General features: G+C 40.1%; 1 protein-coding gene across 4 annotated transcripts; it reads left to right on the forward strand.

The window, feature by feature from the left end:
- Positions 1–26,270: 26,270 nt before the first annotated feature.
- Positions 26,271–31,740, forward strand: SMIM43 (small integral membrane protein 43). 4 transcript variants are annotated; one of them, XM_087437675.1, is made up of 5 exons: positions 26,271–26,946; positions 27,800–27,945; positions 28,950–29,020; positions 30,042–30,199; positions 31,048–31,740. In XM_087437675.1, exon 1 carries the CDS (start codon positions 26,626–26,628, stop codon positions 26,815–26,817), a length of 192 nt encoding a protein of 63 aa, XP_087293801.1. In that variant the 5' UTR covers positions 26,271–26,625; the 3' UTR covers positions 26,818–26,946; positions 27,800–27,945; positions 28,950–29,020; positions 30,042–30,199; positions 31,048–31,740. The 4 variants fall into 4 exon arrangements, 1 of the variants encoding a protein (XP_087293801.1); XR_015553833.1 differs by lacking the exon at positions 26,271–26,946 and adding an exon at positions 29,492–29,588 and having other exon boundaries at positions 26,965–27,945; XR_015553834.1 differs by lacking the exon at positions 26,271–26,946 and having other exon boundaries at positions 26,965–27,945; positions 31,048–31,127; positions 31,254–31,740.
- The last annotated feature ends 30,536 nt before the right edge of the window (positions 31,741–62,276 follow it).

Below are 62,276 nucleotides of genomic sequence, written 5' to 3' on the forward strand. Positions count from 1 at the left end.
TGTAAGATAATAAATTTGTGTTGCTTTGAGCCATTTAAGTTTGTGGTAATTTGTTATAGCAGCAATGGGAAACTAATACAGATTGCCAGATAAAATACAGGATGCTAAGTTACAACTGAATTTCAGATAAACAACAAATAATTTTTTTAGTGTAATTATGTCCAATTTGTCCCAAATGTTGAATGGGACATACTTATACAAAAAAATGATTTGTTTATCTGAAATTTAAATGTAACTGGGCATCCTGTATTTTTTTTGTTTTTACTAAATCTGGCAATCCTAAACTATTATAATGTGCCTATATATTCACTTATGTATAATTTCTATCTCTAGTTTTAGATATCAAGTTTTCTTAAAGGAAGATGTCTGTGTTCATCATAAATTATATTCTTGTGGAAACTTATAGTAGTGATGAAGTGATCTTTACCTGAAAATTCCTCATTAAAGTACGAGGATATGAAGATGAATATACTGGGTGGCAATGGCTCTTTTCTGTGTTAGTAGGAACTTCCTCTCTGGCATAAGAGGGGAAGTCTACAGATAACATCTCATAATTTTAAAGCTATATGGGATCTGAAAGATCAACTGGTACAGTGCTTGCAAAGTCAAATGACTTCAGGGTCCAGGCAGATTATAAATGAGTGAAACGTGTCAGTTATAGGACTATAGGAAATAAGGGGGACTGTGGTGACCCACACAGCACATGCCCTGTCTAAAGGGATCCAAACATTGTTAAAACTCTCTGAAAACAAGACAAAATATAGGCTGCTAGTTTGCTTAGGCCCTTCTCATAGTCTCCATCACCCCAAAACATCTAAATGAACTCTCTTTCTAAGCTCACAGTATACTTGCCAAGCAAACGCGATCTTCCGAGAAGTTCCTTAGCCCTTTTCATCCAGATTGCTGGTCCCAAACTCCTCCTTTATAAATTCCAAAATGTCTACTGAGCAGACTTCATCTCTAAAAACCATCAAAATTCTTGCAATTTTTGAATGTGATCCACTAACCAGCAGCATCAGCAGCATCAGGGTGTCAGTTGATGCAAATTCTCAGGTCCTACCCCAGACTTACTGAATCAGAAACTCTGCAGGAAGGGCCCTGCAATCTGTGTTTTAACAACCCATCCAGGTGATTCTTATACTTACTAAAGTTAGAGAAGCCCTAATCTGAATTTCTTGGAGAATGAGATACCCCTGGTCTTGTTCATAGCTCTGGGATTCCCAGTCTGTTTTGTGCAAAATGTGCTTTCGGGGGTCACCCACTTCCTCTTCCCCAGGAGACATTAGGGGAGGAGGAGTTTGGGAGAGCAATTTCCAGCGTGAGGCGGAGGCAGAATAGGAATTATGGAGCTCCTACTACATGCTAGGCAATGTGGCTGGTGCCGGCGAAGTCGTGCTTCCATACAGTTATTTCCGATTTGCTCTTCACTCATTTTGCAGAAGGAAGGCTTTCAGTTACAATCTAAACCTGAGCTATATTTTAACAGCGTGTTTTATTTTAAATTAATAGACATTTTTAAGAGCATTGTGAAATTGAGTGGGTAATACAGAGTTCCCATATACCCCTCCACCCCTGTGTGTGCAGCCACCTCCACCATCAACATCCTCCATCAGTGTGCTACATATGTTGCAATTGATGAACCAACGCTGACACATCATTATCACCCAGAGTCCATAGTTTACATTAGGGTTCACTCTTGGTGCACGTTATATGGGTTTTGACAAATGTGTAATGACATGTATCCACTGTTACTGTATCATACAAAATAGTTTCACTGCCCTAGAAAATCACCTGTGCTCCATCTAGTCATCCCTCCCTCTCCTCACCCCCAGCAACCACTGATCTTTTTACTGCCTCTACAGTTTTGCCTTTTCTAGAATGTCATATAGTTGGATTTATACACTATGTAGCCTTTTCACACTGGCTTCTTTCACTTAATATGCATTTAAGTTTCTTCCCTGTCTTTCTGTGGCTTGATAGCTCATTTCTTTTTATCACTAAATAACCCATTGTATGGATGTTCCACAATTTGTGTAGAAGGACAAATTGAAGGACATCTTGGTTGCTTCCAAGTTTTGAAATTATGAATAAAGCTGCTAGAAACATCCATATGCAGGTTTTTGGATGGACATAAGTTTTCATTTCATTTGGGTAAATACCAAGGAGCACAATTGCTGGATCATATGGTAAGAGCGTGTTCAGCTTTGTAAAAATCCTGCCAGACTGTTTTCCAAAGTGGCTGCATCATTTTGCACTCCCACCAACAATGAGTGAGAGTTCTTGTTGCCCTGCATCTGCACCACCATTTGGTGTCAGTGTTTTCTATTTTGACCATTCTAAAAGGTGTATAGTGGCATCTCCTTGTTATTTTAATTTGCAATTCCTTAATGACATATGATGTTGAACATATGTTGAACAAATACATATGCTTATTTGCCATCTGTAAATCTTTGGTGAGGTTTCTGTTTAGACCTTTTGCCCATTTTTAAATTGAGTTTTACATTTTCCTATTGTTGAATTTTTAGAGTTCTTTGTATATTTTGAATAATAGTCCTTTATCAGCTATGTCTTTTGCAATATTTTCTCCCAGTCTGTGGCTTGTCTTCTCATCCTATTGACAATGTCTTTCACAGAGCAGAAGTTTTTAATTCTAATGAAGTCCAACTTATCAATTTTTCTTTCATGGATTCTGTCTTTGGTGTTGTATCTAAAGTCATCTCCAAACCCAAGGCCATCTAGATTGTCTCCTATGTTCTTGCACGTTGACTACTTTTTCCATTAGAGCCCTTAGCATATTAATTATAGTTATTTTATGTTCCTGGTTTGATCATCCCAACATCCTTACCATATCTGAGACTGCTTCTAGTGTTTGCTCTGTCTCTTCAAACTGTATTTTTTGTCTTATAGTATACCTTGTAATTTTTTTTGAAAACCAGACGTCATGTACAGGATAATAGGAACTGCCATACGTAGGCCCCTAGTGATGTGTTGGTAAGGTGTGGGGGAGGGGAAGCATTCTATAGTCCTATGACTTGGTCTCAGTCTCTTAGTGAGCCTGGACCCCTGCACTGTGACCTTCACATAGTTCTCGGTATCCCACCCCACCCTCCTTAGGTGAGACAGGAAGGGTAGGAGGGGATGGAATTGGGTCTTTCTCTTCCCCCAGGTCACTTAGGCTCCGGTAAAACTGCAGTCTGTTGGGTTCTAGTGAAACAGTTTCTCTTGAGGGCAGGCCTTGTTAAGAAGAACAGAACATTGTGGCTCTATATCAAAATGGCTTCTTTTCCCCACCCCTTGCCAGAAGCAGGACAAGGTTTTTTCCCCCCAATCTTCACTGTGAGAGCCTCGTAGGGCTTCTGGAGGTAAAATTCACAAAGGTATGGGAGCCACCCTATGAGTGGGTCACCAACTGGAGTTTTTAACTCTCAGACTTTCTAAACTGAGCCTCCAGCAATGAGTCCATTGCAACTTAGGTTTCCTACCACGGACTGGTTCCTGTAGAGGTTTCCGTGTGTGAGTTTCTGTTCTGGTAAGTTGTGGTTTCCTGTATCTGCCTGTCTGCCTCTCCAAATTTTGTGGCAGTGGTTTGTCCTATGACCTCACTTCTGTGAAGAATCTAAGAAAAGTGGTTGATTTTTAGTTTGTTCAGCTTTTTTCTTGTTGTGTGGACAGGAGTGACCGTTTCCAAGCTGACCATGTGCTGGACCAGAAACCAGAAGTTGCATGAAGTAAAAACTTAAACAGATTCTTTCTTTAACAAACATGCATATAACACTACTATGTGCCAGACCCTGGTTTAAGCGCTTATAAATATTAATCCTAATAATTACCCTGCGAGGTAGGTAAAATTATTATCTTAGCTTTACAGATGGAGAAACCCAAGGCACAGAGAGATTAAGTAATTTGTCCAGGGTCACACAGTAAATCACAGAACCAGGATTCACACCCAGGCAGTCTGTCTCAAGACACTGTATACATAACTACCACACTGTGCTGTTTCCTGTAAATGGGAATCATTTCTATGCCAATTATATGATCTTCTTCTTAACACTGAACCAGTTTATTTCCTTTCTCTGCGAGGATCTTAACTTTCCTCACTTGATTACTTTGCCATTGACATCTATACAGAGACGAAAGCTGCTGTTTCTAAGCAATTTCTTATGCTTAGACTTGACACACAATTATAAGTATAGCCACGAAGTAGGGCTCATTAATGCAAAGTGACATGGTGAGATCTGACTATAACCCCAAAGCTTGCACACAGGCAAGAGTGAGATTGGCATTGAGCTTTTATTAACAAGCAATAGGAGAAGTCGTATGTGCAGAAGTGCTGTTGGTCTCGAGTGAGAGATTCTTACAGAATATGACAGTTGTACAACTTTAGCCACTCTCCTTTAGCCCCAAAGCCGAGGGATGCTGCACCTATATCACTGATTGACACTTTATTCAAATTAATGATTTAAGAGGAAAAGTTCTACTTTATTTCCTGCTTTCACTCTGTTTTCCTCTTCCTAAAGTTGCCTAGGAAGGAAGGCTTAGGTTGTTTCAGAAGCAGCACTTCAGCAGAAGTGGGAGAATACCAGATGATGCTGACTGTCCAGTGAGGTAACAGTAGACAGCCACAGCCAGAAGTTAGTATCATACAATACAGTATTATTCTGAAATAGTACTTCAGTGGTAGGCAGCCTCTAAGACGGCCCCCAATGATCCCCACCTGCTGATATTCAGGGCCTAATCCTCTTCCTTTGAGTGACTTGCCTTTAACCAATAGAATACCTCAACATTTAGATGACACTTCTGTGATTAGATTACAAGACAATACAACTTCCATCTTGCTTGCAGATTCTCTTTTTTGTTGGCTTTGATGAAGCAAGTTTCTATGTTAGGAGGTCCCACGTGGCAAGGAACTAAGGGTGTCCTCCAGCCAACAGCCATGTAGATATTGAGGCCCACAATCCACAGCCCAAATGGAATTGAGTACTGCCAACAATCATGTAAGTGAGCTTGGAAACAGATCCTTCCCAAGTTGAGCTTTCAGATGAGATCCCAGCCCTGGCTAACATCTTGATTGCAGCCTTCAGAGAGACCCATAAGCAGACGCAACTGAGCTGTGCCTGGATTCTTGACTCACAGAAACTGTGAGATAATAAATGTGTATTGTTTAAGCTGCTAAGAACCAATAGGGAGCTAATGCAATTTCTATTACAAACTCTTCTCAGGTAAGCATTACTTCCGGATTTCTTATATCACTGGCCTATTCTCATCTTGTCGACAGTGCAAAGAAAATCCCGTTTGACATTTTTTGCAACCTCTGAGTTCGTCAAAATGATGCTAAAATATTTTGTGAAGGAATTTCTAGCCACAAAATGCTAGATCTGTATCACTTAAGTGCGCTTTCTTTAGTGACCAGGAAGTTTTTTAACGATCTCTAAGAGGTTGCCTGAATGGGAAGCATAGATTGTATCTCAAGAATCTTGCTATAGTTAAGTACTACTGGACTAGACTTGTAATTTCTACCTCTGGCAATATAAAATGCAGGGGGAAATGATTTTGAGGTTCTTGGGCAAATACTTAGCACATCTGGGTGTGGTTCCATGAGAGAAAGTTTAATGGATAAAGAGCCCGGGCTCCAGAGCCAACGGCCTGGCTTAAATTCCAGCTCTGCAACTTACTAGCTGGGTGACTTGGGGCAAGTTGTCAACTTCTCTGAAAAAAAAATAGGGCTAATAATAATACCCTCATAACCTGGTTGTGAGGATTAAATAATATCTAAAAGCATTTAGAACAGACCTTGGCCCACATTTAGCAATAATAAACATTAGCTACTGTTCTTACTAAGTTTCCTCTATTACAATATTTATTTTTTATTAAATGAAGTCAACATTCGTTTAATGCCGTAGCCTTCAAATTTGCAAACCCAATTTCCTAAGTAGCTTTCCTGGCTTCTAGGAAAGTTTTAGCACAGGAGCCCAGAAATAGCTTCCCAGACACATTAGGTATAACATACATTGTTAAAACAAAGGTATAAAGAAGTGGGTGTCAAGCTTCTTTGAAATTATCTAAGAATGTCACACATTTTAAAAAATGTAATTTTTGCAGTGGTTCAGGATGTGGGCTTTGGCATCAGACAGCCTTGAGTTTAGATCCTGGCTTGGGAAACAATGGTATTGGAACCTCTCTGAAATGGAGTTGTTCTAGCTGACACTCATATTATGTGCCAGATACTTTTCTAAGATGTTCACTTACATTAGCTCATCTAATCTTCACAACTCCTTTACAAGGAAGTTACCATTATTATCATCCCCACTTTACAGTTGAGCAACGTGAGGCAGAGATCAAGTGACTTTCTCGAGGTCACACAGCCATTGAAGTGACAGAGTCAAGATTCAAATGGATGCTGTCTGTGTGTTTAAGCCATACGCTCTGCTACCTCTTGATGGTACCAGTTTCTACCTCATAGGTAGAACTGTGTTGAAAGAGGTGTGTGAGTGCTCAGCACGGTGCAAGCAAGACACAAAGGAAGTGCTCAATAAATATCTGTTGAGGGCCGGTACCGTGGCTTAGTGGTTAAGTGCGTGCGCTCCGCTACTGGTGGCCCGGGTTCGGATCCCGGGCGTGCACCGACGCACCGCTTCTCCCGCCATGCTGAGGCCGTGTCCCACATACAGCAACTAGAAGGGTGTGCAGCTATGACATACAACTATCTGCTGGGGCTTTGGGGGAAAAAAAAAAAGGGAGGAAGATTGGCAATGGATGTTAGCTCAGAGCCAGTCTTCCTCAGCAAAGAGGAGGATTAGCATGGATGTTAGCCCAGGGGTGATCTTCCTCACAAAAATAAATAAATAAATAAATAAATAAATATTTGTTGAATGATTGACTATGCAAAGTCATAATAAATTAGATCATAGTAAGTAGAATACCTGTATAATCCGTTATGGCTGATAATTCAATTATTTTTCACCTTTTTAGGTTCCCTTGTGTATATTACATCAGCTTTGCAAATCCATTAGTCTCATACCCTATTTTGATAGGACATTGGATTATCTGGCAAAATTTGTTTGTACTGAGCCCATGCTGGCCCTTGATGGTCACCTCTTACATTTCTAAATGCTCACAGACCATCTGTTTGAGAATCTATTTTAGAATTTTGCGTGCAATCAGTGTCAAGCTCATCATATTACATATTTGCCTTCTTTGCATTTTTGGAACTTGGGGAACTTCTAGTTCTCTTCAGGATGAAAATCTGGTTTACATTACTGTTATACTTCATTAGTGATGAAGACCATTGGAAATTTTCTACATAATTTCACTTTTTTATTAAAGTAATGGGATGACTACATTATACTCGAAGAGCATTTGAATCATACAACTAGCAACTCACTCCTATTTCAAACCTATAAGTGTATCAAATTGTGGAGCTGATCCAGCATAAAATAAGATTACTCATCTGTTAGAGGAAATTTTCCAACAGGAAAATTTAGGTAGGATATGAGTCATATAATCTGACATTTTTCTGCTATGTAAATAAATCCTATTTCTTTTAACTAAACCATATGTTTTAAAGGAGTAAAAAAAAAAAAAGAAAATGTAAAATTTTTATACATTGAAACCTTTGAGCAATTAGATCTTTTGTACCTTTGAATTTCTGAGTTCTAGTTGGACTTTGAAAATAGGTCAATTTATTTCCAACTGCATTTTTCCTTAATAACTTCTGATCATTTAAATATAGCAAAGAAATTAAGCTAAGCATACTTTTTTTTGTTGTTTTCTGTATAGGTGGTATTGTCTAAAGCAAAAGCTAGTAGTAAAAGTTTTGAAATATTAAAATGTGTAGTCCATGATCTCCCTTCTTAAATTTTACAAAGGTCAATTGTGTTAGGAGATGAGACTTAAACTTCGTAACTTCACTTGGTCAAGTTGGCATTCATCTTTGCAATTTATGATAAAAATGATAAGATGCTTCCATTGGGAATTTTCAGTAAAACAGCTAGAATCAGGGTACCATTGAAATGCATTTAGCCTTGGTCACAGAATTTAGCCTTGGGGGAGCCTTGCACCCCACTCCCTGTTGTCTTTCCTCTTGAACGTTCGGTCTGATGAGGGCTGCAGATGAGTTACAGTGCAACCACAAAGGATATGGGTGGTTAGAGAAGAAAAACAAGACAGAGCAGACCTCGGTGGATCTTAGAGGAACACTAAGCTATTATTTGAGGATTTAAAGTCTGTGTGAGTATGTATGTATGCATGTAAGTGTCTCTGTGCCTATTTGTGGAATTTAGATTGACTTACACCTCCTTGTTGTTAAAACCAATGAAAATTGAGTCTCTTACTTGATTTTTCTGTATCATTTGATATCATTTGTCTTCTTGAGATACTTTTTTCCCATGACTTTAGTGACCTTCTTGAAATACTTTTTTCTCTTGACTTTAGTGACTTCTAATTCACCTGATTTTTCTACCTGTTTAGCCATTCCTTTTAAGTCCCTTTTGGGGATTCCTCTTCCTCAGTTTATCTCTTAAGCGTCAGCGTTTCATGAGATTCTGTCCCAGAAAGTTTTTCCCTTTATACACTCTTCCTGGGTTTCCACTTCCATGGTTTCAGTTACCAGCTATCTGCTCGTTACACCCAAAGGTATTGTACCAGCCCAGACCTCTTCTGGGCTCTGGATGTCTCCAGATGTTCTATGGACATTTCAAATCCATTGTGTCTACGGCTGAACTCATTATCTTTCTTCACAAACTTGTTCTTCCTTATATTCCCCCTGGTGAATGGCAACACCCCAGTAGCCAGTGATCCAGGGTATCATTCTGGACATTCTTGACATTCTTTCTCTCCACACCCACCCCTTCTCATAAATCACCAATTGACCACCAGTTGTGGCCACCTACTAAACACCTAACCCATTTGTTTTATCCAGTCCTATCATCATGACCATAATGCAGGTCACTGCCATCTTTTGCCTAAATTATTGTGTTGGCCACCAACTTAGCCTCCCAGTCCCATTTTCCACATTATGTATGATGCTTCTAAAACACAAATCTAACCATGCTGTTTTACATACAACCCTTCCGTGACTTCCCATTGCTTTTAAGATAAATTCTAATCCCTACACCGTGGTTTACAATGCCTTTTATAATCTAGTCCTTGTTTATTTCCCCAGTCCCATCCGTGAACACTTCTCTCTTTATCTAATCTTCAGCTTTATTGGATTATTTTCAATTACGCAAAGGCACCAAATTCTTTCTCACTTCTAGGCATTTGCATTGGGTTCTCTCTGCCTGAAATACTTTCCCCTACAGTTTCTGTCTGGCCAGGTCCTAACCATTCTTCATATTTCAGCTCAGAGAAAGCAAGAAGTCTTTCCTGAAACCCCAGACTCTGGCAAGTCCCTGCTCTGTGCTCCTGGAGCATTTAGGGAATACATTTAAAGGGATCTGTTTGCTGGCTGTGTCTCTCACTAAGTTCCGTGAGGAGAATCTGTTTTATTCACTTTTCTATTCACAGCTCCCAGCCCTGAAACACGGCAGGTATTCAGTAAATATTGGAGTCAGATGCGCTACCGTTGTGCTGTGAGGTCACTGGTGCTTAGTAAATATTGAATAGAGAAGAGCAAGAATGGGATGAAGATGGGAGCATATTTACCTGGAGCCACAAGCCTATATTGTGTGCTGCCTAGGAAAGTAGTCTTCATGGTCACTTTTGCATTCCTCCTGTGTTCCAGGTACTGTTCAAAGCAAAGTCCATACATTTAATTTTCCCAACAACCCTGAGTAGATGGGGACTTTGATGCTTAGATAAACAAGGTAACTTGCCAAAGGTCAGATATTTATTAATCTGATGCTTCCTCCTCTTTGGTAGGGGACCTGTGAGTGTTCACTATGTCTAACAAGATAGATTACTAATTGTATTTTACATAAAAGTACCACTAACATGATTAAGACAGACTGCCAGTTTGAGGCTTCAGGTCCTCTGAAATAAACAAATATATTAAATCTTTAAATTAGAAAATGTCATTTTATTTTAAATAACCATACATCCTTGTTATGAGAAAACTGCCAAGCAAGATTAATTATTTTCCAGAAGCTTTGACATTATACAAATTATGTAAAATTCCAATGAAACTACCCTCCTTTATTTAAAATAGTTTCAAATCCTTCTCAAAGACAGATGGTGTTTTCATCACCTACAATAATAGAAAGGATACCAAAGTCAGCTGAGGTGAGGCAAAACACCCAGTAGCATAGAGCCAGGCTATTGATTTAAGATGCATGAAGAAATTTGTTCAGAATTGGGAAACTTGATGGAATCTCAAAAACCTCACGACATATTTAGCCATCCAAAATTTATTTCGTGAGCTGCTCAGTGCATTCTATTTTTCTACAAGAGATTACTCAATATCTGGTGATCAGGTTTTGAGAAGGCAGTTTGAAACTCTGCTTTTCACCAAGAAGGTGATCAGTGTTGATGGAGTGGTTTTAAATGGCAACACTTGCAGCTTTATCCTGGAGGAACTACAAGCCAGTTGATTAACTTTGTTTAAAAATAAATCCACAGCAATAAGCACTGGAAAGAATTATATAAAATTTAAACCAGTGAATGTGTTAGAGTGGTAAGATTTTTTTCCTCCTTAATTTTGTGGAGATGCTGGATATGCCATAGATAAAAATCAGGGGGAAATACAAGGTCTGCCTGGCAACTTGTGTGGGGGGCATGCTCAAGCATCTGGCTTATGTCTACCTGAACTCTGAGAAAGCTGCTCTGTGGACTGGGAGTGGTGGCTTCACCCTGTGGCCACTCCCCTCAAGCTATAACGTCTATTTTGGCCCCAGACTTGTGACACGAGTTAACAAGGTTCATTCTGTCCCAAAGCACAAAGCAAACTGTGCTCATTCGATTAGCCCAAACTCGGTAAAAGCTTGTGCTCGGTAGCACGTAGTCATGTCGGATATTTAAGAGCTTCCAGCGGAGCCCGGGGATAGAAACAGCGATCCTGGGGCTAAGTTCTCCCCCACCCCTCACTGTGGGCGTCACACTGTTGGGGAAGAAATAGGGGAACAGCTGGAGCGAGGCAGGGCCCTTGGCAGCAGAGCATGGTGTCGGAACTCAATTTGGCGAAGCAGAGCGCCGTTGGTAGTTACATCAGGAGTGCCAGGTCCTTTCGAGCTGCCGCGAGAGAACAGCTGTGGGTGGGTGAGTAGAAGGAAGAAGCAAACAGACAACTCAAGCCCATTTCCAGGGAGAAGTGGGCAACAAGCAATGGAGAAGATGCCCTCAGAGATGGGACACGTTAGTGGCTATTCTACGTGTGTGTGTTTGCAGGGGTCACAATCTATGTCAAATGAATTACAGATAAGGTTAGGTCGGCATGTGAGGAGCTGCGTACTTGACCCTCAGTGATAAACTTCCAATGAAGCCAAGGTGGGCTTTGTGGGTGGGCTCACTCTGACTCCACACAGGAGGGTTATAGACCAGGACAGGGCTCCTGCCATCTCTACAACAGGACAGTTTTGGCACAAAGAAGCGACCCATTAGAACTGCAAGGCTCTTGTGTGACTTCTAGTCCAGAAGAGGGCTTCTTGAGTTTCAGGGAGACATGTTGGGGGAACCCCAGGGATTCACCAGGCTTGCCAAAGCAGATTAAGTAGTCCAATTTACCAGGTGTGATCCCTTGAAAATAACATGTCTAAATATGAATGAGCTACCTCCTGATAGGAGGAATGAGATATTACTATTTAGTATATTGACTCCTTTTCTGTAGTCCACTTAACACAGCTTGTGGCCCTCCAGGTAGAACTGCCACTAAGTGTCACCTCTGTGGGCATCTTCTCCATTGCTTATTTCCCAGCCCTCCTCAGTAATTGGCATTGTGTGATCCTTTTGCCTTTTTGTTCTACCCACTCACCCACAGTCCTTCTTTGTTGGCAGCCCAGTAGCAAGCAGTGGGTCCAAAAGAAACCAACTCAAAAGCCTTGAAATAAATGTTTATCTCAGTTTTATCTTACTAATCCCACCTCATTCTGCTTGTTTATATCACTTTGATACATACAATATTAAATTATATAGTTATTTTCCATATTCTGCCCTGTAATTGTTACCTATTTCTTTGTCTCTGAATTTAGTCTCTTCTTAAGCAGGAAATAAAAATATCTTAAAAATGGGGATGCATCTTTTATTATTTGGTATTCTATCTAATGCATAAAGAGTGAACTGTGGACAATTCAGATATAGAGTTAATTCCAAGTGTTTTTATTTCTTTGCTTGGTTCCTGAGATGGTACCTGGGCAATTAGACTTTTAAAAACCTTTTTATTTATTAGATGACTCTGTTTCTGATTGTGAATCTATCTTGGACAAGGTATTTGACTTTTCTCAGCATAGTTTTATTAACATGTTTTCCAGATCTAGATTTTTATGATATAACAATAAAACCAATCCACCCCAAAATCACTACTTTATTATGTTTTTTCTAAAGTCTTCTGGAATATAACAACAAAATATATTTGAATAAAGAGTATTGACATTATTAAATATGAAAATAATTCCAAATGTTTCTTTGCACTTAGAGTATGCTCATCTTGGAAAACAATTCAGGAAGCTCTACTCATGTCTCCTCATGTTGTTGAAATTGAATTTGTGTACTTTGCAGAAAGCGCTTTGTTATAAATTGAAGACTGTAGTGGGGATCAAATTAGACAATGTATGTGAAAGTGCCCTGTTAATTGGTCTATAAATGTATTTTATTAGTATTGTTAACAATGATGGTAGTCGTGGAACAGCCAAGAATATATTTAGGTAGTGAGGAACTGGAACCTCACTGGCTGTGGCTGTCACCCGTGAGATAACTAGACAACTAGGTGCCACAAGTCTAGTGCTTCTCAAACCTTAATGTGTGTAGGAATCACGTGGAGATATTGTTAAACTGCTGCTTCTGATTCAAAAGCCTGGAGTGAGCCCTGAATGTCTTAATTTCTAACAAGCTTCCAGGTGATGCCAACACTCTGATCCACAGAAAACACTTTGAGCAGCAAGGTTCTAAACTTTCATAAAAGTTATTGATTAGAAAAAAAATAAAAAGAGAACAGGATAAAGCCAACGACTATGTTCTTTGGAGTGCAGACCACCCTTAATCCACTGTCACAGCAAACTTATAAAAAGAGAGAAAGACAGAGAAAGATCTTATCTTTGTACCCTATTTTGCCTTTGTTTTAAATTTTAAACGTTTTGTTTTTCAATTCAATTCAATTTATTTCAAGAAACATTTGCTGAGCACCTGTTAGGATAGTTGGGCTCATATTACATAACCTTTGTGCTTTGCACCCCTAAACACACACACAAACCCCCTTAGAAGTGCCTGAATAATTCCCACCAAGTGTGGGGATATAAGAAAATAAGCAGTTTAGGATGCTTTTTAGGATTTTTTTTATCACAATCCTCCTAACAGCTTTTTGAAAAACTGTATTCTCTGTAAAATATTTTAAATTAACATATAAAATTTTTCATTATAAATTTAAATAGTAGCAAAAGATACTGTTTATGGCATATTGCAAATATCTATATTTTAAAATAAAGCTGTTTCATCACTCTTCAGTGGAAATATAAGTACCACAGTGATTTGAACCCATCACCATCCATAAACATTAATAAACAAGCTCCTCTCTGAGTCATAAATTTCACATTGTTCCCTTTTCCCTTTCAAATTCCATTTCTATTCCACTTCTCCCATAGATTTTTATCCTAATGTGATAGGCTTTTATGTTGCAAGTCTTTTATTGTCAATCTTATCATGATTCTTCACATCAAATATATATCCCAAGACCATATGTGTAAAACAATTTCTTTTGTATTGACTTATTATAAATACTAGTAATATACATTTGATTAGAACAGCATAAATTATGAATTTTGATAAACAACTATTATAAGACTATTAGTTGGCACAAATACCCAAAACGATACACAGAAGAGCAGGGCTTATTGAGAAGTCTTACATCTAAGAGACAGGAGAAGAGTAGACAGGATCTCTCAAGCTCTCATCCCCCAGTGAGAGATATGTAGGCCTAGGACCCCGTTTCTGTAAACCTAGGGCATTGAGAGGAGATGGGGAGAACTTATTTGACTCTGTAACAATAGGGGCTTCCTAGAGGTGGGATGACTTTCTTAGAAAAGGGAAATAGTTGGAGCTTAGTGAGGCTGATATCAGCTAGAAGCCTCATCACCACATTTTTGAGCTGGCTCATTGTTAGGCTACCCTGTGGGGTAGGAAGAGAGAGCCACTGAAGCCATTCAGCAGATAAAGGGTTTACCTAAAAAGTAAAATTTATTGGAAATATATCTCTTAATGAGATGGACAAGGGAGGATGTGTTATGGTGCCTTGATTAAAGGAATTGTTTAAAGGATTATTTCTTGATTTGGCAATGTGCAATATTAAGATTAGGAAGAGGTAAGAGACACGTCTTCCTCATTAAAGTGGGAGGAAATTTGGAAAGAAGAGTAGCAAAAGAGATCCTTGACATATTACTAAGTGAAAGAAGCCAATCTGAAAAGGCTATATACTATATAATTCCAACTATTTGACATTCTGGAAAAGGCAAAACTGTGGAAACAGTTAAAAGATCGTTGGTCGCCAGGGGTTGTGAGGGAGGAAGGGATGAATAGCAGAACACAGAGGATTTTTAGGGCAGTGAAACTATTCCGTATGGTGCTATAATATGTCATTATCGTTTGTACAAACCCATAGAATGTACCACACCAACAGTGAACCCTAGTGTAAACTATGAACTTTGGGTGATAATGATGTATCAATGTAGAGTCATCAATTGTAACAAATATAGCACTCTAGTGGAGGATGTTGGTAGTAGGGGAAGCTGTGCATGTGTAGAGGCAGAGAGTGTACAGGAACTCTGTACTTTCCACTCAATTTTGCTGTGTACCCAAAACTGCTCTAAAAGATAAAGGTCTATTAAAAAAAAAGAGAGAGAGAAAGAGCAAGACTCTTGATGACTCTTATCTTCTTAGGCAAGTTATTTTAGGACAAAGTACATAAAAGCTGAAGACCTGGACATGACCATAAACCTAACCATGCTCATGTGCCCTTTAGAAAGTCTTCATATACCCTCAGGTGTATCTGAAACCTAGTTTGAAAACCCTAATCTGAGGTTATAGGAGAGTGAATAGACAAGAGAAATGTAGTAGGAAAGATGGGTTATTCCTGAATAAATGGTTTGGAGAAAACAGGGTAGTCATAAGGAAAAAAAATAAGGGTGGATCTCTACCTTACGCCTCATCAAAAATTAAATTCTGGATGTATCAAAAATTTAAAGATAAAAAACTATAAATGTAATAGCAGAAACACAATCTGGAGAGTGATAAATGTGATTAGTGAGGTAGACAGTGAAACATACACCTTGTTTGTGTAATCACAAGAGGACTCACAGGTCAGCACTGTCATTGGTGTGTTAATATCCTGACTTGTGAAATAATAACAAGAATAATAGTTAACTTTAATTGAGCATTTATGATGTTCTGGGCAATGTTCTAAGCTCTTTACATGTATTAACCCATTTAATCTTCACAACAACCCAATATTGAGTGTTGAGGGTGTTATTAAGTCCATTTTACAGATGAGTCAGTTGAATCACAGAGCGTTGAGACCACATGCTTGGTTAGGAAGAATGCCAAGGTTTATTAATTCAAGCAGCCTGGCTCCAGAGCCCAGGGAATTAATCACCATACTCTGCTATGAAGCAAAGCTTAATTCTATGTGCTTTTTAAAAATGCTGGATATACAAATTAGTAAGTATTAAATTTTGACAAAGTTGTATCTACAGTGGTAAGTTTAAACAATTTGTGCATTTACTTTCCTTTAGAAAAGCTTTAGAGAAAAACTGTTTTTCATTTAATAGTTCACTGAAAAAACAGGATTATTTTATCCCTTACATATTTCACTAACTGGAGAGGATAATTTTGACATCTTTGCAAGGCTTATTTCACAAGTTAATTTCATGGTATTTAAAAAAAATCACAGTGTGTAGAATAGTTTTAGAAACACAGAGCCATTATGCATGAGTTATTTTACAAACGATTATCAATAGTTCATCACAGAATGATGGGCAAACAGTTGTTCTTTAAATTAATATTCTGCTTGTGTTGAAGTTGAGAGCAAATACCATGTTATTTCCTTGGCAGAGTAAATCTGCAAACATCATTAAAAAGCATAAATACCAAATAGCACACCAAATATACCAGTTTTATAATAATGACATGAAATGATTATTGTGAATTTGAAGATATAAAATAATGGATTGTCAACTGCTTGATAACAAAAATACTCAATACTCTTTTTTTTGTGTGAGGAAGTTCAGCCCTCAGCTAATATCCATGCTAATCCTCCTCTTTTTGCTGAGGAAGACCGGCTCTGAGCTAACATCTATTGCCAATATTCCTCCTTTTTTTCCCCCCAAAGCCCCAGTAGATAGTTGTATGTCATAGTTGCACATCCTTCTAGTTGCTGTATGTGGGACGCGGCCTCAGCATGGCCAGAGAAGCGGTGCATCGGTGCGCGCCCAGGATTCGAACCAGGGCCGCCAGTAGTGGAATGCACGCACTTAATAAGCCACGGGGCCGGCCCCTCAATACTCTTTAGTATTAAATAATCTTTAAGATGAGATCAATTTTTGTTCAAAATTAGATGAAAACTGATGAAGCCTTTTTCTTAGGGTGGTGGGGATGTAGAAAGCTTCATTTTTAAGCCTGTACAATGGAGTTTTATTTACCCTAATCTGAAAGAGAATAAAAACAGTGCATGCAATTACACTGTGCCTGAAGTCCTGTCCTCTCCAGTCTACCTGGGAGGTCTTAGTAACACAACAGTCTTTCTCTCATACTCTTTCTTTCTTGGAAATGATTTGGGCTTGATCAGAGAAGTTGAAGAGTATGTGTAATGTTCAAGGGAAAATATCTTCTTGCCTGCTGGTAGAAGTTTTTGTGGGTGGGGTCCATTTTATTTAAAAGAGAATTGGATAAACCTACAGGTAGAAGCTAACTCAGGTTGCTGCTCAGGTTTCCTGCATAACAAAGAAAGCAAAGGAGAGAAAATAATTTTGTTGAGGAAGAACGAGTTAAAAGGAGAAAGTGCCTGAAGTTGTCCAAACAGCCAACCAGGGCCTTTGGGAGCAACAGAAATGTCTAATGGATATTTGTTTGCTTTGTGGTCTAAACTCTCCCTTCCGTCTCCCTTCAGGAAATTCCATGTTGCTTTACGGTTTGTACATAGTGAAAAAGTGGTTGCTTTGGGGAGTAGCTGATATGTAGGTTACACATGAATAACTCTGCTTTCTTAAAGTAAAAGGAAAAATGTGATGGCTGAGGGTGAACAGTGAGCAGTAGTTAACTAACCTCTTCTGTTCATGTGTCAGAGGCTCTTCCTGGAGCAAATTGCCTTCCTGAAAGAAGGCGCTCTGGGCTCCAAGCCTACCCTGTCATCATGGCAGCTGGGAGCAGTTCACCCATGTAATCTCACTCTTCCATCACCCCTGGTTTTGGCAGTAAAAATGATAAGTCGTTTGAATTTTGGAACTAGAAGGGACATGGAGGTAATTATGTTCAGTCCCCTAATTTAGGGAACAGGAGTGTAAAGAAGTTAAAGACATGCCCAATGTTATATGCCTCAGGCTAGCAGGGATGGTTAGAACCCAGGCCTCTTAAGTTTCCAACTACTGTTCTTTCCACAACACCAGAAAATCTGAAGAAATTTGGAGAAGAAGGAGGAAAAATCATACTGATAAATACAGCTAAGGCATCAGCAAAATGATGAAACTGATGGATGGTTGTTTTCTTCTTGCAACAGACTTTTTTTAATTTTTCATCTGACAAAATACGCAAGATAGAAGGAAACATGAAGAACCAAAAAATATGTAGGTAGCAGGTGCTGAGTTTGTATAATGAGTTGTGTGTTCATCTCTTCTCACAGGTGAGAAACAGTTCAACAACCACCAGCTGGGGTGGGTGGAGAAACAAAATTCTTGGTGGTGTATAGTGACAATCAGAACCCACCAGCTCAGCCATACAACACATGAAGAGGTCATGATTATGAAGAGCCACACAGAAGAGCCAGGTGTGCAACAGCCAACAAGGAGTATGCATTTTCTTCAGGTGTCACAAAGCTTCGTTTGCATCATTGACTAATCGTAATAACATCGCTTAGTTCAACCAACAGTATCCACAATGGAGCAAAAGAAAACCTCAAGACAGTATTAGTGTTCTAATGCCAATAGTTTCACAAGCATCCTGAACATTCTCTTTTTACTTTTCACAGGTCATAGAAAATAAGACAGTCTCTTTATTGCTGAATTTATAATCCATAGCTTTTGAATTCTTGAAAAATGCTTTAACGGTTGCTATCTTTATGGTACTGATCATCTTGGTGTTTAGATGCTCAGATCTCTTAAGCTAAAAGAAAGCACATATGAGTGAATCAATAAAAAGAGACTTCGCCTCTCCCAAGCCAGCAGCCTCTAGTCTGAAACAATGATTTCAGTGGGCAGGGTGAGAAGGTTCCTCGGGTGGATTCACAGTGGCTTCCAGACAGCTGATACAAAAGCCAGAGGGAGGCTTGGGTAAATGGTCATTTGTTGCCTGGTTTATGGTGGGGATTACAAAAGGAATATTGAGATATATCTCCAAGTGGAGGCCTTAGAGTATCTCACCAAGAATTTCTGTTGTAGATTCCAACCAGTGTTTATGACAATGGGCCTTCTAATATGACATATTACAGAGGCAATGATACCAAACCTATACCTTATCCACTGTGGAATTGGCCTCTCTAAATACAGAAATCCCCAAGGAGAAATATTTTCACATATGCTAAATAGCATTGTGGATTTCTGCATTAAACATATTTAAACTCTACAGGAAAGTTCTTCAGGAGACATATATGTATGTCTTCCTATAACCTATAACCAAAGTAGATTATTTTAATGTTTTAGATCATGTGGTAAAGCTCCTATTTTATTCAAAATAAAACATACCTACAAGAGTGGTATATACATACAATGGAATATGTATTAGTTAAGGATCTTCAAAGAAACGGAACCAATGGGAAATACACACACACACGCACACATACACATATAGGTATATGTATATATAAAGAGATTTATTATAATGAATTGGCTCATACAATGATGGAGGCTGAAAAGTTCCAAGATCTGCAGTCGGCAAGCTGGAGACCCAGAAAAGCTGATGGTGTAGTTCCAGTCCAAAAACTGGTGGCTCAAGAACCAAGAAGAGCCAATGTTTCCATTCAAGTCCCAAGGCTGGAAAAAAATCCATGTCTCAGCTGGAAGGCAGTCAGGCATGAGGAATTCTCTCTTACTCGCGGGAGAGTCAGCCTTTTTTCAGTCTTTCAACTGATTGGATAGCTCCCACCCACATTAGGGAGGGCAATCAGTCTACTGAGTCAAATGTTAATCACATCCAGAAACACCCTCATGACACACCCAGAATAATATTTGACGAAATGTCTGACCCTGTGGCCCAGTCAAGTTGGCAAATAAAATTAACCATTACAGAATACTATTCAGCTTACAAAGCAAGGAAATTATGACACTTGCTACACTAGGGATGGTAAGTGAAATAAGCCAGTCACAAAAGGACAATTACTCTATGAGTCCAGTTATCTGAGGTTCCTAGAGTAGTCCAATTCATAGAGACAGAAAGTAGAATGGTGGCTGCCAACGGCTGTGGGGGAGGAGGAAATGGGAGTTATTGTTGCATGGGTACAGAGTTTCTGTTTTGCAAAATGAAAAAGTTCTGGAGTTGGATGGTGGTGATGGGTGTACAAAATTATGACTGTGGGGGTTTTTTTTTTCTTTTTTTGCTGAGGAAGATTAGCCTTGAGCTAACATCTGTTGCCAATCCCCCTCCTTTTGCTGGGGAAGATTGGCTCCAGGCCAACATTCGTGCCCATCTTCCTCCACCTTACATGTGGGATGCCTCCCACAGCATGGCTTGATAAGAGGTGTGCAGGTCCATGCCCAAGATCCGAACCCAAGAATCCTGAGCTGCTGAAACAGAGCACACGAACTCAACCACTACGCAACTGGGCTAGCCTGATGACTGTGTTTTGTTTTTTTGTTTTGTCTTGTTTTGTTTTGTTTTGATTTGTTTGTGAGGAAGACTGGCCCTGAGCTAAAATCTGCCAATCCTCCTCTTTTTGCTGAGCAAGACTGGCCCTGGGCTAACATCCATGCCCATCTTCCTCCACTTTATATGGGACGCCGCCACAGCCTGGCTTGACAAGAGGTGCATCGGTGCGCACCCAGGATCCGAACTGGCAAACCCCGGGCCGCTGCAGCGGAGCGTGCGCACTTAACTGCTTCCTCCACCACCTGGCCCCACCATGACTGTGTTTAATACCACTGAACTGTATACTTAAAAATGGTTAAGTTGGTAAATTTTATCTTAAGTGTATTTTACCCCAATTAAAAATAAAAAGAGAAGGAGGATTCTGGGAAGATGGTGGATTAACAAGCAGTAGGAATCTGTCTCCCCACGTAGACAACAATTGCACTGGCTGAATCTGTCTGATAGAATTATTTGGAACTCTGAAGTCTATTGAAGGCTCGCAGATTCCAGGAGAAGTCTTGGATGAGATCACAGTGATCTTGGGCTCTGGGTAGCAGGAACTGTGGACTCGGTAATTCCATTTTCCCTTTTGCTCCTCTAGCCCAGGGGGCTGTAATTTTGTGGTACCTTACCCTCTCCTTTTTGATTCTTCTACCCATTCAACAGCCTTGTAACCAATTCCTAGTATTAAATTTCCCACTTTAGATACCTACAGTGTTTTTTTTTCCTTTTTATGGGACACTGACCTGGTGCAAAATATCACTTTTCTTCAATTATATTAGATCAATTTAGGTCATATACTCCCTCCTGGACAAAAGGAAAAAAAACATCATATTCCTTGAATGACTTTTATACCAACTGAGAGCCACTTCCCAAGAACAATTGCCCGTGGGGTGCACGGGCAAAGACATAGACTAAAGTCTGACTAAAACCCTGACTAAAGTCAGGATTCTACTAATAAGGCAGAAAGAAGGACGAGGTGCTTGGTAGGCAGCCTTGTTCAAGGCCACTCAGGTAGCAAGAGATGAAACCAGCATACATGTCCAAGTGCATAGGACTGGAAATACAGCACTGTGCAGTATAGTGCAGGGTAGAGTGTCTAGGGTTCAGACTGGGACCCGAGGTTATTCATTGCCAGTCTGTACCCCAGTGTCTGCCTATGTCTGCCTGGAGGGCAGCTCAGTTCCCTGGATCTGGGAATGCAGGCCCTAGTTGTTGGAGTCACCAGATCTTATGAGCTGGCGTTTCATTAAGGCTGTATGGGTTACAGAGAAATTCTACTTTTTTCCAATACTTTTTTTCCTTGAGGCAGTCCAATTTCAGCCTCGTGTGTGTACACCTGTATCTGCAAGCCCACAGCTCTGCTCATTGTCAGCTCATATAAAAGCTTGCAGACCTTCCATTAGTGGTGACAGTTTTACCACTGCCATTATTAGAGTTGTGCTGAACACAGGATGTATTGCTCTATAATGCTCAGATTTTTTATTTTGCTACATGACACGGTATTGATCAAGTATAGAGTCAGCCACAGTCACATCGACTTTTTCCAATGTTCCTGCTAACTTATTGGAAGGAGTCTAAATTAAAGATACAGTGTTGGCCATTACCACAATCTGTCATTTAATATTTTTATTTTTTGATATTGGTCAGGGATAGACTTGGGCATCTTCTGTTGTGTTTAAGACATTCTAAACCAAAGACAGGGTCCAGAGTTTTGGGGGTTTTTTTCCATAGAATTATTCTTAGTGGTGAATTCTGGATTTCAAAGTCTTCCGACGTAGGATGATCTCCCACATACCCCTCAAATAAATTTATTCCTTAGATTAACCTTCCTTCCCTCCTCCTTTCCTTCCTTCCTTTCCTTCCTTCCAAGTCCCTGGAATTCCTAAATGGTTACATGAGATTTAAGCAGCTTATCACATATGTTTTACTTATTTCCTGAAAAGTATTTCATTTTGTAAGCATTGCATAACTGCTGAAGTAATTCTTTTGAGGATGCAGTGGGAAATTGACTAGCTAGGACAGAGCTTCTTAGGGCCTAGAAACTTCCATAGAGTATGAACCTCATCCCCAGCACATCCATGGGTGATTTAAAGGACATCTCATCTAAGCAGAAACCATGTACTTGTGATCCAATTTTATGGTCCATAGCACCTGGAAAGGTGTACAGTTACTTAAGAACACAGTGTTACTAATCATTGTCAACAACACATTTTGGTGCCAGAGCCTGGTGCAAAATATCTCTTCCATTTCTTTTGGGTTCATTTCAGGCCAAACTGAGTCAGCCTTAGAAAGGTACCTAGAAATCTCTTTTCCTCCATTCTCTCACTCTTATCCTGTTCCTGTCTTGGGGAAGGTGTGTCCATCCTCCAGATGCCCCCAACAGGTAAGTCCAGGTAGGTTCCATCCTGGAATGGTGACAGTATATATTTATAGGCCTTCATGGGTGTCTTCTTAGGTCTTTAGACTCTTTAGAGAAGCACATTTACAAGACAAACTCTTCTAGTGCTCCTATTAATACTTCTCATAAATACCTTTGATCCTGTTTATGATAAAAGCCCCCTCCCTATCAGCAGTGAGAGTGGGGAGGAGCAGAGCAGGCGAAAGGATGGAGATCTGTATCCTGCTACTGTCTATCTATGTCCCGAGGCCAGGACCTGCAGCAACCCTTAGCAACATCCAGTATTTTTGAGGTTCCTGAGGAGGGGACTGAGGAGTTGAAAGACGCATAAGGTCTGCCTATGAGTGGTGGACAAGGCTTGCTGTGTTAAGTGGGAGCATATGTGGGGTCTGCTCTGTGGGCAGTGGTATGGGACTGTAATGACACAAACTCCCTTCACTTTACCCCACAAGGGCTTTCTTTTTAGATGCTGGAACCAGCGAAACTCTTATCTATAGTGAGTGTCCTTTCTGCCTTTTAAAATGCTTGGATTTTCTTTCAATGGATTTCTGTTAATATGCATATTTAGGCAGAGAAAGATTGTGTCTTATTTCTATGGAGTCATTTATAATAATATGAACTGAAATTCAGACCATCTTATGAGGTGTATAAATACGACCAGAGGCTAAAACGCACTGGGAGCATCTAACAAATGTAATAAGTTATTTTTGTAGCAACAACAATATTTTAAATACAAATTCTATTGAGAGTGAATATGAGGATTTATTAGCTAATATTTATAAATCCATTTAAGCTGCTCAGATAAATGGATAATCTAAATAGTTATGGTTAGGAAGGCTGAAATGGGTTTGAGCTTGGCGACATAAAAACTTCATCCCTTGGCTTCTTTCCCCAGCATTCTGCAGGTGAACATTTGAAGCTTTGACCTTCAAGATTTCAAAGGCAGGAGCTGAGATGTGTGTACACAGAAGGTATGTGTCTCTTGAAATTTGTCTCTTTTAAGTTTGACACTCAAAAGAAAAAAATATGGTTAGTAATTTGATCGTCATGCCCAAGAAAAGGGTACTTTTCTCTGTGAGGCAGTATATCACAGGGGTTGAGAGTGCAGGCTCTGGAGTCGAACTCCCTGGGTTCCCATCCCAGTTCTGCCGCTTGCTAGCTATGTGGCCTTGAACAGGTCACTTAACTTCTCTATGCTTCAATTTCCATCCTTCGATGGCTTGGATATCTGGAGGCCAATGTGCCAAATGGCACATGCCTTTTCTACCAAACACCTTACTGATCATGAGTGCTTAACATATGCAAAATATGTGAGTAATGCTTTTTTCATCAGTCAGTATTCTCATCTGCAAGCTGGCATTAACCATTATGCCTTGCTGCGACAGGGAGATTTCCTGGAAAACCAGAAGCTCCGAGAATGGAAGAGAGGCAGGAGGGCGGAGTTTGAGAAAAGGGCAAGAGTCAAGGATGCTGTGGAGGCAGGCAGCAAGAGCCACACCCAGGTCACTCCAGGGACTGCTCCCGCCCTCGGAACTCCTCTGCCACTGGGAACATCTGACCTCCAAACATTTCCCCCGTTCCCTCCGTTCCCCAGCTTCAGAGTCCTGGAATCAAGGCTATTTGGCTGAGTTTCTCGCATGGCTCTTCCTGCCCTCGTCCCTGCGCTGTTTCTGGAGGGAGTAAAAGATGTACCTGACCCCCTTGTTTTCCATAGCGGGGGGCGGCGATGGAAAGCAGTCACTGGGATCTGTCCTCTTGCCAAGATTTCATAAAATGTACAATTCTACCGGCAGGAACATGTAGTGCTTAGAGTGGACGTATGTGGATTCTTGGTAGTCAAAAAAATCACAAATCTCTGCTTTACTTGTATAAGACTTCAAATTTTCCTCAATAGCCCTGTTAGCAGTGGTGTGCTGGTAAATCTTTAACAACTGGCTCCCTGGCCCTGATTTGTAGCATTTGTACATTTCCACAGGGCAAACAGTCTCACCGTGGCCAATTTCAAGCTACCCACATAGTATCTGAACACAGTTCGGAAGAGATGTACAGTAACATACCATTATATAATATTTCAGCCAGACAGCTACAACAGATGTAAATAACCTCAAGTGCATAGGTAATTGTGAAATAAATAGTGAAATAAAAAGTAGCAAAATAATTAGGAAATGATGAGTTTTGAGTATTTATTACCTTTGTTGTTAATGTAATTTATTTAACTGTAAGTTTCTATGATTTAATTTTTAATAATAGCTGTATTTTAACAAATGGCTTGCAAAATTTTTGAAAAAACATTTATGAAACTGCTCTAGCACACCGCTGTCTATGAAGTGGATCAATAATGTTATTGAGAGAGAGAGAGAGTCCTTACACAGTAAGATGCTTGGTGAGAGGCCTAGGACCTGGAAATTAGTCTATAACATCTGGGACCCTGACTAACAGAGTAATAATGGTATCTGAGATTTACCTAGCAAAACACTCTCTCACTCAACATCCTACTCTTTTTTGATCCTTACAACAAACCCAAGGAAAAGGTAAGCAAGGTGTGTTACAGGTGAGGGGACAGAGAGTCACAGACCTGAAGTGACAGGTGGAGCCGAGACTAGAATTGGGTCCTTGAGACTTCCAGTTCACAGCTTTTTCCAAACCATCCTGTTTCTTTGAGCCCCCCCGACATCACTGGAACAGCCATTTATTACAGGCAGCCCAGTAAGTAATCCGGGAAGTATATGTCAGGCCTTATGCCCTGAATTCAGTTCAGGGGGCTTACTTGTATCTTCACAGGTAAAGAATGAAATACAGTTGGAGACCGACAGAGTGGGCAATGATAACCTGTTGTATGCTAATACAGCTTTGATAGCCAGACTCCAAGATGGCCCCCGATGGTCCTTACCCTCCAGTGTTCATGTCCTTGGACTCCTATGGTGAATAGGGCTGACCTGTGTGCCTAATAGGCTATTGCAGAAGTGATGGTATACGACTTCTGAAGCTAGCCACACAGGGCGCGCGCGGCAGCTTCTGCCTTCTTCGCTTGGATCACTTGCTCTGGGGGAAGCCAGCAGAGCGTTGTGAGGACACCCAAGCAGCCCTGTGGAGAAGCCCACATGGGAAGGAACTGAGGCCTTCCACCAACAGCCAGCACCACTTGCCAGCGATGTAAGTGAGCCACCTTGGAAGTGGATCCTCCACCTCCAGAGACGCCTTCAGATGACCGTGGCCCTGGCTGACATCTGACTGTAAAAGCTGCACCACGTGGGCTATGGGTGATCCTAATCAAATATAGAGAGGTGTAGAGACTTAAAGGAGAACTTTGAGTAAATTGATTTTGTTGTTGTTCTGTTTTTGCTTTTCACCAAAGAAACTGAAATTCCAGTCAATATTCTAAAGCTTTGTACAATATAGCTTTTGAAAGCCATTTTGTTCTTAATGCTTTTCTAAACGACCTGTTGTTTATAGAAAAGTGCACTCTATGCTTAGCGCATTTGCAACTCTGAAGAGCAAGGCAGCTTGAACTGGATTCACTCAGCACCTTTAAGTCATCTCACAGCACGAAGTCATCTCACAGCCTTTTAGACCCCACCTGCACTGTCACCTTTAATTCTTTTGGGTCTCCGGGCCATGGCATCGCCTGCCCTTTGGGAAAGCCGGGACAAGGGAAAATAATGCAAGAAATTAATTAGGAAGGGAGGGGGCTAGGGACCTCAGTGGATGTTGGGGGTGGAAATCTTAAGATCATTTGCAAAACACCAGCCCCAACACCTCCTGGGAGGCTGGCTCGTGACCTCTTCTCCTGGTGTCCCCGCCCGCTTAAGTTCGCTCCTAAAAAAATCCGCTCACGTCCCCAAGAGCGCAGGCGAGGATCTCAGCGAAGCAGGAGGCTCTCGTGCCTGCCGGGAGAGTCGGAGCCGGGCTTACACCAGCTTCTTGGCGCGTCTCCTCCGAACCGTGAGGGGCCGAGCAAGGACCCCGGAGTAGGCGCCCAACGTGGGGCGCCCTCGCGCTGGCCGGAGGAGCCTCGGAGGTGGGAGCACGGGCGGCGCGCCTCGCCGACCAGCTGCAACCCGCACCGAGCGCGCACCGCCAGCGAGCGCGGCGCCTCCAGCATGGAGTGGGAGCTTAACTTTCTGCTCTACCTGGCGCTTTTCTTCTTCCTGCTCTTCTTACTTTTCCTGCTGCTCTTCGTGGTCATCAAGCAGCTGAAGAACTCGGTGGCCAGCACGGCCGGGGCACTCCAGCCCGGTCGCCTCTCGCTGCACCGGGAGCCTTGGGGCTTCTCCTGCGAGCAGGCGGTGTGAGCAGCAAGGAGCGCGGGAACTGGCGGGAGGGCACGGAGCTGCGCGGGCGCCGGGCCGGGTCTCGGCCTCGGCTCTCCGTCCACGCGGCCGCCCAGGCTCCAGGGCCAGGCTCGGCTGCAGCGCCGGCAGGTCCGTTCGGGCATGGAAGGGGTCGGCAGAGGAGCGCGTTTCTCCTTTCCTCCGGGAGGCTCGGGGCTCGCGGCGCCCTCGGCTGCCAGGAACCGCGGGTGCATGGGCTCTGGCTGGCGCTGTGCTCTTGGGGACTGACCCCGAGCTTTGCCGGGCCGGGGGGGAGAGAGAGAAAAGAGAAAAGTTCGGCCTTTGGAGCCGGAGTGGCTTTAGGCACCTGCAACCTCTTCTTCCCAGTCTAACCCCATTTTAGCTTGTACCCAAGGGGTGGAAAACTAAATTATTCAGATAATCCAGTCCAGCCACTTCCAAAGTCGAATGTCAACCTAGATATCCAAATTATTGATAAAGTGTGGGCTTTGGGACGGGAGGCGGGAGGAAACGGGGCGCACTTGAAATGTTTTAAATACTGCTTTAAATATCTCTGCGCTTCGGGGGACGCTGAATGAGGTTCGACTGGCGGTCACGGGGAGAGACGATTCAGCGGCCCATTTTTTATGGGGAATCCCTCCCTCCCTTTGGTCCCTACTCCTGTTCTAGCCACCGACCCCGTTGGTGCGCGCAGGTTGCCGCGCCGGGTGGGTTTCGAGTCTGGAACAGCGGGAAGGTGAGCGTTAGAGTGAGAGTCGTTTGGGAGATGCCTCGGGGTTGCCAGGGAAGGTTGGCGAAAAGAGGTACCGTTTACACGTTGTGGGGCAACGGGAAAAGGAGGACCTGAGGAACGAGGCTGTCGTTTCAAGTTACGTGATGAGAGCATCTGCGGGGAGATCGATGGGCAGGAGTAAACTCGCCAGTGTGCCCTAAGCGCTCTCGGGGCAATGTTAGTTTGGGAAATAACTACTTCATCTTCCAGACGCTGTTTCCTCGAGTTATGTCATCTCGAGTTCTGGAGCCGAGCTGCTGCCCTGGACTGGTGCGCCGAGGTCCGCAGCTGCCGTTCCGCCGGGCGATGGGGAATCCTCCCCGGAGAAGACCGGAGACGCAAGTTTTCTGCAAATGGTAAGCGGGGACCACACTTGATTTCACTTTGTCCCTGGTTATGGCTAAACTTCTGAAGACCCGAGGCCTAAAAAAGTGAGAGATTAGGATGGAGGAAATGGGTGCAAGGAGATAAAGGACTCTCTCCCACTCAGAACCGGTGAGCTTCTACTGGAACCAAGGAGCAAAACTGAGGCCTAACTCAGTGCGAGAATCGGGTGCCCGGGAAGAGGATCATAGAAAGTAGAATGGGATGCGAAGAGTGTTTGCAATTTTAATAATCATTCCCCTCTTTTGGAAAACAGTGCGGGGGTTCTTGGAGGGAAATATGTAAAGCAGGTATAATTTGTCTTCAATAAGGGAAGATTTGGGTTCAGTCACTTTGGGGTATGATAAGCAGTCCGTGTCATGACTGTAATATTAAAAATATTTATTAATTTAGGCACATGGAGAAAGACTAAAAAGAGCAAAATACTAAGTAGTGCATAAGTTGATAATATGAAAGTGAAGTGGAAGACAGTTATTTTGATAATTCAAGGGAAGGAAAAAATAGTCTCAGGTGAATAATTATGGGCAAAGTTTCTGGCCTGAGACATTCAGATAATTTCCCACATTTTTCTATTTCACTTTGCTAGAATGGACCTGTTGTTAATGAAGTAAGTGGTTTATTTTAACTATAAAGTCATTAGCAAATTCTGACTTAATATATGTACACCTCTCTTTATCAGAGCTATGGTAAGACTTGATTTGAATTCCCAGTTTGAATCCCAGAATCAACTGCAGTGATTCTATATTGTACTTTGAACAATAGTTCTCTAATTGGTTGACACCTCTGCAGTGGCATTTAGTTATAGAGTTGTATGGTTAACGTGGACATTGAAGATGAGTGTGGGAGTAATTAATTAGCAATTATAGTTGTTTACAAGGATGGAGAACAATCACTTCATATAAATAAATAACCGGAATGCAAATTATTTTAACCACCTACCTGACTTCTTGATTTTGTAATCCTTTAATCTTCCTAGCAGTGCCACTGGTGTCCAGAGGTTTAAACCACCCCTGACTCTTCTAGAGAGGAGACTATAGAGAATTCAGGGTGAGTAGTTTGCCACCATCCCAGTATTAAGCCAATCTCTTCACTGGTTCTACTAACTCTGTTTCCTATGAAAGGAGTGGTTGCCTTTCTATCTTGTGTCCAGTGCCATTTTATAACCTCCTTATAATCAAATTCCTTAGTTACTAAATTCCATTTATTCAAGCAAAAAATAAATATTTATTCCTATTACCCAGTCTCTGCCTGGAACTTGGCCCTAAACTCTGGAAATTACGGTTCCTCACATTTGCTCCCAGAACTTGCTGCTGTTGGTCTCCCGCCTTGCCCTTGCTTTATCAGAGACTCTGCTTTTGAAACTTTGACTTTTGTATATGAGCTGCCTTTTTCTATTCATTTATTCAAAATCATGTTTCCAAAACCCAATATAGACTGATCTCCCACATTTGAACCACTTTTGAACTGACATTTTTTGCTACCTATATACAATCTGATCTGATACTCTGACACCTGCAGTGCACTAGGTTCCAGGCTTGTACGTGTTGGCTGCTCCATCTGCTGACCACACCCTGGTCCTGACAATCACTACACTGAGTCTATTTTTGAAGACAATGTACGTATGAGCTAGACACGAAAACATTTGAAAAGTCAAGAACACTTAAAATAACGGCTCGATATATGAGTGTAACTTGATTATAGAAGATGCCTATGTTTTATTTTCAATAAAAGGTTTTTAGTGACTCTTCAGCAATGCTAAAAGCTGAGTTGAATTTCTTACATTATAAGGAAATGGGCCATAATTTGGTTATTATGTAATATTAGTATTTTATTTCAAGTGTTCTTATTTCATTGTTGTTTCTAAATTTCGGCTGTTTAAAGTGACTTCAAATTTTATTAAGATAATCTTAATCGTTTTACTGATTTCCAAACTTGTAAGTGCAATGAGTCTACAGTTCTACTTGGAAAGATAACCATTTTAAATTGAATGAGAAGGACATCACACTCACACCTGCAAAATCTAAAATGTCTAATAAAGTAGATTCCTATGTCTGAACTTCAATTTTAGGGCACAGCTGTAGATGCAGGATTGATGCCATCTGGTGAAATTCCACAGAATAAGAGATAAAATTTACCCAGAGTGTGCCATGTACTGGCTTTTCTGGGAATGACATGGTGCCAGGATTTGTTTTTGGTTCACTTGCAGGGGTGGAAACTTGGAACTAGGTGAGTAAAAAAATATGCAATATCCCATTTTTGGCTTGACATTTTACGTTTCCAATTTTGTCTATAGTTTCAAAATAAGTGCAATAGAGTTATATTTTTTAAATGGCCAAAATTTTAAACATTGTAAATGGTTAAACCATTTAGGTAGGATAGGGGGAAATGCTTATTTTTTCTAACTCATACCACTAATCTAGGGACTTTTAGAATACTAATGGTACTAATGTAGTACCTAGAGAGTATTTGCAGAGTACTGTATCTTGTTTTTAATTTTTATAGCTACTCTGAGGTACTTGTGCTTATTTAAGGTAAATCCACAATTAAAACTCAGGGATTAGGAAATCACTGTCAGGTGTCTGTGTCACATACAAGGGAAAGTTAAAAATTGACTTGTAGATCTTTGATGTTGATTTTTTTTTGGTTTGAATCAGTGAAATAAATTCTCAATTCTCCATTTCTTACTTTGTCTACACGAAATAAAGTTATAGATTAAATAATGATCTCATTAATTTTCTGAATAGTTAGCATCTGACTATATACGAATTTGGGTCATCAGAAGATCAGACCTGTGTTTAGAACAGTAATCAGAACATAATAGGCACTTTGAAAAAAACTTCCTGATGGATTGAGCTAAAAATCCTCTTATTTTCCTTACTAGCAGTTATTTTTTACATAATAAGCCTAATCATTTCCTCCTCTCTTGGTCTGTGTAGACGAGGGTGGGTTCAAGTCAAAATTTTTATATGTAACTTTTTATTATACTCCACCATTTTCTTAGTATGCCTCTATGAAGTTACTTGAACTTATTGAATATATACAGATTCTTCAGGCCAGATATTTTTTACTTTCAGATGGAAATCTTGCTTTCTTATGGGGAATCAAGATGGACTGCTATCTCGAAGTTACTGGACTGAACAGTGGCTTAAACAAAGTAGGGGTTTTGTTTGGTTCTCACGTAATGAGGAGGTCAGAGGTGGGCTATTGCTGGTGTTGGTTCAGCAGCTCACGGATGTCAGGGTCAAGGTGGCCCCTGAGGTTCCATTGGCTTTTCCTTCAGGTTCCAAGATGGTTGCTGCAGCTCCCCGAGAGAGGATGGAGGAAGCCCAGAGGGAAAACAGGGTGTGCCAGTGTGAATCTGCTTCCTTTAAAGAGCTTTCTCAGCAGCCCAACAACTTCTGCTTACATCTCATTGGCCAGACTGTGTCATTGGCTACTGCTATGAAATGTAGTTTTTGTAGCTGGACATATAACTGCCTTCAACAAAAATCTGAGTTCTCTTGATAAGGAAGAAGATGATGGCGGATCTTGGGCGAACAACTAGCAGTCTGTGCCCTGGCTACAAAATACAGTTGTAGAGAAGCATAATGTTTGAAACAGATCAAAACTGTAGCTCCTTCACGTCTGGCAACACTCCAAACATCCCTACTCTGCTCTGAGACAGTGAGCAGAGTGAAGACATGCTGGGTTTTCTCATGAAACACTTGCCAGGACCGACCTCCTCTCTCAGCCAATATATTTGCCCCACATCAGGATTTTCTAGAGGAGGACCCATGTCCACGCTTTCTCAGTGGACATAATCTCTTTATGGAGGTTTGGAATGGGATAAAGAATGTTCTACCTTGCTGCTTCTCCATCTGTTTCATTTATCTCTTCTCTAATTTTCCTGACAGATTTTTGGTGGAATCTAGTGTATGTATTTGATCCCTATAAAAGGATCATCCTTTTCATGCAGAGGGGAGGGTAATCTATGAAAAGAAAAGCTACTTGACTCCCTTCTCTGACTCTACCACCAATCTAGGAATATCCTGGGAGAAGAATTGCTTCTCAAAGCTGCTTCCATCAGCAGCCTACATCCTGGCTCAGCAAAGGGAGAAGAAATGCTTCCCACATCCACGGCTGTCCAAAAGAACTTTCTGTGATGACAGAAATGTTCTATATCTGCACTGTCTAAGACAGTAGCCGCTAGCAACATGCAGCTAGTGAATGCTTGAGATGTGGGTAGTGTGACCGAGGAAGTAAATTTTACTTTTTTTTAGTTTTAAGTAATTTAAATGTAAGTAGCCATATGTGGCTAGTGGCTATTGTACTGTAGAGCACAGTACACATTTTTCTCTTTCTTGTGTTTTAGAACAAGCTGGGGAAGGTTTGAACCAGTCATGTGCTTGGTCTTCCATGATCTTCACTATTCCACCTTGCCATTGAACTTGTCTCCCAGAGGAAAAAGAAAAATGATGTTTTGGAACTAAATTCAAGATATTAACTTGACATCTACACATTGCACGTGTTCCTGTATAAACAGAATGGTCTCCTGGGAATAGGTCCTGTGATTGATTTAGTGATGGTTGGTAATGGCAAAATGGTGGTGTTGGTCCACTTCACATTCCTAGTGAATATTATGTGTTCCTAGTCAGGGTGAGTCAGCAGAGATTATTTTATTCTGTTGTGCAATTCATTCTGTGTTACTTTACTTTTATAACATTGTGGCTGCTAAAATGATTATTCCATGTATGTTTTTCAAAATACTTAGTGGTTTATATTTTTTAAAAGGCTGTGAAATAAAAAAAATAATTATGTGTGATATAATTTGTGCGTGAATTATTATTACCCATACTTTTTGAAGAGTTACTTCGGATGAGATTAATGGATGGAAGGAAATATTTATTTTTATGTCAGATTTCCTTTTCGATAGGCATGTCTATACGCCAATTAATGTTATCTTTTTAAAATTTTAAATGATTCTGTCATTGTATTCAGAGTTTGGGTACAATCTGAGGGTAATGATGGTATTGGGTTAATTCTTTTCTCAAGTGTCTTATTGTTTTTCTACAATGAGCATCCTTTGAATCTGGTTTTAGTGCCTTGTTGGAGGTTGCTTGTCCTTTATTATTGAGCTGTAGGACTTCTTGATATATCCTAGATATATCAGATATATGCTTTGCAACAATTTTCTCGTAGTTTGTGGCTAGCCTATTGATTTTCTTAACAACGTCTTTAAAAGAGGTATTTGTAATTTTGAAGTTAAATTTATCCATGTTTTTATTTTATGTTTATTGCTTTCTGTGTCCTCTCTAAGAGGCTTTTGCCTATCTTGTAGGTCACCAAAATATTCTCCTATGCTTCCTTCTAGACTAGAAGCTTTATAGTTTTAACTTTCACTACATCTATTATCCATCTCTTAATTTTTGTGAATGGTATGAGGTAAGGATTGAGGTTGTTTTTTTTTTTCTCCCGTATATATGACCATTTTCTTCCTCCATTTGTTGAGAAGACTTTCCTTTCCCCATTGCGTTGCTTTGGCATCTTTGTCAAAAGTCAAATGACCATAGACGTATGGAACTATTTCTGGGCTCTCCATTCCATTCCATAGGGTCATCCTTATGCCATTACTGTACTTGATTACTGTAGCTTTATAGTAAGTCGTGATATTCACTCCAAAGTGTTATGAATCTGAACTTTTATAATAAACTCCTACCAGAGACTGAGTCTACACACAAAAAGAGGCTTGAGTAATTTCAGTTGAAAATGATTAACTTCAATAAGAGAACCCCTCCCTGATGCCATGCTGCCTTTATTCTTGCTCCTAGCTCCATCCCCAATCTGAGTCTAGATCCAGGGTAGCCCTTGGTGAAAAGGATGCCTCATGTTTCTGCCTATCCCGATAAGTAGGAAATATCTTTTTTCTGTGATTACAGTTGAGAGCAAACTATGTTTTTTAAAAGAGACTTTTTACTAGAAAGTTAAAGTGATACAAAACAGAAGCACCAAAGCTCCTGAGTTCTGAGAGGCCCTAACACACCGACACAAGTCTAGCCACAGATTGGACTGCCTGCCTCAGGTGTCAGGACATCCATCTGGATGTTTTCTCCTCATCTCAGTGGTGTCTGACATTTGAGTAGTTGGATACCTGATCATGCTTTTTAGAAATTGATCTGCAGCGGTTTGATCGCCACCAGCTCATGTCTCATGCCCCATTTTTTTTTTTTTTTTTTTTTTGGTGAGGTAGATCAGCCCTGAGCTAACATCCATGCCAATCCTCTTTTTGCTGAGGAAGACTGGCCCTGGGCTAACATCTGTGCCCACCTTCCTCCGCTTTATATGGGATGCCGCCACAGCATGGCCTGACAAGCGGTGGGTCAGTGCGCGCCCGGGATCCGAACCCGGGCCGCCAGCAGCAGAGCAGGCACACTTAACCGCTACGTCACAGAGCCGGCCCCTCGTGCCCCATTTTTACTTGCAGTTTACATGCAGTTTTCCAGACACACTACTTGTCCTTTATACATCTCAACTTGGAACTCATTGCAAAGTCTCAACCTATTAGAGGAAAAGTGAACGGTCCTTTCCATCTCCCACTACTATAATCTCACTCCCTTCCTCAGAGCTAGCTGTTGTTAACAGTTTGGTATATATCTTTTAAATGGTTTTCTGTGTATTTGCCATGCATAGTTATCCAGTCACATTTAATCACATTTGCATGCACATACACAAAAGATTTTTTTTTAAATATAGATGGCATCAGACTATAAATATTTACCAATTTGCTTTCTTCTCTATTGTGTTGTAGCAGGTTGTATTTTCCAAAAGATGGCCACAGCAGTGTCTCCCATCTCACGTGATCTTACAATGTGACTTTGACATTGAGAGAGGGGGTCTATGTCCCCTCCCCTTGAATCTGGGCAGGCTCTGACAACAGCAAGGGGCAGAAGTGACACCGTCTGACTTACAAAGCTAGATCAGGAAAGGCAATGCAGTTTCTCCACTGTTTGATGGAACACCTACTTTTGGAGCCCTGAGTCACCATGTAAGATTGGAATATCCCAAGGCCATTATCTTTCTCTGAAGAAGTCAAGGCAAAGGCCTCATGTAGGTGTAGTCTAGCGCCTCAGCTGAGGTATAACCCCCAGCTCTCGAGTCCTCCCAGCTGAGGCTCCTGACTTCATGGAGAGGAGACCAGCCAGTCTCACTGTGCCCTGTCTGAATCCTGGTTGTTGTTTTAAGTCACTAAGTTTGGAGAGTTATAGCAATAGTAACCAGAGCATATGTCTTAAAAAGTTTTAATGAAAATAGAATCATCTTTATTATTTTAAATTGTTGTATGGAATCCTCAGCAATTTAACGAGTGTGTACTATTGAAGGACATAGAGTTTGTTGCCAATTTTTCTACAGACTGTACTCATAGAAGTATGATTGCTGGGTCAACTGGTTTAGAAATCTCAAGAGTTGGTAGACACTGACAATCTCTGTCCTAAATGACTGTGCTGGTATATATCCATCCACATCCCCACAATATTTGACATTATAGGTCTTTAAAAATTTTGCCATTATACTGAACCAAAAACACAACAAAACCTTATTGGTTCGATTTGAAAAATTTATGAGGGAGTTCCTTCTTAATTTCCTCTTCTCTAAGTGACTATTCTTATCCTTTACCTATTTTTCTAATAGGTTATTTATCTTTTTATAAGTAATTTATATATAGTAGAGATAAATAATGGCTATATATGTAATGAATGCATATGTAATGACTATATATATAAAATCACTAACTGTGTATGCATATATACATGCAATCAATAATTTGTCAGTTGAAAGTTGACCATTTTCTCCTGGTCAGTTGTCTGTGTTTTAAGTTTGTGTTTATCATACTGAAGTTTAAAATTATGTATACACACTGTTTAATCACCATAACTATATACTGTGGTAGGACAGTTGTCCCCCTCATTTTATCTTCATTTTTCAAAATTTTCTTGGCTATTCTTGTGGGGGGGGGTGTGTTTTACATAAAAAGTTAAGAATCAATTTGTCAATTTCTGTTAAATAAAACTCCTTTGGGTTTTGGTTGGGATTGCATTGAATTTATACATAATTTTAGGGAAAAATTAACATCTTCTTTTGTATCCTTTAGTGATGGCTTAAATTGTTTACCTTATGTGGGCAATCTTGGATATTACTGTTTAAGATTATGCTTAAGTATTTTACAGTTTAGGTTGATATTTAGTAGTTATAAAGAAAGCAATTGGTTTTTGTACATTGATCTTATATTTGGCCCCTTATTAAACTCTTCTATTTATTGTAATAATATTTTTTCAGTGATTTTCTTGGGTTTTCTGAGTGGTCAATCATATTGTGCAAATACTGAGTTCTGTGTCTTTGCAACCTGCATTTTTATTTCATTTCTTTTCTTATTACAATGACCAGGACAGCTAGTACAATGTTAAGTATTACTGGTGATAGTGGACATTCTTGTCTTTTATCTAATTCCTAATTTTAATGATTATACTTCTAGTGTTTAACCTTTAAGTATGATATTTGCTGCAGGTTTCGTATATTTTCTCTTCATTGTTTAATGAGAATGCTTGTATTTTTCTTTTGTGACTTGTTTTATTTTTTCACTTAACAATATGTTGTGAGCAGCTTTCCAAGTCCAGAAGTATATAGATAAATAATTTTAAATGTCTGTATAATATTTCATTGAATATACATACTAAAATTTACTTGCCCAGTCTTCTATTGGTAAACAAATATATACATATTCTCTAGTGGTTAAGATTTGGCACTCTCACTGCCACAGCCCGGGTTCGTTTCCAGTTGGGGATCCACAACGCCTGTCCGTCGGTTGTCATACTGTGCGACTGCATGTTGCTGTGATGCTGAAAGCTATGCCACTGGTGTTTCAAATACCAGCAGGGTCACCCATGGTGACCAATCTACACTGCTTTGAATCTTTTTGTGCAAATAACTTTCACATTTGTTTGATTCTTGGCAGTTGGATAGCTTGTGTTAAAGGTAAGGGAGGTATCTAACTTTATTGCACATTTTGTTACAAATTGAGGGCTGAATTGCCCTCCTGAAAAGATACCAGTTTACACTGTCCTCAGCAGTTATAAGTGTGCCCATTTCCCTCTACCCTTGCCAATTCTGCGTTTTGAGCATCTTTCTAATCCACAAATTTGATAGGTAAAAAAGTGATCATTTGTTGCTTTTATTGGCATTCATTTTAGTATTAGTTTGAGCACTGATCATTTCTCTTTCTTCTTTTGTGAGTTGCCTATTCATATGTTGCCCACTTTTCTATTGGGGCATTCTTTAGTTCTTATTGAATTTTTGTTCATATTTACTTTTCTTCCCTTGAAGAATTTTATTTTATTTATAATATACCTCCCTTCCCTAACCACCAGTCTCCATTTTTTCCTCATGGTTACCAGATTGTTATGTATCCTTCTAGACATACAAAATATATATTCATGCATATATAATTATATCTTTTTAATTTACATAAATTAAGTCACACTATCTACATATTGCTTTTAAAAAAGTAATAATATTCCCTATTCATTTATTTAACAAATACTTATTGAGCACCCTCCATATGCCAGGCACAATCCTAGTTATTTGAGATATGTTAGTGAACAAAAAAAGATGATTCCTTTCCTCATGGAGCTTACTTAATTCTACACATAGAGCTACCTCTTGTTAACTGGCCTGTAGTATTCCACATGTAAAGGAAGCTTAATTTAGAATCAGCCAATTCTTTCTTAATGAATAGTTAGTTATTCCCAGGTTTTTGCTATTACTAACAACACTAAGTATACTATACTATACTATACTATACTATACTATACTATACGATACTGCTATAACTAACTAACATAATCCTTTGACATAAATTTTTGATCAATATGTCCATATATCTATTGGATAAAATTCTAGATGTGGAATTCCTGGGTATGTGCATTGTGTAAAATTTTTCATTATAGAAATTTGAAACATATATAAAAGTGGAGGGAATATTGCTTCAAAATTTACTCTCATGATTATTTTAAAATTATATTTAGTTTTATTTGTTCTGAATAATATTCCATTGTATGAGTGTGCCACAATTTGTTTATCCATTCACCTCTTTAAGGATATCTTGGTTGCTTCCAAGTTTTAGTAATTATAAATAAAGCTGCTATAGACTTTCCTATGCAGGTTTTAGTGTGGACATAAGTTTTCAATCCATTTGGGTAAATACCAAGGAGTGCAATTGCTGGATCATATGGTAAGAGTATGTTTAGTTTTGTAAGAAATTGCCAAAGAGGATTTACAGATGAGATGAAATATCTTTGATGAGGTGTCTGTTCAGATCTTTTGCCCATTTTTAAATTAGGTTATATGTTTTCTTATTGTTGAGTTTTAAGAGTTCTTTATATACTTTGGGTATCAGTCCTTTATCAGATATGTCTTTTGCAAATATTTTCTCCTAGTCTATGGCTTGATTTTTTATTCTCTTGACAATGTCTTTTGCAGAGCGAAAGTTTTTCCTTTTAATGAAGTCCAACTTATTGATATTTTCTTCCATGGAACATGATTTTAGTGTTGTATCTCCAAGTCATTGCCAAACCTCAGGACACCTAGATTTTCTCCTATGTTACCATCTAGGAGTTTTATAGTTTTGCATTTTACATTTAGGTCTATGATCCATTTTGAGTTGATTTTATGAAAGGTGTAAGGTCTGTGGTTAGATTTACTTTTTGCATATGGATGTCTAGTTACTCCAGCACCATTTGTTGAAAAGACTCACTGATTTTTAAAAACAAAATAAAATATGTCATCAGAAGATGAATCCACATCTCTTCACACTCCAAAGTCCTGCTCATTAAATTGTCCTGTCTGTTTTTAGCTCTTTTGCCTAATAGAAATGATTGACATATTCTGAACCTAATGAATTATGAAGCACTTACTGGCATAGACTACTGGTCCTGCCAGTACCTTTTGATTACAAGTGAGAGAAATCCAAACTTGCGTTGGTATAAGCAAACAAAGAAAATTTATTGACTTAGTAACTAAAGGGCCGAGGGGTAGATTTAGTTGATGTACAGAGAGTCAAACAATGTCATCAAAATCCAGTTTTTCTTTCATACCTTAGCTCCATTTTTAGATATTTAACATTCAATCATATTTATTAAGTATCTACTTTGTTCCAGACACTGTTTTAAATGCTCTGGAAACAGTGGAAATAAGACAGGTAAGGTCGCTACTTTTATTGAATTTACATTCCAGTAGAAGCCTTGAGATTCACTCCGACTGAACCAGCTTAGGTCACGTGCTCACCCCATGAACCAGTCACTTGGCCAACAGGAAACAGTGGGCTGATCTGGCACAAGCCTAGCTCCTATGTCCCATCCCTAGGAGTAGGGATGGGCTTGCGCTTCAACTACACGGACTAAGAGTGGGACAGGGCGAGAAACCAAAGGAAAATCAGGGCAGCTGTTGAGAAAAGACAGAAGGGAGGATGGGAGACAAATGACAAATTAACGTCTTTGGGATGACTGACTAAGGAAATTCTCCAAGAAGCTATTTCTTCGACAGTGATTTTTGAGGGGTTAGGATGTATTAGGATCACCTGGCAGGCTCTTACAACATACATGTATCCTCGGCCTTTATGGAAGAAACCTTATTTTATTCAGAGTGGTACATCTGAGACTCCCTTACCAATGAATTGAAAACTAAGGTTGCTGGACAGGAAGACTCCTTACAAGGAGAAAGTGCTAGGGCATGCCCTATTGCCTTTCTACCTCTTCCTTCCTATGGCCTGAGGTGTGGTGGTGATGGCCTCAGCTCCAGCAGTGCCCTTGGGACATTGGCCCATCACTGTGATGGAAGACTTTGCTGAGAATGGCAGGTGTGTATAGAGTGCATATAAAATGTACATACGAAGAGTGCTTCTCATGTCCATCTCTGTATGTATAATTTAATGTGGACAAAGTCTGTTTGCCTCAAGTTTCTCAGGTAACAAATGCCTAAATGACTCAATATATTTATTCCTCCAACATACTATTATTGTATTGGTGTTTGTGAATGCTTCTAATCAAGATTTGGAAAAGATGAATTTCCAATCAACGTGGATGGTAATTGGATATGAATTTATGCTAATATTAGATTATCACAGTGCTAATTTTTATGTAGGGTGTGAAGTACATATAGGGCTTTTTAATGAACCACTCATAATTATCCATAAAACTGTGATAAAGTTTGACAAGAATTGTCTAAAATCACATTACAATAGCCTAAAATGTTTTTCTTAGTCATAATATTTACTGAGTTCCAAATGCTGCATAGTAAACATGATTAAGATGCAGGGCATCTTGAGGGATTCTCAACGTCGCTGAATTTCTGGGAAGTGTGTCAGTTCCTCAAGGGTAAAAACTCTGGACGTCATCCCAGGAGAACAAAGATTAGGAAATCAGTGAAATTCTTTGGGATTAGACAATAATTGGAGAGGTATAATTTCTGAGAATGCAATGTGGGCAATATAATGAGATTTTCTTTTAAAAGTGTTTTTCTTTTGATACTTCAATACAAGCTTTAAAAGATATTATTTGATTATGTGGCCATTTCAGTTTTTGTTAGCCTCACACATTATTTTAATTGCTCTTATGTCTGTCCTAGAGCCTTGTACCACATATGTGAAAGCACTTAAAAAGCTAAAATTGCCCTCACATATGTAAGTTATTGATGTCATGACCCTATTATTATCTTGTCAGTTTTTTGAATGAGGCAACATCGTAAAGGGCATAATTTTGAAGCAGAACAAATAAAAATAGGGATTTTACATATCCCAAATATGTATCTGTTTGGGTTAATTTAATAATTCCAGTAATCGCCTCTTTACTTCTGTGGACAGCATTAGCTCCTAACCTTATTAGTTTTGTGTGGATCATAGATTTACCTCAGCTGTCTCTCAGTTTCTTAACAGTTGTTTGATGTTCCCTCTGTTTGGCTGGAATTCTAACAAAGGGGACACAAACTCAGATGCCTTCAAAGGTCAGGTGGGTAGCTCAAATGCACAAAGCTGTGTGTGTTTGTTTGTGGTTATGTGTATATATATGTGTGTGTGTTTGTGTGTGTATGTGTGTTGTGTGTTTGTGTGTGTGTGCGTTTGTGGATGGTATGTACAGTTGTGTTTGTAGTTGTGTGTGTATTTGTAGTTGTGTGTGTGTGCACACACACGCATGTGCATGCTCATGCACATGAGGTGAGAGGTGAGGACCATGGCTAGCTGGATGGTCCCCGCTCTACCTTTAGGTGTTCTTGTTCACAAATTTATAGACTACCATGCTGGCCAAACAAAACGCCACGGGAAACAGTCTTTATGCTCAGACTCTAAAGTGACAGAGGAGCACAAGGTTGTTTAAGTTATCCTTTATTTATAATAAAAGGAATTTAAAAAGTACATCTTAGAAAGTTGGCTTGCCCTTTTGGAGTCAGATTTGGATTGAGATTTTGCTACATGTTACTTTATGCACTTCATCAGTCTAGTTTTTTTTTTAAATGAGGATGATTAGCCTGACCATGCAGGGTTAGTGCGAGGAAAATATGAAAGAAAATATGTGAAAATATCTAGCCAGTGCTTGAAACATGTGTTAATACAGTTTTGTTAAAAAATAAAAGGAGAGGGTCTTCATAAAGTCTTTGTGTACTCCCTGTACTTGTATCCAGATTATAGGCATTATACAAATATTCAATAATGTGTAATAACAAATTCATTCCAGTAATTGAGAAATGATTACATAAATCGTGAAATTTACTAAATGCAATAATATACAGTCATTTATAAAAATGAGACATATGAAATCTATGTAGAAACAAGAAAAATGTTCTAATATTATGCAAAAAAATCTGACCATAAAATTTTGTATTTACCATGATGGTAACCATATAAAACATACATACAAAAATGCTATAGGAGAATATATAAAAATGAGAAATAATTGTAATAGTGGGATATGAGATTCCCACATCTATTTTCTCTACTTTGAAAAGTTGATTTACTGCTTTATAATGTAAAAATAAACTTATTAAAATTTAGGAAAATCACATTATGAAGTTATACTTGTGCTTAATATCCAGATCTCTGACATGCCTTCGTGGGATGAGGCCTTCCCAGCCTGGCCCACCTGTAATGCTCAAAGGCAGAACTGGCCTGACCCGTTCTCCTGGAAAACTTGGGTCTCTGAAACTCCTGAGATAGAGGGTCTTCCTCATGACTTTTCACTTCCTTTTTCAAAAAATATTTGAAACGTATATTTATTTCTTTTTTTGAATATAAAATAATGTATACTCAGCACAAATGTTCAAACATTACATAAAAATACTCCATAATCCTATACTCCTTAATAGATTACTGTATTTGCCTCATATTTTTTCATGCACATAGTAGCACATTTTTTTAAAAATATAAGATCTACTCTCCTAGAAAATTTTAAATATGCAATACAGTGTCCTTAGCTGTAGGCCCTATGCTGTATAGATCTCCAGAACTTGTCTATCTTGAGTAACTGAAACTTTGTTCCCTTTGACCATGACGTCCTCAGTTCCCCCTCCTCCCAGCTCCTGGTGACCACCATTCTACTCTCTGCTTCTGTGAGTTTGACTGTTCTCATTTAAGTGAGATCATATAGTATTTGTCTTCCTGTGTCTGGCTTATTTCACTTAACGTAATGCCCTCCAGGTTCATCTATGTTGTCACAAATGGCAGGATTTCCCTTTTTTTTTAATGGCTGAATAATATTCTGTTGTATGTATATACCACACTTTATCTATTCATCCATCAAAACACATTTAGGTTGTTTCCACATCTCTGCTGTTGTAAATAACGCTGCAATGAACGTGGGAATGCAGGTGTCTCTTTGAGAACCTGTTTTCATTTTCTTTGGATAAATACCCGGAAGTAGAACTGCTGGATCATATGGTAGTTCTATTTTTAATGTTTTAAGGAACGTCGATACTGTTTTCCATTATGGCTACACCAATATACATTCCTACCAACAGTGTATAAGGTTCCCTTTTCTCCACATCCTCACCAACATTTATCTTTCGTTTTTTAATAATAGCCATCCTGTGAGGTGATATCTCATTATGCTTTTGATTTGTATTTCCCTGGTAATCAGTGATGTTGGCACCTTTTCATATATCTGTCGGCCATTTGTATGTTATTTTCTGAATCATAAATTGGAACCTACTCTGTATGTTGTTTTTCTTACTTGCTTTTCTCATATAACAATATGTTTTTGACAGTTTTTATCCACATTACTTTTTAATTGGAACCATGTTGTTTGTAATCACAGCAGACATTTCTTGAAAATAATTTAATGAACAGCCTATCTTGGAGAAGTATCAAAAAGGGTAAGTTACTAATTGTCCAATACAGCTATTCCTCTACCTATTCTCACTCTGCTTCAAAAGTTATAGCTAATGCCATTACAGCCACAACAGTCAAATAGCACAGCTTTTATCCGTCTGAAGATTCCTTTTAGGATAATAACACTAAAATGTTTTCTACTCTAACACACTTGATATAAATTTGTTCTGCTTTGATCTTCACCTTTGCTTCTGTCTGCTCCTTTTATTAGCCGTACTATATAGCTTTGACTGAAGGCAGTAAAATTATTACCAGAGGTTACCGTAGACCAGAAGAGAGACTTTCAAATGGTTTTGACCAAGACTCATAGTAAGAAATGTATTTTGCCTTGTGACCCAGGACACAGACATAGACATGAAAATGCAGATCTTCCTCGATTTATGATGGGGTTATTTCCTAATAAACTCATGGTTAGTTGAAAATATTTAAGTTGAAAATGTATTTAATACACATAACCTATGGAACAGCACAGCTTAGCCTAGCCTACCTTAAATGTGCTCAGACAACTTACATTAGCCTACAGTTGAGCAAACTCATCCAACACAAAGCCTATTTTATAATAAAGTGTTGCATGTCTCATGTAATTTATTGAATACTGTACTGAAAGTGACAAACAGAATGGTTGTCTGGGTACGGATGGTTATAAGTGTATTGGTTGTTTATCCTCCTGATCTCGGGGGCTGACTGGGAGCTGTGGCTGCCGCTGCCAGCATCACAAGGGAGCATCTTACCGCATATCGCTAGCCCGGGAAAAGGTCAAAATTCAAAATTTGAGGTACGGTTTCTCTTGAATTTGGATTGCTTTCGCACCATTGTAAAGTCAAAAAATCATTAACTCAAACCATTGTTAAGTCAGGGACTGTCTGTGAATTAAACACAGGTTTCATTTTACGGTTCACTTATGTGAAATGCACTCTGGTATTATGTCCTGTTTCATTCTATTTCTATTCTAGTCTGTTTGATGTCATTAAAAAATACTACTTGCCTCTCCTACTCCAGCCACTAAATTGATTTCAGGACTCACTCATGGGCCTTGATATGCATTTTATAAAATAGATTTAGAAGGTAACTTCTGCCTTGTAGCTTGAGGAAATCCCCATTACCTATGAAAATAAAATCCAATGCTGCTTAGAGATAGTTCCTATCGCAGCTACAATCTAAATTGTTAATGTTGAAAAGCTAACCTTGATAAGATCTTATATATTTAGAAAAGTTTTTTGAAATGTAAGATAATGTATACTAAATATGTCCTGACATTGAGAAAAAAGCTATTATTTAAAAGTCCTCCTGAAGTTTTAAAATTAGGGCTGATCACCATATATATTTTTATTTGAAACGTATATCAGAGAGGGTAATCATGCGATTCCTTAAGTAGCTGGCATTTCTCCTCTCAATGGGATTCTCACTGCTTTATTTAAATCCATGGTTGTCTGTGGGTCCTTACTATCACCCTGTGACTTCAGGACATGTTCCCATTCGATTATAATAGTGTTTTGTAACAGATTACTTTTTCTTCTTCAACTCTCAGCTTGACACTTTTCTTTTTAAACGGCATTCTGAAACAAGATACAATAGCAAATACAGAACGGTTCAAATTTTTGTGCATTTTAAATTCTGCATGCAACTAAATTTTATGTCCCATACACAACAGCCTATGTTTTGATATATGACATCGCACTAGTTAGGGTGAAAACGTAGACCCCTCTGCATTTCTTTACTCCTTTGTCTTTGAACTTTCAATAATGGATGGCAGAAGGGAAACCTGTACTACAGGACTGCGGTGAGGTTAAGGGGGAACTAACAAAGGCTGGTGAAGCCCCCCCAGGCATAGCACCGGTGGGGAGCTGGAGCTGTTACCACCCCAGGTCTAAAGGGTGAAGGGAAGGGTGGCTACTGGTGCCCAGGAGAGCGGTACTAGGAGAAGCCAAGGTCTTTGGAAGAGGGACACTGCCAACTTGTGGTGACTCAGCAGGGAGGCAACAGAGGGAAGAAATACTCAGTTTGTACAATCTTCCCAGCTGTTCATTTTTCACTAGTTCCTCCAAGTGGCCAAACCCTGCCAGAAGCCAGAGACAAGGGAGCCTGTTGATGCCCCTCCTGGGGCACAAGGCAGGGTGGACAAGGGTGAAAAATAGATCTGGAGGGTCCAATGGGAAATAACCCAGCACACAGATCTACTTCAAGACTTTAGTGGCTGCATGTGTTCCCATTAGACCTAGTACAACAATTTACATAACAAACCCTGCATAGATGGATGTTTAGAATGTTTCCAAGTTTTCATTAGGATAAATAAATAACTTTGGAAGTCCTTATTAGCTAAGTCATTGTGTATATCCATAATTATTTCCTTAGGATAAATTCCTAGAAATAGAATTGTCGAGTTAAAGCATGTGACATTTTGTATCTCTGTCATTATTAGATTTATTTCCAGAAAGGTTATGCCTATTTATACTCTACCGAACAGTACCTGAAAGTGTTAATTTCCTTACATCTTTGCAAAAAGCTTTTGTTAGCCTTTTATATCTTTTCCAATCTGAGAGATTAACAAATCTCTCTTTACGTGTAGTTTAAAATTATTGATGAGACTGAACATCTTTTCACAAGTTAATTGGCTATCAAGCAATCTTTACCTAGTACGTGTCTTCTTAATATTGGGGTCCAAACAAAAAATAAGTAAGAAGTTGTTGCATTGTTACAATTACTTTATGAGATGGAGTCAGCTCCTTAGCAAACATGATGCCAAAAGATAGGTTATTCAGTTGATATTTTGCCCCATGGTCATTACACAAATAATTTAAGTCATTAGCATCTTTAGGAAGAAGTAATATCACGGAATTTAGAACCAGGTGTGAGTGGACTGACTTGCCCTGCGAATATGTGTGAGAAAGCAGAGCTATACCCACACTGGAGAAGATGAAGAATAATTTGAATTCTTCTTTCACATGAGAGCTCTTTAAAATTTCTCTTTTCTAGGATAAACATATGAAGTTTCTTTCAGAGGATGCCATACTCTACCATTCTGTTTGTTCTCTTCTGGAAGCCTTCCAGTTTGATAATATTCCACTTAAAAAGTGCTGTTGGCGTAAGGGTGGGTAAGCAAGTCCTCTCATACACTCTGGTAGGAGGAGTGTGAATCTGAACAGGTACCTTGGAGGGCATTTGGCAGTATCTAGTCACATTTAAACTGAAAATAAGCAGTAATTCCACCTTTCCTATTTCTTATAGAGAAACACACAGACATGCAATAGGCCATTGTGCATCTGGCAATCAGTTCATTTACAATGGATCAGCAGCTGGAACTAAAGGAAGCTGGGCCCAGTGGACTAGAGCAAAGGATAAACCCCCAAGACACTACAATTAGAGAGCAAAGCAAGGAAACTGAGTTAGAAGCCTAGTCATAGGTCTAGGCCAACACAGTGCTCAGTAGAAATAGGCTGTGGATCAGAATTTTACTTCAGGCTCACTGGATGTCTGGTTGGTGACAGAAGGACTGATTCCAGATTCCCCATTGCCAATACAACCCGGCATGCTGAGGTGGTGGTATACTTTCTAACCTGGTGGGCATAGTAGATTCTAGCCAGGAAAGGCTGGAGTTGAAGGAACTGGAAACCATTGATCTACATCTAGAATATTATCTCTACTCCTGCAAAATAGGAAGTATGATTCAGCAGTTTTCAGATGGCTTCATTTCTTTTTTTTTTTTTTTTTTTTTTAAAGATTTTATTTATTCATTTTTTTTCCCCCCAAAGCCCCAGTAGATAGTTGTATGTCATAGGTTCACATCCTTCTAGTTGCTGTACGTGGGACTCGGCCTCGCGTTGGACGGAGAAGTGGTGCCTTGGGGCGTGCCCGGGATCCGAACCCGGGCCGCCAGCATCAGAGCGCGCACACTTAACCGCTAAGCCACGGAGCCGGCCCAGATGGCTTCATTTCTAAATGCTCACAAACTATATTTTTAAATATAGAATTTTGATGTGGATTGACATTAAGCCTTCCTTCATAATTTCCAGACTCCTCTCCTCACCCCTTCCCACTCTGCCTGCTTTTTGAAAACAGGACCATTTGCCTGCCTCCAAATTCAAGGTTTCCACTATATTCCCCATGATTCCTCTGTGTCCCTTGTAGCCTTGGTGTGAACCCACCTCTGCCAGCCTTGGCTTCTCAGAACTCAAGCAGGGGAAGAGAGGGCATTTAGACAACAGCTTTCCCAACAGCTGAAATCACCAATCTCTATGACATTTGTGTCTGTGCCAGTTTTTCCTCTGAATTAAACTGCATTATTATATGTGATGCCTGGCCAGGATGCCTATCTTATAAAAATTTCACTTTTCTTTCTCTCTCATTTTACTTCCAGCTGAAATCATCTCACAATGATTCCACTCTGTAGTTTATCGATTTCTCTCAGCCTCTGTTGGCTAGCTCAAATCTGTTAGAGGCTGTGCTTAAGAACTTAGACACCAGAGCCAGACTGTTGCATTTAAATCCTAGTTCCATCACTGCTCTGTGCCTCAGTCTACCGTCTGAAAGATACAGATAATGATCTTTGTAAAATACCTTGAACATATGTGACCATATGTGTCATACAGTAAGTGCTCGATAAATGTCAGCTAGTGTTTCTATTAGACAAAGTCCACTTTTCCATCACTGCAGTCTAGCTGTTTGTCCCATTTCACAAGGTCTTCTTTTGTCTGACGCAGCATTCATCTCCTTTTGCTAAAATTTCAAGTTAACTTGATGTAAAACCTATGCTTTGTTAATGTATATATAGACATGTGAGTTTGAGGTACTGTTCCCAATCAAACTCCTTGTTTTCTGCCAAGACTCCACAGTCTGCTCTGATGTTATTGTTCATGACGAATGTCATATCTGGTGTTCTTTATGTGTGTACAGTTTTATCTGGGCATTTTTCCTTCCCTGAAAATTTCAGGTTGGCACTTTTCTGCCAAATGTATTCCTTCTAGCCCATGCAAAAACACTCCAGCCTCTGCAGGAGTCCACTGTCCCAGAAATTTAAATTTATGGGTAGCTTTATGCTATATGGGTAGCATCCCTACCCATAAAGAGAGGTGGCTGGTCACTTCTCACATCCTTCTTTATCTTGCAAAGCCACAGCCTTTTCCTGGAAGAAAAGACAAAAACACACCCTGTGCCCCGAAGTCCTTCAGCTTCCTGCCCACAACTTCAAAATGCACAGAGAGACATTTTGAAGAGTTCCGACTATATTCTAAATGCCCAGATGAACTATTAGAAGTTAATAATACTAAGAGAATTTGATCAGTGTTGGCAGACCCTTTGACCTAACTTGGATATAATCAAGAGCCAAAAATATATGGGCACATAGCTAATGAGTATCTGAGTAGTCGGGGAGGAGAGAGATGAAGTTAGACTCTCAATATTTCCCGTGTAAGCTCTGATGTTCAGTAGGGTCTGAAGGGTTATACGCTCATTATGTTTGTGAGGTTTCTGCGCAGCAAGTGGCTGAAGATGCTCCCAGGGTCACCGTGCATCTACCCTCTCCAGCGTGGGTTCTGTGATGAGGGATAAGGGAAGCAGGGAGTGAAGTGTTTTTCACATTCATTATACCTAGAGATTTTATTCCATGTAGAGAGTCTCTGAATTATAATAGAAACCTTTTCCATATGTATGATCTTAACTGGGTCCTTTCTCCTGTGGGAGTTTGTGGTGTATAACAAGATGTGAGCTCAGACCTCATACCTGAGCTTCTCTCCACATTCATTAAATTTCATTAAATTTATAGCCTCACTCTCTATTTTCTTATGTGAAACTTCTGTCCTGAGAGAGGGAGTCTGCCTTTAGTATTTCATCTTACCTTTCAGATCTGCCTTCAAAAATCACAGTTCCCTTTGAAAGCGGGGTTTGGAGTAGTCTTTTGATTATTTCCACTGGCGCCCACCACATGTCTTCACCTTGGAGTAACGATGCTAAAAGCGTCTAATAATATGAAGTGTTTACCAGGCGGCAGGCACTGTGCTGATGCTCAGTCACTCAGTCCCGACAACACCCTGAGAAGGGTACTATTATTATGCCCGTGTCATCTTCCCCACACCTCCTTTCCTTTTCACACTTGGCACCCATAGCACATGGTGTCCCCTTAGCCTTGGGCCCTGGGATCCACCGTTGTGACCAGGACTCCGCAGCCCCATTTTGGGGAACACGTTGCCAACCTGACGGAAACTCTTTATTCAGCACATGAGCTCTTATGGCCACCAGGTGGGAGTATTGGGATTGTAAAGAACTCTCTGGAAAATATACTCAGTGTGATTTTGAGGAGATCCGCCTCAAACAGGTTGCTTGTGATTTTAATGGGTGAAAATATTATCAAAATCAAAGCCAAACTTCTTTTGTAAAAGCATATTTTAGCTATTTCAGGATACCAGAGCGTGGGGAATGTCAAGAACATTGCATTATTTTGAAGATCTTTCTAGATGTCATAATTCCACACATACCCACCTTGAGCACAACCATTCTTGGGTGTACAGTTCTTATCATTAGTTCTAACGGTTCCCATGAATGCTCAGAGCAGTCTTTCCTAGGCTGGTGCTTCTCAAACTTGCTCCTGATAACAGAGGAGAGAGAGTAAACGTGTGCCCCAAGAACTGTGGACTAGCCTAAAATGGCCCTTTGGAAACAACAATGCCTTTGAAGTCTCAGGTGTCACTTTACAAGTGGTATGGATTTTCCTTCCTATTCCATAATATTTATCGTTATTTTTAATTATAAAACTAACATTAAGTAACATGGCCATGGCTAGGAAATGTGGCATGCTCATCCACGGTCAGTTTGGGAGCCTGGCATTGTGATTACTGAAAGGGCAGGAAAGGACTAGACATGCCACTCTCCTTCCATATGGAGAATTCTTCAATGTGTGTCTCCCCAAGGATCTTCTTGTGGTTATGTTCTTTGGTGTTTGAGCCCTATTTGCTGCTTAGATTGTCTTTCATTCTGCATCTTGGCCCTTCATATTCATTTTGATTAATATTTTGGTTATTTTTCAAACAAGCATGGTCTTGCAAAACAGGGCTCCAATTTTGGCCTTCAGCAAAGCCCTTTCTTCCATTCCTGGGGTTACCACTCACTCACTCTTGCTCTCATGATAACTCCCAGATGCCATCCTAAACTAGACAACTTGGGTTTATCTTAATTCTTTCACTCTCTCATTTCAATACGGTTCACTTTGTAACATTTTTTTTTTTTACATAACTAAATAATATATATAACAGCCCCATATCTTTTTCCAGAACAAATTTAAAATGGTTCTTATAATTACATACAAGATCATCACAAATGGGTGAAGGAGAAAAGCATGACTAATAAAAATTATACTATTAGTAGTATTCATAATAATAATATTAATAATCATGATGATGATGAATAAAGGTGGTAAACATGAGAAGTTAGGGAGAATGTTAATTCATATGGTCTTGCTTAAAGGCCCCATCTTTGTCTTCAGACATCCTGAATTTTTGCCAAACTCAAAGTAGAAATCACTTGGATGACTATAAACACCTTTTGGTGAATTTAGAAGTGCATTGCTCTTTTACTGTTTTGTTTTAAGCTCTCTTTTACTCTCCCCCCTTGTGTATATTCTTTATTAAAGTTGAGGTGTTGGAATTAGTAAATGTCCACAGGAAGAGTGCTGCTGAGTGTTTGATTGACACAGGAATTTACCTTCATGTGATTTCAGTGTAGGATTAACTCCGGGGGTCTAAACATTTATTACAGATGTCAGGCTCTGTGACCCTTGTGTTACCAGTTGGGGTAGATTGTATTATTTGTTCAAAACATTGTCTGCCCTTCTTCAGTGGGTTCATTCCTACAGAATCCCTCCCTGGGGAAGAATTGGCCACATAACTTACTTTAGCCAACAAACTGTGAGCCAAAGTGACAAATGCCTCGTTCACGAAGATGCTTTCGGAATCATCCTGCAGTTTTTCCATTGCTCTTTCCCTCTGCCATGAGATGAAAAGCCCCAGTTAGGGGCATCTCCTTTTGGATCCTGGAATGTGAAAATCATGTGAAACAGAGCCACAGTGGACCCTTATGAATGAGAAACAAAACTCTTTTGTTAGCCACTGAGATTCTGAGGTTCTTTGTTACAGTGACATAACCTAGCAACGGCTGTGTGATGTGCCAGTGAAATCTTTATCAGGCAATTTTACCTATTCATGAACAATGGTAGTTGGTCCTTGATATAGCGTATCTATGTTTTATCTTTAGTATATTAGTCATGTAAGAGCAAATGTAGCTGGAGATCAGTAGCCATTGATTATTTCCAGCAAAATCCTTTCTTAAATTTTATTTTTTAATATATAAGGGCATGTAGAGTCTAATCTTGTGGTATTCTTCCTTTTCCACTAAGAGTTTTAGCAAAACCCCATAAGTGAACTCGGTATACAGACATGCAGTATGTTGTCAAATCAATGAATTTTCTAGGAACAATTATGAGGTATCATGAAACAGTCAAGATTCCTGGGTTCCCTGGGAAGAGGAATCTGAGATGGAGATTAGTGTGCAGGAAGTTTATGAAGGAGAGCTCTTGGGGTCCACACCTGTGGAAGGCAAGGGAAGAGACGGAAGCACGATTGAGCATAGAGAAAAGCTGGACTATAATACAATCTGAACAAAGGACTCAGCCAACCTCACAGGGAGCTCTGGAGCTGGGCTGGCCCTGCAGAGTCGTCCCAAGTTGGAAAGGGGGCACCAAACCTTTATACTCTATATTCACCAGTTGTTGGATGTAGGCTTCCTAAGGGGCCATGGCCTTGGGCAAGACAACTCTTAGCTGAGGCAATTCCCACAGAGGGCTGACAGCTGAGGACTCTGCTGCCTGCTCTCCCAACTACTCAGGAAATAAGTCCTTCAGTCCCAAAGAAGATCTGGGTGGCATGTCACAGCCTCCACTAAAGTCCTCCCCTTGTGCTGCTCAGATTCATTTCATTATGAAAGTTTTGGGAGCAGATCTTCCAGGATCTTGGCAGGCTTCTTTTCCTGGGGGAAATTTATAAGAGGAAGATTGGTGGGATGTGAAGGATAGCCCCTACTGCTGCTGTTTGTCTCAGGGCTGCAACTGAAATTCACTGTCCTACTCCCAGATGACCCATTTTAGATTGCCTTCATTCTCAGCATCTCTGCTCGTCTCTGTGGACCACCTAGCATCATGATTTGGCTCCTTGTAAACATGCCCTTCTCGGGCTGTGGCTTGTATACTTGTCCATTTGCCATCAAAATTGAGCAAGGGAGTGTGCAGAGGCATCCAAGCGAATCACCAAATGTGGACATATTCCTCCCTGCAACCATTGCGTAACAGTAGCCGGTACCTCCCCCTGATGATGAGGGTCGATTATCCCAGCCAGACAGATGCTCCATTTCTTGTCTGCTGGTCTCTTGGCAAGAGGATCCTGAAGTAAAGAGGTGGCAGCTGTAGCTTATGGGACTCGTGCAGTGCCCCTGGGGGGAGTGTTTCCCCTTTGTGACCTCAAAACCCAAAGAACCCAGAGATGACAAGACAGAAAGCACAGATTCTCCAAGTGGATCACTGGGAGTGGTAGTAAACGGGCCATTTCTGCTTCCATCCCTTGACTCTTGGACACATGTATTCTTCCTGTTGGGGACGCAGCACCATATAAAAGTCATCTGGGATCGAATGTTTATTGCAGGAGCCTGGAGGATAATGCCCTATCCTTGCAAAACTTTAGATAGTGATAAATGCTAATAAGAAAAAAATAAAGCAGGGAGGCAAAGGGAGTGTAGGATGGGATGGTTAAAATTTTACATAGGGTGGCCAGGGCAGGCCTTACCGAGCAGTGACATTTGAGTAAAGATCTAAAAGGAAGAGAGAAATCTGGGGTAAGATCCTTCCAGGCAGGGGAACAGAAAATGCCTGGGCCTCAGGTAAGAGTCTTCCAGGCGTGCTCAAGGTACAGCGAAGGGGTCAGTGTGCCAGGAGTGGAGAGAGAGAAGCAGAGTATTGGGAGATGAGATCAGAGTGGTGATAGGTGACCATATCACATAGGGTCTTAGAGGTCACTGTAAAATGTTTGCTTTCACTCTGAATGAACTGAGAAACCACTGGAAAGTTTTGAGGTGAGGAGCGATACAATATGACTGATGTTTTACCAGAATCTCTATGGCATCGTATTGAGGATAGACCAAAAAGGGGAAGGGGGAAGCAGAGATACTGGTCATGAGGCTGTTACCCAACTAGGCAAGAAATGGTGATGGTGGAACCAGGATGGTGACAGTGGGGGAGGCTTCACAGATCAGAGCTTCCGGAGGCACCAGTCACAATATGCTCAATGTCAAAGAGGCCTCTTAGAATTGTATAATGTGGCAGTACCGGGCGAGTCAAATTCTTGCTACATTTTGAGGCAGAGGCAACCAGATTTGCTGATACAGAAATGTGTGAGGAAGAGAGATATGAAGGATGGATCCAACATTTTTGGCCTGAGCAACTGGGAAGTTGGGGTTGCCACTAATCAAGATGGAGAAGACAGTGGCAGGAGCAGGCTGAGGGCTGGGAGCAATAATAGGAACTCAGTTGTGGACACAATAAGCTTGAGATGACTGTTAGATGTCCAGCCAGCAATTAGCTATGTGACCCTGGGAACCAACGGAGGTGTTTGGAGTTATTTGGGAATCGTTAACATATAGATGGTATTTGAAGCCATGAGAATGAATGAGATGGCTTGGTAAGTATGGAATGAATGAGACCATCTAAGGAGTGAGTGTGGGCAGGAAAAAAACAGAGACTGAACCAAGCCGAAGACTGAACCTAATGCATTCCATGTTTAGAGTTTGGAGGAATGAGGAGGATCCAGCCAAAGAGATGGGGCAGGAGCAGTCAGGGAGAGGAGAGAAATCCAGGCCAGAGAGCCATCCTAGAAGCCAAGCGAAGACAGTGCTTCCAGGACAGACACAGAAGGAATGAAGTAGCCAGGCATAAGGTCTTAGGATTCTTACCAGAGTTGGTTCCCTGGACTGTTTGAATCTGACTCACATTTACTAGGGTCTAGGCTTATGCCACTGGAGTATTAGAGAACATGCATCCTTGCATCCCTGTGGAACTTTGACAAATATGTCCAGCTTACCATTTCCAAAGCAAGTCTGGTATTCTAGACGAGGGACCCACGGCCGTAGAAGACATTTCAAAGCATTCAATCAGGTCTATAGTTCTTTCATTTCTGTTTTTCTTAAAACACCTATTTTAACAAGTTGCTTTTGGATTCTTGCCTAGAAAGCTAAAAAAAAGCCAGAAGCTGTCTGTTGTCTTAAGCCCCCAGCCTAGAACAGTACATGAGAAGAATGTGTGAATCTACATGGCTGGATTCACGTTTGGGCACGGCTACAGCCAGGCTCGGAAACAGCAGCAAGTCAAAATAATCTGGAAATTCCATGTGTTACCAGTGAACTTTCAGAATGCTCTTCTGTTTTCTTAAATAAAACTTTTGAGGAGAGGGAAGCGGCAATAGGAATTTTAAAACAAACATTTTCAGAAGACAAAAGAACTGACATATTTTGCTATTAGTCATTCCAAGTAGAAACTTAAATCACTTTAAAAAAATGTAGTGAGAAACTACTCTTCTCTTGATAAGAATACAATATTTGGGGAGAATACGTGTCAGTCCTCTTTTCAAATACTTCCTCCTGAATTGCAGCATCGTAACAAATTCGGTATGATTTCACTCATTTCAAATATATTTTAAGACAGGGGAAATGTGGAGCAGGATTTAAATAAATGAATATCCAGAGCAGTTTACAGTAACTGAAAGTTTCCTCTTCCGTAGGAGAACATATTCCTAAAATGTTTAATGCTGTTTATTTCAAATTTAAATGTTATTCACAGGAAAGTTATTGAAAATTTTGTATCTCTGAGCAAATTTCTCTTAAAGGAAACAAAAATTTTTTAAAACTTTTGAATAGCTTATAAATAAGCAATTTTGTTAAGCAACTATCATTTATTTCTAGCATATTTTGGTTAGACATATACTTATGAAAATGGTAATTTCTTTAAACTCTCTGTTAAAACATGATCAGAAATAACTCAGTGTTACTGGATTATTTCCCCAACTTACGTACTATAGGCCCCAAGCCCCTTCGGGAGCTTTCTCTAGGGTCTCAGTGATTCTCTGGGTTGAGGCAGTGATTCCTGTCACAGGTGTGTGAGTGATGGGAGAAGGGCCCCGTCCTATGATGATCCCATAAGAAGCCACCAGGGGGCGACATCTCGCTTCAGTCCTGGCTGCCTGCGTGCCCTGCCAAAGGGCTGGGTCCCCCAAGTCCCAAACCTTGGTTTAGAAATTAGGAGAAGGCAGCTCCCTGCCTAGCTATTTCTTTTTTGCCCTCTCGGCCCTGAGGCAGCTCTTTCTCCCGGTGAAGACAGCTCCTTCACCTGCTGCTTAAGGCTTCTTTCTCTGTAGCAGGATTTTTCCAAACGTGAGCTGATGAGTTATAAAATCAATTTAGTGAATGAAACAGGGAGCTATTAGTAATTACACGGGGACAGCAGGCATAAGCTGGGTCTGTCCTGGACAAACCAGGACATGTGCTCCCCTACGAGTTCAAGACCAGCCTTAAAGAAAATGAAGTGGAATCAGAACAGAAAATACCAGTGTGGCTCATATTGAAAATGTAAATAGTGTTTGTGAAACTTCTGCTGGGAGCAGGTAAAACGCATTTCTTACTGGAGTCAAGGACAGAAACATCTGAAAGCCACCTCTCTATGGGGCTGAGACCAGTCTGCAGAGGAGGCCTTGGGAAAGCTTGTTCTTCCTGCTCCTGCCTGTCTGCTCTCACTAACGCTCTCAAACACAGCAGCTCTCCCAGCTGCTCCCACTGGAACCCCAGCCCTGGGCCTGGATTAAGCCAAGTTCCCTGAAACGTAATGTCTTTGCTTACAGGATAATGTTTTTCTTGTCTGGAATCATGCAGGAATATAAGTGGTTCATTTATCGTAAGGGTATTTAAATGTGAACTTTTGTGGAATAGAAGCTGATCTAAATCTAGTTTTTTTCTCTGCAAGCTCCTTGAGCGTAAGAGCCTTCTGAGAAAACAGCACCAAACCTGACGGATCGCGGCCCTCAGTAACTGCTTATTGAACTCTGCTGGTCTGACGACTGGATTTTTCTCTCCTGCCTTGTTCTGTGAAAACTGACACCTATGTGTTGTTCAGTATTTTCTCTCATAATAAGGATGAGTCTCCAGCAGGAGAAAATGTACACTCTGAAAATAATATTGCGATGGGGAGGGTTCAGTTAGATAATTCAGATAAAGCAGGCGGCACGGTGCTTGCTCGGTACCCGGTGAGAGCTCAGTAACGTCCGCTGTAGCTGTTATGACTGTGATGTAAACAGAGTAAAGGCTGAATGACACAGGAAACAATATTAACTGTTGGCTCTTGTGTCACTTCACAGAAGGAGGCAGGGCCTTTAACGCTTAGCTTGGTGGTTCTGTTTACTGGGTAGACCATTAGAGAATAGATTTTTAAGTGATACAATCGTGTCTCAGGACCCCTGACCCCCCTGCATTTTCGTGTCTTCTCTGTGCTGTCTCTGCACCCTGATGATGCAGAGCAGGCTTTCTGTCAGGTGTGAAGCAAGAGCGGGCTCGTTGGCTCCAGTGCTGATTCCTCTGAAATTGAAATGTCTGTCTTTTGGTTCAAGGTCTTGCTCTGGACTTTGCTGGTAGTCTGAGAGAGAATCATGGCTTCCCAAGCAGATAAGCAGGGATTCTCAACCTCTGCACAATTGGCATTTTGGGCGGGATAATTCTTTGTTGGGGGGGGCGGCTGGCCTGTGCATTATGGGATGTTTAACAGCATCCTTGGCCTCCATTCACTAGAAGCCAGTAGCATTATCCCCCACACCCTCAAGTTGTAACAACCAAAAATGTTTCCAGACGTTGCCAAATGTCCCCTGGGGTTAAAATGGCCCCAGTCAAGAACCACTGAGATAGATTAAGGACAAAAGTCAAGATAATAATCCTAAAATACACCTGTCTTAAGTGACTTTATTTATATATACATTTTTAGGACTTATCAAGTGGACATGTTTAAAGGATACTTTTGTAAGGTTTATTACTGTTGTATCACGAATAATATAATTTATAATGTCTCGCCTTTTAAAATGCGGCAAGAATCGAGAAATCACTCCCCACGTTTCCTGCACACTCCATGAGCAAGCATTGCCTTCTGCTTACAGCACACTCCCCTTCCTGGGTGAACTCCTACTCACTCTCCAACACCCAGCTCAAATGTCACTGATTGTCTGAGAGGCAGTGTGGAAGCTGAAAATCTGCATTTCAATCCTACTCTTAAACTGAAAATCTGTGTTTCAATCCTACTCTGCTCCTTATTAACTATATGATTTTAGACAAATCATTTAACTCTCAAAAATTCAGCTTCTTCACTCATAAAATGAAGGTAATAGTGTTTACAACTTGGGCATTTGTGTTGGGATTTAAAAACATCCAGTTACATTAGTGCCTCTTTGGGAAATGACCTGCGGCTGACAATGGGCTGGGATATGTGAAATCCATTCTTAGATCTTTGTAGCTGGGCATAGCATAGTTTTAACTGAGGACTCCCAGGGGAAATTTTATGGATTATTATATTTGATTATGACTATGTTATAATAACCACTTGCATTAAAAAATGTTTTTTAAAAATTATATACTTCAATTACCGAAAATATATCCAGGGGACTTCATTCATGGCTGGAGGAACCACCATTGTTTGGATATTACTGTTCTTGGGACCTTGTTAGCACCATAACCTGAAGAGATGTGTGACACTGGCTTAGAGTTGGGTACTGCTCTAGGGAACATTTAATCACATTCCTGTGATTCATCTGCTCTCTGCATGTTCCATTGGGAGGTAACTTGGAACAGAAAGATGATGGGCTCTGGGGCCAGATGATCCACTTGTTAGTGTATAATCTTTAGCAAATTGTTTAACCTCTCTGAGTCTCATTTTCCTCATCTTTTAAAAATGGGAATAATAATAGTAATACCTCTCTCATAGTTGTTTTGCGAATGAAAAGAGGTCATATACAGTGGATTCTTAGGGCAGTGAAACTACTCTATATGATATTATAATGGTGGATAGATGTCATTATACATTTGTCCAAATCCGTAGAATGTACAACACCAAGAGTGAACCCAAGTGTAAACTATAGACTTTGGGTGATGATGATGTGTTAGTGTAGGTTCATCAATTGTAACAAATGTACCACTCTGGTGGGGGATGTTGATAGTGGGGGGGGCTATATGTGACGGGGGGTGGGGGATATATGGGAAATCTCTGTACCTTCCCCTCAATTGTGCTGTGAACCTAAAACTGCTCTAAAAAATAAAGTCTACTAAAAAAAAGAGGTCATCTATATAAAACATCTAATACATGTCTGGCACATAGGGTGTGCTTGCCCAATATTAGCTACATTTTATTCACAGATGGCAGAGCACATTTCAGGTATCATTCTGCTGTCTGTCCACCATGAGGTATCTATCTGGCTTGCTTCCTTCGTATCAAAGGTTCTGCATGCAAAGAACCAAGAACCACTGTCAGAAATTCTTCCAGTATTATTAATAAGGGTATTATTATTGCCTAGTAAAAATAATCATATTAATAACGGTATCAACCACAGTGAACATGTATTAAACATTAGTGTGCCTGCATTTTTCTGCATGCTATATATACTAACTCAACAATACTGTGAAGGAAGTTGCATTATTAACCCCACTTAACAGATTAACTGAGGCACAAATGGGTTAATCACTCAACGTCACAGTTGGCAGGTGGGGAGGCAGAATTGAAAAACACAGACACCTGTCGCCAGAGCGCACCTTCATAACCACCAGGCCTCACTATCTGATGGCTGTTCATTCTTTGGTTCACTCACTCAACAAACACATGAACAGTTATTTTGCTCTGGGTGCTGAAAGTCAGAGCTCACAATCTAGTAGGCGAGACAGACATATGGACAGATGATTTCCATGTCATGTGATAAGAGCAACAACAGAGCTCCCTGTTAGGTCCAGCGGAAGTGCCAAAGTGGTGGTAGTTGATTCTCTGGGTAATGTCTTCCTGAGAGAGAGAGGGACCCCTTGAATGCATTAAATAGGTGACCAGCCCTGCTACAGCAATGAGTTCTCAGCAGCTGGTGTGGCTGGTCAGATGCAGGTAACCCCTGATAAACTTAGTCTGAAACCTGCTTAGGGATAATTTAGGTTGTGATTAGCAACACAGCCCATTATTTTACTACCTGGATTATCTTCTTTGTCTGGGAAAAGAACAATAATCAAATGTTATGTGGCTTAGAAGCTAGGCGGTTGCTTACATGTGTTCTCATTATCAATAAAACTGATAAACTGTGAAGCAGATACTCAACTTGTCCTATAAAAATAAAAGTGTTGGGCTTTGATGTTTATGTTCTATGAGGAGACTGTGTTTTCAGTATCAGATGGCAGGATGGTGATCTCAGGGAACACCCTGAGATTCTTTATGATTCTGAAATTATAAAGAAAGATTTCAGATTGTGTCCTTCCCGTGTGAGGCCGCTTTCTATGTCAAGTGCTTGTTTTCTGAGTTGTTAGGGGAAATGTGAACTAGCACAATTCCTCGGGAAGGCGGCCCTCCAAGCATGTGTCTGTGCTCCTCTCATTTTCACTGATGGCCTGGAAGAGAACTGTGGTCTTGGAGAAAAACCAAGGCGTTCCAGGAACGCCTGCCTCTAATGCATTTTGGCTTTCAACCATTAACTCATAGATATGCATACTTCTCAGGTGACTGAGTAAACGTATCATCCACAAGGCTAACAAAAGAGTAGCCCAAGGGAAATCATTCTGAGAAGCCAAGTTTGTGAGAGCATGGCACTAATGAGGCTAACTCCTGAGTCTTGCCTCTCGGGAGACAATTGGCTTATGTTTGAACCATAGCCAAACTGCAGCTATAAAACCTCTTAACAAGCTTGGAAAGGTTTGCTCCTGGTCACAAAAGGAACCCAGTGGGAAAATGCTGGAGTTATATGTACAATCCACTGCTGTTATTGGAAAAATATAGCTCAGTGGGCATATCCTGCTGATACTGAGTCCAGACAATAATTCTCATATGAGGAAAACAGTACAGCACCTAACTCTGTGTAGTGGGCGTTATGCTGGGTGATTGCTTTGTTCACAAGTAATAGACATATGAAGAGATAATGGATCACTCAATAAGTGGAGAGAGAAAGTTCTAACTATAAACTTGACATTCTGATCCCACAAAATTTCTTAAATATATTAAATAGCTTTGTAAATCTATGAATATTTAGTCCTGTATACTAAACAATTAGATCACAAGATGCTTCTAGGTCTTTCCTAGATCATCCAAAGCAACAAAAATGATGTTGGACAATAAAATCTAGCTCTGTGAGTTGAGGGGTTAATTTCATTCTTTTATTAAACTTTATTCAGATCTGTTACCATAACCATCTTGCCAGTGTTTTTAAAATATATTTGATTCCTTTAAATTTTTCCGTTATTGACAGTCATTATAATTCATTACAAAAGCCATAATTTATTAAGCACCTGTGTGCCTAATATTATCCTAAGCATATTTATAGTCATTATTCTCATGCAGTCTTCACAACAATTCTGAGATAGATTACATTATTATCTTCACTTTGTAGTGATTAAGAAAACAACAACTCTGTAGTGCATGTTCAAAAATTGTCATGACTTGTGCTTACTGCATTCCAGTCAGAACTCTGACTTCCTTATGTCCCTGATCGAAGCTAGCTGCCCATGAGACTGAGTCATTTCATTAATTCCTACATACATTTTCAAGATGAAAATGATGACAAATGTTTGGTTTACCTGTATAGAAGAGAATTGGAGAAATCAAATCTAGTGGTAGATTTTTCTGACAGTGAAAAGATATCGTTGGAGAAGGGAGTGAGGGAGACGGGGAGGGATTTCCTGCTGTGGAGTCCACTGGCCTTTCAAACACATTTCTTAAATGTTTTCCTGGTAAGATGGTAAACCAGGTATGTGCATCTGTCAACAAGAACAGTGTGTATCAGAGAATGAAGACTTGGTTTATTCAGAGAGTACTGCTGGAAGGAGTAGAGACCTAGGTATGTGGGGTGAAATTTTCTGGCAAACTGATCTACTCAGAGATGGGACAAATGAACTAATTGTAGTTCTGCAGCTGGCAATTATCATAATTAGAGAAGGTTCCCGGCAAAAGTTTATAGAAGTAACTTAGGTGGCGGTTCACACTGAACACTATTTTTGGTCAATTTTCACATATCTTTTAAATTTTCTATTTTCAGTCTACTTAAAATTAGACACATTTCTTCTCAGTCTTTCATACTTTCAGACAAACATTACTGGGCAGCATGGATTCAGGAATAGATCTCTATGCAATTTAGGCTAGATTGGAACTCTCACATTCCCATGATTTGGAGCCATGAGAAAATAGAAAACATTTTGGTGACCTAAATAATTTGAAGTGTCAGAGATCTACATCTCTTCAACCAAAACATTATCTGCCTATGGCTATTGTAGTTGTATGAGATGCATACTCTACATAGCACTGTGATAAAAAGCGAGGGCTCTGGGCGTGGACTACCTGAGTTCAAGTTCTAGCTCTGCCATTTACTAGTCATTTGACTGTAAACATTTTTTTTCTTTTTTTTTAAATTAATTAATTTAGTTTTTTTTTATTGCAGTAACATTGGTTTATAACATTACATAAATTTAAGGTGTACATCATTATATCTTGTTTTCTGTATAGATTACACCATGTTCACCACCCAAAGACTGATTACAATCCATCACCACACACATGTGCCTAATCATCCCTTTCACCCTTCTCCCTTCCCCCTTCCCCTCTGGTAACCACCA

The sequence above is a fragment of the Ceratotherium simum genome, chromosome 12 (genome assembly GCF_057802395.1).
Source record: "Ceratotherium simum simum isolate JZ-2026a chromosome 12, ASM5780239v1, whole genome shotgun sequence".
In the NCBI taxonomy this organism is placed as follows: Eukaryota; Metazoa; Chordata; class Mammalia; order Perissodactyla; family Rhinocerotidae; genus Ceratotherium; species Ceratotherium simum.

Bases quoted from the DNA above. Each gene is read 5' to 3' on its own strand.
- SMIM43 (XM_087437675.1), top strand. From the start codon at position 26,626: ATGGAGTGGGAGCTTAACTTTCTGCTCTACCTGGCGCTTTTCTTCTTC.